At 35.2% G+C, this 65,573-nt stretch overlaps 1 long non-coding RNA gene and 1 pseudogene across 3 annotated transcripts; both read right to left on the bottom strand.

Annotated features, from left to right (window-relative positions):
• Nucleotides 1-5,011: 5,011 nt before the first annotated feature.
• On the bottom strand, nt 5,012-30,754 carry LOC111554109. Of its 3 annotated transcripts, none has more exons than XR_002735148.1 (3): nt 30,394-30,754; nt 16,938-18,368; nt 5,012-5,082 (listed from the first exon to the last, which is right to left on the bottom strand). It is a non-coding gene; the product is annotated as an uncharacterized LOC111554109 (long non-coding RNA). The 3 variants fall into 3 exon arrangements; XR_002735149.1 differs by lacking the exon at nt 5,012-5,082 and adding an exon at nt 7,604-9,414; XR_002735146.2 differs by lacking the exon at nt 5,012-5,082 and adding an exon at nt 12,074-12,231.
• A 24,040-nt stretch (nt 30,755-54,794) lies between these two features.
• On the bottom strand, nt 54,795-57,626 carry LOC111552086 (annotated as a pseudogene).
• Nucleotides 57,627-65,573: the final 7,947 nt, after the last annotated feature.

Here is a 65,573-nt window from a genome sequence, read left to right as displayed (position 1 = left end):
TTTTTTTTTTTTTTTTTTTTTTTTTTTTTTTTTTTTTTTTTTTTTTTTTTTTTTTTTTTACTGATTTATGTTCTTTATAGATTCTGGGCATTAGTCCTTTGTCAGATGCATAGTTTGCAAATATTTTCTTCCATTCTGTAGGTTGTCTCTTTACTCTGTTGACATATTATTTTTCTGTGCAAAGTTCTCTAGTTCAATTAGGTCCCAATAGTCAATTTTGTTTTTGTCACAATTGCTTTTGAGGACTCGGTCATAAATTATTTGCCAAGGCTGATGTACAGAAGGATATTTCCTAGGTTTTCCTCTAAGACTTTTAGCATATGAAGTCTTATATTTAAGTCTTTAATCCATCTTGAGTTAATTTTTGTATTTGGTGAGAGATAAAAGTCCAGTTTCATTCTTCTGCATATGATTAGCCAATTTTCCCAGCACCATTTATTGAATAGAAAGTCCTTCCACCATTGTTTATTTTTGCTGACTTTAGTGATGAATAGTTAGTTGTATATATGCTGGTTTATTTCTGGGTTCTCCATTCTGTTTAATTTTTCTAGTGTCTATCGTTGCACTAATACCATGTTGTTGTGGTTGCTGTAGCTTTGTATAGTTTCATGTCAGGTAATGTGATGCCACAGGCTTTAGTTCTTTTTGATTAGGATTTATTTGGCTATTCAGATTATTTTTTCATCCCATATACATTTTAGAAGAGTATTTTCTAATTGAAAAATGACTTTGATAATTTGATAGAAATGTGTTCATTCACAGCAGTGCATTTTCTCCAAGGGTCCAAGGGGGTGAAATAAAATCAGTAGTAATAGCCAGTTTTATTCTTCAGGTTCTTGAAATCACTAGAGTTTAAAGGACTTCAACTTGCTCCAATTTTAATTTGTATTCAATGCATATCGTCATTTTCTTCAGAAATATTTAATTTATATGGTTCTTATCATGAAATGTTTCGTGATACATGTTTATCTCTGATGACAAGAATATAAACACTTATAGAGGGAACATATGTGAATAATATAATCCAGCAAAATTGAAGTGATTTAACTTACAATTGAAAATAATTTAATAAAGTATATTATGTATTTTTCCAAAGAACAAAATAAATTCATATTTGTACTTCTACAAACTAGAAAAGTGAGCAAATTACCTTAAACAGCAAAAGTATAATTAGATGTCTATAATTTGTTTTTAAAATGATATGACATAGATACAGCATCCCTTCAATCCAACAGTAATTTGAGTATATGAATATAAAATTACTTAAAATATTTTGAAGTATATAAATGCAAACAGTTTTTCTGAAGGTATACTTGTAAAGAATCAAATATATGCAAATAATTTCTCTCATTTAATAATTAAAAATATATGGACATAAACTGTTTTAGTATGAGAGTAATATTTTTGAGAAGCTTTAAAAAAGGAATTTCCAGAAGGTATTGAATTGAGATGTTTGCTTAAATCATCATTTTAAAAAACTGAAGAGCAAATTGTGATTGTGTTATTTTGTATGAGTACATTATTTTAAAATGTATTCTATATGCCCTCTCTATAATTCCACACATACCAAATTTTCTCAACAGCACTATATGTTGTTTTATAAAAATTCTGCTTGTGTCTGTTTTTCTGGTGTATTTTCCATATTTCATTGATATTATTAGTATGCTACTCCAAAAGTGAAAACATTTTTCAAATGAAAATTTATAAATATGATGACATATCAACAAAACCTAGGGGTTAATTTATTGATGACTTACTAATTATTGTTTGTTTTGGCACTAATTACTAATATTGATTAATTTTTGCTTAGTAATGAATTAATGCTAACTAGTTGATTTATTACTAGGTGATTCAATTACTAATATTAATTATGAATATTTCTAATTATATTCGTTAATCAATGCATTACTAATATTCATTACATTACTAATAGTCATCAAATTAATGGTGGCATTTTGTAACTTTATTGTACCTGGGATTATTCTTGTGCTGGGAAAAAACTATGACAGATATCAGCCCTTGTCCTTGTTGTGTGATCAGGTATTTTTGATAATATCTACATTTTTATACAGTAGGATTTTTTAATGAGTTTGTACTAGGCAAAATATACAATCTTCATTATATTGTTATAAATATTAACATTTAAAATAAAATTGTTATACTTCTCTTTGAAATAGTCCCATTAGAATCTAAATGACAAGGCAATTTGATAACTGACTGCTATCCATGAAGAAAAAATATACATGAATGAACTCTTCTTTACCAACCTAAAAATTTTGACTATGTCACTTTTTCTTCTTATACTCATGCTTAAATGCACATTTTCATAGATTATTACCCTAATATATAATATATTTTCAGCTGGAAAGTCTTCTATTTATTGTCATACCATAATGTTATTCTAAAAAATTATAGATGAATATCGACTTGTGTCTTTAGTTCTTCTGGATATGAGTCTGTGAATGTTAACATATTTCCTCAGAGCTGAATTGAATAACTTCAATTATTTTAGTGTTGAATTAGTCAAAACATGTATATTAGAAAGTTTAAGAAAATGTCAAACATGAAATGAAAGTTATGTCTAAATATGGGTCTTATACTATCTCTCTATATATATTTTTAAATCAAATAGTTCATGTATTTATGAATATTACCTGGTGCTAGAATTAAACTGGCATCATCATCAATTATATTTCTGTACTACATTCTCATGGAAGTAATGAGAAAACTGTGTACCTGAAAGTAAGTTGATGCAAATAGATGATGTTTTGTTACAGCAACATTAGCAAACTTTTCAATCATTTCTATGTTAGGAGACAAAGTTCACATAATGTTGCCTATTAAATATTAGAATTATTTTTAGGGATATAGTATTTAACTAGATGATCAAACCTTTCTCCCAATTTCTTAAACGCAACTGGTTTGCAAAAGTTTTGCAAGGTACGTCATATAATCATTCTCTTTTTAAACTTTTGAAAACCATACCCAAACTGGTTTTACCTAGACCTTCTAAATGACTATTAATGATACTCTCTGTTTTTTTTATTCTGAGATATTCGATAATTGAGATGCAATCAGATGAGATTAGATAGTGTATTTGCAAGTCATATGCATGAAAAGTGACTTGTAACCAGACTGTATAAATAATTCTAACAATGAAACCACAAGACAATAAACAATAAGATTAGGAAATGCACAAAATATTTGAACAGACACTTAATGAGTATCTGTGAAAACAAAGAAGCATGTGCAAAAGATCTTACATAATTAACCATTAGGATATACTACTTCAAGTTATAATGACATACCATCACATACCCTGTAGAATGTCTAATCTGAAAAATGCTGACAATACAAAGTACTGGTGAAGATAACAGGTAAATGCATTTTTCATGAATTGTTGGGGATGCAAATGATGCACCAATTCTGTCAAACAGTTTGTCAGTTTCATTTAAAACAAAAACTAAACATATTCTTACTATATGAGTTAGCAATCAGAATGCTGCACATTTTCCCCAGAGAAATGAAGACACGTGCTTACATAATAATCTATACACAAATGTTCATGGTAGTTTTTAACTTTAAAAGCCAAAATATGAAAAAAAACTTAGATGCCCTTCACTGTGTAAATGGATAAACCATCTGTTGTTCATTCACACCATGAAATTCTACTCAGCAAATAATAATAATGATAATAGAGGGAGAATACAGTATTGATTCACTCAAATTGGATGCATTTTAATAACATTATGCTCAGTGGAAAACAGTTAATCTCAAAAGGTTGCATGTTTATGATTCCATTTATATAACATCCTCAGAATGACAAAATTTGAGTGCTTAAGAACCAATCAGTGGATGCAGGGTTAAAGGTTGGCGCACGGCATGCCTTGAAAGAGGTAGCGTGAATAAGTTTCTTTGGAGAGAGAGAGAATAACATATCCTGATTGTGATGGTGATTACATATATTGATATGTGATAAAATTGTATAGAATTATACACCAAAAAATGAGAGTATATGAAAAATCAGTTTAATCTAAATGAGGTCTGCATGTTAGTTTATAATATTTTATGACTATCAGTTTCCTCCTTTTGATATGGTATGATAGTTATTTAAAATATTATCCTTGGGTGAAGCTGGGTGATGGGTACATGGGTTCTTTCTCCATTATGTTCTGAACTTCCTATGAATCTATTTAAATGTTAAAGTCAAAGTATTTAAAATCTTAAAACTAAATTAAATTATTTAAATTGATATAAATTATTTATATTATATGAATGATAACATTAGCATCTAAAGTCTTCACTGATATGATTTTGCTGACAATTATTTCTGCTTTCTCTTGCTCAGGGTTTAGTTTCCTTGTGTGTTTTGTAAATCTTAAATGTGTGTATAATGGATAAAAAACTATTATTGTCATAATTTTGGAAGGCCTTTTTTGAAAACCATTTTCTATCTTATCTGAAGGTTGGATACTACCAAGATAGTGCAGGTTAAAATCAAAACCCTTGTAAGGGCCAGGTTGTGATTACAAATTTTTAGAGATGTGCCAAAATTTGGGACAGTCTGTTTGCCTTGATTTTTCTCAGGCTTATTCACGTTTAGTAAAAATAATGCCATTTGAGTGTCAGATTTATGGAGAGTATATACTATTAAATTAATCCCCACAGACAATTCCTAAGCTTTATTTCCTGTCCTTTATGCTAGAGGAGGCTATAAAAACTGAAGCTCTGATGTTCAGTCTTTGCTCTGAGAGTAACATCTGTGTCCAGTATTTCGCTAAATTTCTAGAGCTGATTTTTTACTAGACTACAGTTTTCTTGATGCTTGTCAATGCATTTTTTTAAAAAGATACTCATTATGTGAGATACTTTAGTTATAACAATTATAAATTATTATTTACAATTATAAATTGTTATTTATAAAAAACAATTGAATTCCTATAATCTCACAGGATATCTTATTTGCCATTTTGCTGGATACAGACTTTTCTATTAGATTTTAAAAATACCTTTCAGTTTTGATGTTCGTATTTTGTTTTTGAGGAAACATCCTTGGTATGAAGCAATAGAAGCAATTCAAATCTGTAGGTAGGAAAAAAGCAAAGCAAAAAATAAAATGCAGTTATATCAACCTAAAATATAAGTCAATCCCTCTTATGTATTTTGACTATTTAAATAGTAAGTAGTTGTATTACCTTATCTTTCATATTCTACAACTAAGTTCTTTTCTATAGTACTCAAGGAGCCACTCTCATGGGCAAAGCCTACTAAGTGTATTTTAAAAACTCTAAATACTATAAATAAACATGAAATAAACAATGAGAAACAATATTGCTTTGCATGTACCTAATTTTTAAAAAAAGTGGTTGTATTCAAATAAGTAATATATGTAAATACCATTTAAAGTCAGGCTCCTACATTTGAATTACAACCTCTTGGGAATGTTCAAGCTCTCTTAACCTCAAATAATGAGAGGTATTATCATATTCAGTTGCTGTGAAATGAATAAAATGTAAAGTGCTGCTTCTGGTTTTGAAAAACAGTTATTTAGCAGTGTGACAGATTTAATCTTTTATTTAATAAATACAAAGAAAAACTAGAGGTCAATTTAAGATCCTCTTTCTGTATTCAGTAACAATGCTATTACATTAACAAAGGAAAAATGATCCTTTAAATGCCCACCGTCTATTTCCACTAAACTCTCTGTGTATTAATTTAATGTTTAATTTTACTGCTTAAATTGCTTTTATATGTTCATTGATATTAGTATCTATATTAAGTCATGTATTTTTGGAAGGAATAAATTGGCTACAGTATATTTTGTGACAGGTTGACAGGATGTGTGGTTGACAGGATGATCTTTGGATAATTAATAATTGGTATTGAAATATATCCCAAATAATTACTAGTGGAAGTATGAAAAAATTGGTATGTCCTTTGGGAATTTGTGCTATACATGTAAAAGTGCATCTTTGGCATAAAATTTGCACTCTTACTACCTATACATATTCTTGAATGTAAATCAATTATTCCCAGTACCTTCAAATGGAATGTTTGAAAAGATTACCTGTAATTTTGTTTAATATAATTGTTTAGGTCTTTAAACTCCACAGTGGGAAAGCACTGATATCAGAGCAATTGCCACTGTCATTCAGCAAGGTATATTTTGTTTTTGCAGCAGTATAGAAAGAAACAGTGGGGGGATGTATCTCTCTTTATTACAGTCATTGAACTTTATCCAATCCTCAATACTAGAACCCTGTTACTTTTCAGTCTGTGAATATGAATGAATACAGTGTGCTTATTTTCTTGTTCTTTATTATTTACTATGTTAAAACTCACTAAACATTAGCAGTGAAAACTACGTTAATAATCTGTGCATGCATTATAGTGACCACAAACCCATTCCAGTGCAATGAGATGAATGAATTCAGTGAGAATGAGACAACAGACACAGCGTGGCAACAATTGAGAATATTACCATTGTCTTGTCTGCCATTTCCTATTCGAATTAGGTTGAAGTCGAAGTCTGAGTTTTGTGCATTCCAAGATTGAAATATTTTGTTTTTCCAAGTAAAAAGACTTTTACAGCCTCTGCTTCTGTTACAAATCTTAGGACAATGAGATGTCTGAAAAGCAATCTGGGAAGGCAGTTTCCTTAAGATTACCAAAAAATTGCATTGCTTAACTTGAGTAATTTTGTACTTTCATAGACTATATATGTATGACATTCATGAATAAAAGTTTTTTGTGACTCTAACATCATATTAATGTAATGCAGATAAAATTGTTTCAAAGTCAATATGAGCATGTGTGTGAAGCCAGTGTGCAGGTCTGTGTGTGTTTGGATGCTTGACTTTTCCCTCAGCTAATTACCTGGTAAAAAGTTTGTGCTTTTATGGGTCTTTACAAAGTTGCCCAAATTCAAAGGGTACAGTGATAAGAGCTTGGACCTTACAGACAGAGGTTTGTTCAAACATGTAGCTAAAAAATGTCACTAGTTTATTTAAGACTTCTTTGTTCCAATACACTAGAAAATGCGCTCAATAAATCATGCTGCTATTACTGGGTATATACCCAAAGGATTATAAATCATGCTGCTATAAAGACACATGCACACGTATGTTTATTGCGGCACTATTCACAATACCAAAGACTTGGGATCAACCCAAATGTCCATCTGTGACAGACTGGATTAAGAAAATGTGGCACATATACACCATGGAATACTATGCAGCCATAAAAAAGGATGAGTTTGTGTCCTTTGTAGGGACATGGATGCAGCTGGAAACCATCATTCTTAGCAAACTATCACAAGAACAGAAAACCAAACACCACATGTTCTCACTCATAGGTGGTAACTGAACAATGAGATCACTTGGACTCGGGAAGCAGAACATCACGCACCGGGGCCTATCATGGGGAGGGGGGAGGAGGGAGGGATTGCATTGGGAGTTATACCTGATGTAAATGACGAGTTGATGGGTGCAGCACACCAACATGGCACAAGTATACATATATAACAAACCTGCACGTTAGGCACATGTATCCTAGAACTTAAAGTATTAAAAAAAAAAAAAAAAAAAAAGAACAAATTCTCAGAGTATGAAATCAGTGTGAAAGTGCTCAAAGCTAACTAACGCTTAGAATATAATAGGGATTAAGTAAATATTAATTACCATATTTTCTCACATAAATGTGCAGAACAATTCTTCAGCTCTTGGACTGACCCAGTTATTTCCCCTTTCTCACTTGTAGTTTTCCAGAATAGTTGCAGAACATGCTGGAAAAGCCACATCTTGTGATAAGCTAGAACTGGCCAAAATAGGCCAGGCTCTGTTCCAGTTCTTCCTATAACAAGATGTCCTACAATGTTTTAGCCCAACATTTCACGTCACCCTGGGGTGTAAAATCCAAGGCAGGCTGCTTTCCGAGGTCCATCAGCTACTGTGAAATAGGGCACACATAGATGAGAATCCATCCATTCTCCATGGGCAGTTTGCCTGAGCCTTGGGTGATCAGCTTGCCATAAATTCTAGGCTTCTATTTTCCCTTGCTGCATATCTGTGAGTAATAAAGTTGCATGGCTTTCTGTAAGCACTGTGTAAATGTTCAACCTCATCATACTAGTACGAGTAGTAGAAATTGCAGCCCAAGATGCAATGGATTGAAGTGGCAACCAGAATATAGTGAACCTGATTCCTAAAATGTTGTTAGAAATTTGATGAAAAACTGAACAACCTATTCCTGCTATGACTCAGAGTAGCAGTCTACAAAACTGTTACATTATGACATTAGTCTTTATAATAAATTTTTTTCTTTTTAAGGGTTTTAGTACTATTTGACGAACTGCAGTGCAGTACTTGAGATCAGAAAAAAATGTAGTAAATATTTTCTTATTATTCATGTTTAATATAGGAATAGTTGAGCAATTTGTTATTCATGAATATGCATATGTATCTTCCAGATTACCTCGAAATAAAAATTTAATATAGTTTTTACTAAATCATATAAGTGCTTTTGGAATTTATTTTAAATAAAATATTTATATAATCTTCTTGAATTTATTGACTCAAGAGAACATATTTAATTACGTGAGAGTGATGTTTTCTCTGTTAAGATTAGAAAAGTATATTTTAGAAAATAGGATTTTATGTGGAAGATATATTTAAAATGAATATTTCAAAGTAAAAAACATAAATTATAAATTCAAGATTTTTAGTTTGCAAAAAAATGAGAAATATGTATAATGCAAAACCTTAGTCTGAAGAAAGGAACAGTCATTTAAAAAAATTTAAAGAATATTATATACAGTTTTAAACTCAATTTGGATTATGTATTTTCCCCCAATTTATGCCAATGCAATGCATGAGCTCATTATAATTGACAATTTCAGAAACTTGTTACTGGGCTTTCTTACTATTTCTCTGTACAGTCTCTCTATTCATTATGTATCCATGTCAATTCCTTTAAATATCATCTACAAACTGGAAATTCCAAAAATTACTGATCAGTCCAGTGATGTTCCTTCCCTGTGTTGCAAATCCAACGACCTAGTTAGCATCTACACACCAAGGTCCAGTAAGGTCTTGAAAGTAACATTTCCAAACCAAACTGCTGATTGCTATATTAGTTTTCTAGGGTCATCACAAAATACTACAGATTGTGTAACAAAAATATATTTGTATATATACAACAAAAATATATTTTCCCCCAGTACTGGAGGCTGCAAGTCTATGTTCAAGGTGCTGGCATGGTTGGTTTTCTCTGGGGCCTCTCTTCTTGGCCTGAGGACGGCTTCCCTCTGGCTGCCTCTTCATGTGGTCATCTGTCTGTGTGCACACACCTCTGAGGTCTCCAAGTCTTATCTCCTCTTCTTTTAAGGAGTCCAGTCAGAGTGGATCGGGGCCCACCCTAAAGATCTCATATTAATTTAGTTACCTCTTTAAAGGCCATAGCTCTAAATACAGTCATATCCTAAGATACTTGTAATTAAGGCTTCAACATATCAATTTGGGCATAGACACAATTCAGTCCATAACAATTTGTCTTCCTGATATATATATATATATATTTACTCTACCAATCTGCTTCTCACAAATTGACATACATTCAACTCAATTGCAAGCAGAAACCTAAAATCATCTTGTATTCTCACTCTTCCTCAACCCCAGCATCTGATGTATGAAAAATTCGTATTGGTTTTACCACCAAGATATGTCTCAAGTATCTTCATTTTTCTTCCTCTCTGTTGCTGTAACCCTTTTATGAGTTACCCAAAACAATCAGCTAAATTACAATAATGTTTTCTATCTAGTATGTGATGTTTTCCCTCCATGATCCACAATTTTTCTCCTGGAAAAAAATTATCTATGCAGCAAAAATCATATTTCCCCCCTTGACTTCTTCTCCAGATCATACTGGCCTTCTCTCTTGAACTCAGAACCTTTCAATTATTGTCCCCTTGCTGAAATACCTATTCCCTCATATTCCCTACGTCTGGCTGGTTCTCTCTCTCTCTCTCTCTCTCTCTTCTCTCTCTCTCAATCTCTGTCTCTCGCTGGCCATTTTCCTTACCTTCCTAGGTATCCTTTTCAATGTCACCAGGCCTCCTCCCTCTTTTTGGTCACTCTAAAGGACATCCTATAATGATTCTCTATCAAAGGCTTTGTATATTTCCTTCATAGTTCTGTTCATGCTTTATAAGTGTTTCATTAAGTTGCTACTTTCCTTACCCATTATCTGCCTTTCCCACCCACTGGAGAGTTACTTCCATGAAGGCAAAGAAGTGAGTTTTTTATGTTTTGTTTTGTTTTGTTTTGTTTTATTGCAAGTGGAATCTAAGACTTAATACAGTGCCTGACACATACTGGGTTCTCAATCATCACCCAATGAAAGTACTCTTAAGTGAAGCTTTTCCTTTTTTAGAGCTGATAATTCTATTTATATAAATACAATCTTCATCCCTTAATAGCTGTTTTATGTGCATGTTCTTAAATACATTTTATAAAGAAGAAAATAAAGGAAGCTTTAAATACTTAGCCAAATTGGGTTTAAAATCCTGTAATATTTGAGATGTGAGTCACCTCTTGCTTATGAGTATTCTTTCTAGATGTATGTGATTAGTAGAGAATATGTTTGTAAGTGGTGTTTTTAAAACAAAAACAAATTTATATTTCTTTGTATTTTAGTTCATTAAGATCAGAATGAGAGGGAGAAGGCAGTAAAATTGTGTTGTTATAGACAAGTAGGGTAAGTTAAAAAAACCACCATGCAAAATGTGTCATTATTCTCCAGATATTTAAAGTGGTGAAGCAATAGTGATTTCTCTCTAGGGCAGGCAAAATGACATAATAGTTTCAATCCAGAATTCTGAGTTAATCACATACTAAAAGACACCTTAAGTTCTACAGTGAACTAAAACAAAACCTTTTATTATTAACAGCTTTTTAGAAAATTATACATTTGGATTACTTTAGAAAAATATTATCTATTTTTTAAAACATTAAAATATTATGTAATATTATTTAATTATATATTTTATGTCAGAACTACTATTTGAACTGGCTCACAATATAAGGCCTTGAAATTTCCTATTATGCTTTATTACAGAATCATTCCAATGCCCACAGTCCCACAGACACTTGGAAAGAGCCACCAAATTGCAGTACTAGGGTCACTGGAGAAAGCAGCCAGTGTCAATGTTGCATGTCTAGCCAATTCACCCCACGGTGAATTGCAGAAAATTTTACAGACTCTAGTTTACTAATTTATATATCAATAAAGGGTAATGCAATTGTTTAATATAGTTGTATAACATGCATTATTAACTCTAAGAATTCCCCAAATACCCATGTCCATATTTTAAAACATGAATTTGAAATATAAATCATCAGAAGTGGAAATTGGTTGAGACTTTTATCTGTATAGATGCAGATCTGAATTACCTTGATGTATACTCTTCTGTGTCTCCTTTTCCGTTAGAAGTGGTTCATGTTTGCAGTTAGGGAATTTTGTCAATCTGCTTTTCCCTGAGGAAAGTTAGCGTGCATTGAAGACTTTTTTTTTTTTTTTTCACTTTGAACTGCCTCTTTCGCTTCTTCCCTTTTTGTTTTCAGTTCATGGTGCTTAAAATCTTTGTGGTCTTCCTAAAAGTTTATTAGGGTTCTGTCCATTAGACAGAAGCCAAGGCTGTGAATCTTTGTTGAGACTGGTACTTATTCCATTTGAGCTAAATATTGCCAAGGCAAGTACCACATACAATTTTTGGAAGCCTGTCAGTGTGACTGAGCTGGTATATGAGGCACATGATTAAATCTTTCTAAAATCTTAACAAAAAGCATGACAATATTAGAACCACACTCAAGTTCATCTTTACACAGAGGCTACTTTCTTTCCTTTTCTTTTTTCTAATATTCTTGCCCTATTTTTTTTAAAAAAAAGTTTTGTTTTTTATTATACTTAAGTTCTGGGATACATGTGCAGAACGTGCAGTTTTGTTAATAGGTATATATGTGCCGTGGTGGTTTGCTGTACCTATCGCTTCCTCAAGGATCTAGAACTAGAAATACTATTTGACCCAGCAATCCCATTACTGGCTATATACCCAAAGGATTATAAATCATTCTACTATAAAGACACCTGCACACATATTTTTATTGCAGCACTATTCACAATAGCAAAGACTTGGAGCCACTTTCTACTTGTAGAGGTTCATGCCATCTGGACACACTGGAAATGGAAAACAATATTATTTTTAACACTCAGTGTGTCCTATCTTATGTATTCTCTAATTTTATTTTTAAAAAATTAACAATAAAATCCTCATGTCTTCCATTCATCTTTAGCTATGTTTTAAAAACGTTTTTAAAAAACATCCACACATGCACATTTTCAATATTCTTTCTGAAAGTTTTCTTAGCAAATCCATCAGTTTATTAGGCAAATTTTATATTTTCTCTATTACTGCAGGTCACAGTGCTGCCAAAACTTCTGCCACTACTTAACAAGCATCACCTTCTTTTAAGCCTCCAATAACAATATCCCATCTGTATTTCTGCTCTTCACCAACAAGCTGTTAGAATTCCTTCTCGCCTTCACCTACCACCTGGTCCAAAGGCATTGCCACATATTTTAACTTTTGTTATATCAGCTTCTGACTTTCAGGTACCAAATCCTGTTCTTGTTCTTTCTAAATGTATAACGTGCTACCCTGAAACGTATTTGCTAATACAATATTCATTTTATTTTATCCCATGATTTTGCCAGTCAGAAATTTGTACAAGTCTGGCCTGGTCATTCTTCTCTTCTGCTTGAGATCAGTGGAGGTCACATGGTGACCCTGAGCTCAATGAATGGCTGATATGGAGAGTCCAGGATGCAACCATTCATTCGTCCTGTGCCTTAGAGGGAAAGGTTGAAATTGTTCAAGATAGCCTCTGCAATAGTCAGACTTCTTAAATGTCAACTACAGACAGTCAATGATGGTGCTCTAAGACATCAAAGGGAAAGTTGCAGCTTTTAATGACCTTACCTCAGAAATCCTCCAAAATCACTTCCACTGCATTCTATAAGTCAAGCAAGTCACTAAAATCAGCCCAGATGCAAGCAGTGACAAATTAGACTTCACTTGTCAGTGGGAATAGTAGCAAAGGATTTGTGTCATTATTCATCTGCTACATAAGCCATTCTAGAAAATGCTACATTCTATAGACCATGCCCTATAATGTGCAATATTTCAAAACCTTCGATCTCACTTTATCATTGATATAATAGATTCTCAAAGTGGCTATTTTTCAATTCATAAAATGCATCTTGTTTATTTAATACAGTTTTTTTCTAGAATTCTATGACCTTATGAATTAGGTTAGAAATTATACTAGCAAGAACTGTACAAAGATAAAACAATTTCTTATCACTAGCAAGAAAACTACCAATTAAATAAAACACGTATAAACCATGTAGGCTCTGTTAAGGAAAGAAATGAGGCATTTGATACAGGATGACTAGGGGATGTCCTTTTAATCAACCAAAAAGGAGAGACCTGGTGACATTGAAGAGAAGATGTAGACATCGTACTTTCTTTTCTTACATAAAGCTATGGCCACCATTGATAGAGGTGGTAATTTTTATTATTAATATAATAATGTACATCCCGTGAGCAATCAATACATGCTCTTTTGACAATGTCCTTTACAATGACAATCGATATAGTGCAGATATAAGATTAAAGGATTTTTCTTTGTTTGTGAGGAATGGAAATACCAACGGCAAAGGTGAGTCTCAGCAGCAGACCCAGGTGAAAACTCAGGCTATTAAAAAGTTTTAAGAAGCAGTAACCAGGAAAAAAGATGATCTTATTGCTTTCTTCAAATATTGGCATTATTTATAAATAATGTTGTAAATATTTGTACTTCTTTTAAAATGCTAGCTCTTCATATTCATTCTTCTCTGTTGTATGAAAAATAGTTGCCTTAAAATCAAATTGTATCATTTATTATTTGAATTACATAAAATAAAACTTCATTTGAAATTCTATCTATTGTGGGGAATAACTTTTAAAGAATTATCAAATTGCTTTATTTGTTTTAACCTTAAGTTATTAAAATTATTCATCACAGCTTTCAAATAAATTTATGTTCTTGGATATCTGACCATATCAAGTCAATATTTTCTAACTTTCTCCCATACACCCATTCAGAAAAAAAACTATATATTATTTTATGAAAAAACATAGACATAATGAATTTACTTATTATTGTTATTTTTATGGTATGTGAGGTAAAACTAATTTTTAAAGTTAGCAATAGGTAAGAAATTTCTAATTTATTTGCAGAATTATTCTCCCTGTTATGTCTGTGAGGATTTCAGCTCTGTGTTTGCAAAAGAAAGAAATGATCTCCGTTCAAAGTCTTATATTCCTAAGTAATCCAGGCATGGTCCAGTGATAACAAGACCATTAAGACTTGCCAGGTGTAGTGCTTTGCTATTGATCACGTCCTCTCTAGTTTTCCATTTCAGGTAATAGCCTAGGTAAACAATCAAGCTCAGAGAACAGGTCACTGCTATTTCTTTCCCATTTGCTTCTTTTCTATGCAATTAGAGTTATACTCAGGACATGTGAAAAATTATTTTAAACTGTCTATTGTCAAATGACTGTGACAAATCTGTGATAAGTATCAGAGTGACAGATTTCCTTTAGAGATTCCCATGAGTCTGCTTTTTGTTCAATTTCAATGCTGTTGTCTCCATACCCATAAGCTCTTCTAAGGGAACTTTCTAACTAGGTCACCTACTGAAGGGATCATTGTTAGATGATTAACTTTTGTACCAGGCGTGAGCCATCATGTTACCAAGGGTAACCTGTCATCAGATGAGTTGACAGATGTTTAATTCTCTAACACAACAACAAAAAAAAATTGGGACAATCAGATTGTTCTTTTTTCTAAAACTGAATTGAAATTCTAGGAGAGGTTTAACGGATTTCATGAATCCCAGACAATACCATGTCAAGGGCAAAGAAGATAAATGAGCCACAATAGCATTTTGAGGGGAAAAGCCTGTGTCTCAGTGATTATGTAGCTGATCAAATAGTTACATATTTATAAGGCTACTGAAAATGTAATATTTTCACAAATAAAATGCTTAGAAAATAAGCCACCACTATATGATTTTAAATGAATCTGAAAATGGTCATTAGAAAACTAAGAAATTAGGACTCTAAGAATAGGAAAATCTGTGATATAATACAAATATCTAGGAGCAATGAATTAGTTAATAGTGTTTCACAATGTTTTCATGATTGAAATAGAATGTAAACATTGAAATATTAATTATTTAGCTGTATAACAATGTCATTTTCTCATTTTTATCTATAACTAATATACTTACAATTTCTTAGTTTTCTCTCTGAAGCTTTATTGTTAATATAACCAAAAAGGTAATTTAAAGACTACTATATTCTTTATCTTTATTTTATAAGAATTCTTAAGATGATAAAATACTAACTTAAAAAATAAATGAAAAAACCTTTATGTATTAAAATGAAGTAAAGTACTGTATGTGTTAAGTAAAAAAACACAAGGCATAAAATAGTCATTTATGTAAAAAAAGGTAAAATATACATAAATGTTTACCTATCTCTGAATGGACAAACAATATATCCATTTTTAGTGGAAATGTGATACCTAATGATACAGACAGGTTGTTTTAGTTTGGATCCTTTAAGAAGCAAATGCCTACATTAGATGATATGCAAGAGATTCTTTAGGGGAAATATCTATAAAAGATAAAGTGGAGAGAGCTGAAGATAGTGAGGAGAGACTTCATACTGCATGAAGCCCTGATCCATTTGAAGGAGAGATAGGAGGAAGGCTGATCGAAGAGGAAGGTCTGACTGCAGCTCAGTTCTGTAACAGTCTTTGTCAACCTAATGGGGAATTATTGAGCTAACATTCCTCTTTAGAGGAGTCTCACTTCTCATAGTAAGATCCTGAATTAGTAGCTTTATCATACTCAGTCACTGGCTGGGAACAACCCATAGAAAGTGCAGCTGCAGCAGAAATGTGGTTGGGGATTTGAACGAGCAGCCACTAGGACCATCAGTCAGCTGAGATCTCCTCAGCAGGATATGTAAGTAGCAGTTTTATAGCTACTGCACAGGTGTGAAAGATGAGTTAATTCTCTGTACTACCAAAACAATAATAAACAAAAAAAAGGTAGATATTAATATAGACAAATACATTTGAAAACAAAAAACAAAACTATACTTTAAAAAGTTATTATTATTATTTTTTTCTGTTTAAAATCATCCTTTGGTGTCCAAGGGAGAGAATACAGTCATGGGTTCTTAGTTTCTCTTTCTGGTTGGGCCAGTAAAGTCCTCATTCCTCTTTTCTACTTATCTCTGGAGACAAAACTAAAAACCACGGCTTCAGGCTGCTAAAGGTCTAAAACTAAACAAAATTTGACAGCAGCAATAACAACAAAATAAGGTGGGTTATAAAAGCTTACAACAGTAAGAATACTTTTAAAAGAAAAGAAAATGATCTGTAGCAATAGAAAGCCACATGAACACATGTCAGCACATAAACCATGAAGGACGAAACAGTTTGATAAAAAATTAAACACCTTTTTTGTTTTTAAAAATTATGTTGCAATCTACAGAACATTAAATGTAATATTTGGACCATTTTATGTGCACAGTTCGGTGGCATTAATTACATTCACATGGTTGTGTAGGCATCACCGCCATCCATCTCCAGAACTTTTTCGTCATTCCACACTAAAACTCTCGACACTTTCAATTCTAATTCTCCATGACCCTACCTTCTGAGATTCTGTAACCTCTGTTCTGTTTTCCGTCTGTATGAATTGATTATTTTGGGTACCTCATATTGAGTGAAATTATACAATATTCATCTAAGTAATACACTTACAATCTTATTGAGGATTCCTTGCACATGATGACTCATTTTTATTTTGCTTCTTTAAAAATTCTATATTTTCTTTTGACTTTCAACAGTTTGATTAGACTGTGTCTCTGTGTGGGTTTCTGTGGGATTTTTATACTGGAAATATATTGAGTTTCTTGGGTTTGCGTTTCTTGTTTTTCCTCAAATTTGAAAATTTCTTACTGTTACTTCTTAAAATAAGCCATGTATTTCTCTCTGTATTCTCCTTCTGAGACTCTGTAATATATATTTTTGTTTTTTGAATACTGCCCCATAGGTCCCTTAGGCTTTTCACTTTTTTCTCTTTTCTCCACAGACTTGATAATTTCAAAGATCCTATTTTCAGGTTTGCTGATTATTTCTTCTGCCTGCTCAAATCTGCTGTTGACAGCCTTCATGGAACTTTTCAATTCAGATATTGTAGTTTTTATTTCCAGAATTTCTGTTTGGTTAATTCCTTACTATTTCTATCTTTTTGTTGATAATCTCATTTTGTTAATATTTTTTGCTGATTTCCTATAGTTCCAAGTCCATATTTCTTGTTAAGCTCTTTGAGCACATTGAAGAGAGTTGTTTTAAAGCCTTTGTCTAGTAGGTAATACATGTAGTTTTAGAGATGATTTCTGTCACTTTATTTTCTTTCTTTGAATCAGCCATGTTGTTCTGCTTCTTTTCATGCCTTGTGATTTTGGTGGAGAAGGTGGGTGGAAGAAACAGCCAACTCTCCCAGTCTTGCAGACCAGGTCTGTGCTGGAGCAGTTCTTTTCCAATAGGCTAGATATGTTCTTTACCTTGGAATTAACCCAGCATTAAGGCTTAAGTTCTTCTCCAGTTTTTTTCTGAGTATATGTCTTGCCTGGGTCTGAGTGTGACTTTTTAAAATGTCTCCTTATACATGGATGATTTTCTATGTTGTAATTTCCAAAGGGATCTTACCCCAGCTTCTCCTTGGAGTCTTAGGTGGTCTATTTTATGTCTCTACCTGTAAAGTCTTTCTCCAAGTATCTGTAGGAATCGGTCTCCCTGCTGCTTTTCCAAATCTTGGATCCCAACCTGAGATTCAAGGTAGTGAATATAGAGACTAGTCCTCCAGGGAGCCCCCGGACAGGTGAGAACATTGCAGGACATGGCTGTTTTGCTCTCTTTGGTTCGAGGGAGGGAACTAGGAACTGGAATGCCACCTCCTCCAGCTCAAAATCATTTTGTGCAGAAATGGGTGGGGCAAGGGCAACTAAAACACAACAAAATTTGATACTATTTTGATTTGGCATTTTTCTTGAATAAGCATTCCTTTGGTTGGTGAAGTTTTTTGTTTTCCTAGAATTCTTACAAAAATTATTTTAGCCAGTTTCTGTTTGTTAATTTGATGTCACTATCAGGGAATGAGGATTTGGCCCCTCTTAGTCCAATGTGTCACTGAAAAAAAAAAAATGCATTTTTAAGTATTAAGTTAAATGACCCAAGCAAATCCATGAAGAATCAAAATCTCTTAGACGGAGATAAAATTAACTACCTAATGATTATAAAATAAATCATGAAAGCAGAAAACATGCTACTTATTATCTTCTTATTTTAAAGCAATTTACTAAATTCTTTATGTCTCATTTTAGTTATTCATATGTTGAGGCTAAAAACCTCTCAGAGCTTTGCTTTGAGCATTAAATTATTTTATACATGGAAAATATTGGAAAGAGTACGTTGTACATAGTTCTCAAATGAAGTGTAGCTATTTTTATCTTTACTATTGTTTCACAGTATCATTATATATGAAACAAATATTTAAAATAGCAGATTGATATACATTGTTTTTATTAGAATGGCCACATAATTTGTAGTCTAGGTTGTTATTTTGAATTTGAAAGTAACATTATTAAGAATCATAACTGAAAAAACAGTAATAAACCAAGACACCTCTGGGTACACCTGCACATAATTATTATGAGTAATTTAACATTTTTCTGACAGAAGAATTAATATAATAATAAAACCAACCAGGCACTTATAAATATGAAATAATATATATTGAATGTTTTATCTTATGCATATATTTGATAAATAATACTCTTACATAAAATAATGGCCCCTTCAACAGGAATTATAAAAATAAACGAGCTGAACTACATCTAAAGTGGTTAATTAACAATATTAAACAAAAAAGAGCAAGTTGAAACAAATTTATTAAAATGACATTAGAAATTTAAAAAATAGTAAGCATTAGAAATAATACATATAAAGGAAAATAATGTTTAAGAATAAAGAAAATTTTAATTCATTAAAATGTAAAAATTCAAACATGGAATATAAATGAAGAAACAGTTAATTATAGATATAGTATAACTTTTTTAAGTTAAGGAAGCAATATTATTATAAATTACAATATTTCAGAATCTCAGAAATTTTTGCAAAAATAAAATACTCAATTATATACTTGAATTAGGCGAGGTAGTTTTACCTGAGATTTCTTTCACGTGTTATATTAACTAATCCAGAATACAATAAAGCAGGGACGCCACCCCCAAGTTAGGAACCAGGCTGCACAGCAGAAGGTGAGCTCGTGGGTGAGGCAGCATTGTCACTTAAGCTCCACCTCCTATCAGATCAGCGGTGGCCTTAGATTCTCCTAGGAGCATGAACCCTATTTTGAATTGCAGATGTGAGGGATCTCGGTTGTGCACTCCTTATGAGAATCTGAGGTGGAACAGTTTCATCCCAAAACTATTCCTCCGACCCCTCCACTCCCGACTATAGAAAAATTGTCTTCCAGGAAACTGGTCCCTGGAGCCAAAATGGTTGGGGATCTCTTCAATAAAGGATAAAACTTCATCAAGCAAGTAATTTTGAAATTTGCAAGGGACACACACATACATACACATTTCTACTTTTACCCACATACAGACATATACACTAGCAAAATCTCACAAATATGAATGTATTTGGCACCACTTAGTCACGTTAAGTATAAGCACATCTTTTGATTCACTGATTCTGTGTTTATATCCCAGGGAAATACTTGCATACATAGAAGGAATCGGTGCCAACCTAGATGTTTATCATAGAGAGAGTAGGGTTAAAAACAGAATGTCAAACAGCAAGCAGAAAACACCAGTTTAGATGTTACTATGTAAATTTTGGATTCCATAGCACATTGTGCATAGTGAATGGAGTAGAAAAAAGATATATTTATTCAACATGATATAGTTTACAAAAATTTAACATGTAGGTACACAAAACAGAAATACAGAAGTTATAAAATTCACATGAAAATACATGCAATGCATATTAAAATGGTTGCCTAAGAAGAGAATGTTGAAGGGCTTAGGGTACAGATAAAGATGAGATTAGATAGATAGATAGATAGATAGATAGATAGATAGATAGATAGATAGATAGATACAGCTAGGAGCAAGATACACACAACTACAGATAAATGTATATATGCACACACATATATATATCATGCATGACTTGACTGTATTTTATCCACTTTTATATTTTATTTAAAGATTCACTTTTCTTAATGCTATACATCCTATCTTTATGCTTTAAATTTCAGTTATTTCATTATTTTAATTGTACTGTAAACTAACTTCAAATAGACAATGCTCTAAAGTACAAAAGAAAATAAAATAGACTAAATTTTCTACTTCATACGTCTTACATTTTAATGATGTGTGTGTATATTGGAGTGTGTGAAATAATGCATGTAAATATTTAGAACACTTCCTGGTCCTTAGAGAGGGAATAATCAATTTTGTTAAGTTAGCAATTATTATTATCAGTCTTGAATATTCTAGTAACAATAACTGATAGAAATGAAAATACATATTACATAAAGATTTACATATTGAAGTACCCTAAAGAGAGTTAAATATAATTTATAAACCTGTAAAAGATTTCCCAATTACATGTAAGAGTGAGGGTTAACATCAGGTCTGATCTGACCCAGTTTTGCATAAAGGATATAGAGTTTCTGTTTCCTTTGAAAGTTCTGTATTAAAATAAACAAGGGTTGACGAGTGTCTCTTGTTTCCTGTTAGCGAACACTTGGCCTGTAGTAGCAGTGAGCTGTCACACAAGCCACTGACGTGCATGAATAGGGTGGTATAAAAGACTGGCAGGAAGCCAAGGCTATGGACGCAAATGTCTTCTTGCTCTTGAGCCACCTCTGTACACTGTGTGTGTGTCAGAAGACACAGGAAGATGCACCCTTGGGCAGCTGCTGGGCCTTCTGATGACATGACAATGCTCTCTGTCCGTAAAGCTAAGTAGACACAGTTTCAGATTGAAGCCTGTTGTACACTGTAAGCCTGTTTGTCAATTCAAATTCATGACAACTTTGTGCCGGTTCAAAGTATAATCCACACTATTCAATAAAAATTCCTTCAAATGCCTTAAATGAAAAATAAAAACAGTATAATCAAGGACTAAAATATTTACAAAAGAAAAATTACTAGTGAACCAGTAACACAGAGGAAATATTCAAGTAGAATTAAAGAGGGAGTCAAATTATCACAAAAAAATTATGTAATTTTTCTTGTCAAAATTGTGTAAATGCATCATGTTATGTTCCAGACATTGTATAAAAATATTCAGATGATATCTGCAACTCTCTCTTTTTCTCTTTCTTTTTTCTCTAGTTATATACAGAGATATATAAATAAAATGAAAGCAATAAAATTTTGACAGTAGTTAATATTCATTAAAATCTTACATGATTCTTATTCTTTATGCTTTACATTTCAGCGGTTCCCAATAATTCAAAAAAGTGTTATTAAAACATATGGTTTTTATAAGAAAATGACAACATTCAGCATTGTTTACATAAGAATTCATAAGAATGAATTCTAGCTCTTACAGCAAGGTTGGTCTGTTAATTCTCTGGAGCTATATAGTTCTGAAAAAATATCTGTGGATGAAACTACCACTATTATTAGCAAAAACTACAATATTTTGCTTTAAAGCTATAAGAAGGACTTCTGTGCTTGACAAAGAAGAGAAAGTAAATGCTGAAAACATTTCTACACTCAAATTCTAAATTCTCCATATACCTTCTTATACATTGTAATTTATCAATACACTTCTTAGTGAAATCTTTATTCTGTGACCTTTGATATTGCAGCTACATTAACACCAACTTGCACTTTACATCCCAGTAAAAACTGTATGCAGGACATTTTGTCATTTTCATTTTAACGACATTAGAAGTTTCTATTTCCTACCAGTCGGTGTGAATACCTAACAGGATAATTTATCCGTGTGTTGACAGTTGTTCATTTCTAGATACGAAAGCAATTGATAAGCCAACTTTACTTTAGTAAATACCAAGTAAATATTGAGAAAGTTAAATGATACTCAGAGGAATATAAGCAACTATAATACTGATTTGCTGTTTTTAATTCCTTTAAATATAGCTTGGAAGAGAAGAGTAAAACAAATGCATTGAATGAAGATCTCACAGTGACATGAAAAAGGGGCAAAGCTTTGTGTGCTGGAAAACTTAGAGGATTCTCCTTCATTGTGGAAGGCTTGGGCTGGGCCTTAAAGATTGAGGACTTATTAGGAAAGATAAGACTCTGGCCAGTCAGGAGACTATATGAAAAAAAAATTCCAAATCTGTGTCATGTATGTGGGAGCTGCATGCAAGACAATCTCAGGACTTGCTAGTTATCATTAAATTATGAGCTTCTGGAGATAGCATTTGGCCACTCTGTAAAAATATATTGATAGTGATATAGTTTGGTTTTTATTTAATAAACTAAGAAGAAATGATGAGTTTGGAGTCAAAGAGCAGAAGGGAGAAAGCAAGGGCAAAGGGAAGGAGAAAGAACAGAGACATAAGAGAAAAATCATGTAAGCAGACGTGAGAAAGGTGTTTGGACGAACTGAGGCAAGATGGTGCACTTCTGGGTTCTTCTTCACCACCAACTCTTCCCGCATGCGCGAAAAGGCAGCCGGCGACCCGGGAAGGTGCAGACCAACTGGGCATGCACCAGGTGACGTCAATCCGAAGAGACCAAGATTTACCTGGTCGCACCTGCGGAACGCCCCTGACACGCCCATGCCCCACCTATTGCCCTCCCACTCCTAGTAAAGCCGCTCTCCGCCATTGAGCCACGCGGACTTCCCAGCTTCCCAGTCCTGTCAGGATATGGGAACTCCGACCGAGAGCTTGGGGGAGGGGCACTCTGCCAGCCTTCTTTGCCGGAGGCCGACATACTTCTTCTCCACACCTTAGGTTACTAAAATAAACTTGCAGTTTTGCGCCTGACCTTTGCCTACTTGCTGGTTCTTTGGTGCTCGCTCTGGTGGTCTTAGAAAAACAAGACAGATGGTGCCGAAACCCGGGAGGAGACCCCTCCTCAGGGCCCCCAGGGTCCGGGGAGCCTCCTCCTCCTTGTTCCACGCCGCGGATGGACCAGGACCTGAGACCCGCTTCGCTCACTCTCACGGCCTCTCTGGGGTAAGTGCCCTTGTCTCCTCTTTACCTCCCTCGGCCAGAAATCCTGTGCAGGTCCGAGGTCCATTTTGAGCCACCAAGTGGCTTGGGAGACCCTTGCAGGACGGAGACGTCCGCCTGAAGGTAATCTCCACTTTGGCTCCATGAGCCTCCAGTTTGTCTCTGCCGGTTCCAAAGGACGCTTTGAAGCCAGGCAGAGATCCACTTCCATTTCCATTGTGTCCATTGTGTCCCTCGGCCAAAATCCTGCACAGGTCCGAGGTCCATTTGGAGCCACCAAGTGGCTCGGAGACCCATTCAGGACGGAGACGTCCGCCTGAAGGTAATCTCCACTTTGGCTCCATGAGCCTCCAGTCTGTCTCTGCTGGTTCCAAAGGACGCTTTGAAGCCAGGCAGAGATCCACTTCCATTTCCATTGTGTCCATTGTGTGTCGGTAAAGAGGAAACAAACGGGAAACCCCCCCCCCATCCAAATTTCCAAAGAGCACCCCTTAGGGTGCCTCCTAGCCAATTTAAAAACCTTACAGCTTGAACAAGACCTTAGGAGGAAGAGGTTAATTTTCCTTTCCACTGTGGCGTGATCGACCTCAGCAATTTCTGCCAGCGGCTAGGCAAGTGGTCCGAAATTAATTTACATACAAGGCTTTTAGGCCTTAGGCTCTCGTCCCTATACTCCTTCTCTCCCCACTCTCCCCACCCCCTCCCTTCCTGCCCAGACTCCTCCTCCTCCCCCCATCCAGACTCCTTCTTCCTCCTCCTTATCTACTAGTAATCCACTGGGTCCCGTGCCTCCTTCGGGGCCCCCAACAGGCTGTCTTGAGTCTCCTGTCTCTGCACACACCCTCTCTAAGTGCCCTGCTGATGTCTCCACTCCTGCCCCACACCCTCCTACAGTGTTAGCGCCTTTGCGAGAGGTGGCTGGGGCGGAGGGGGTAGTCAGAGTACATGTCCCTTTTTCATTGGCCGATCTTTCCAAAATTGAGAAGCGTTTAGGTGATTTCTCAGCTAATCCTACCATATACATAAAGGAATTTAGATACCTTTGTCAGGCCTATGACTTAACTTGGCATGACCTCCAGGTTATCCTAACCTCTACCCTAAACTGACTGAGGTTCTAACCCAGTATACCCAGTTAGATCCAGCCTCCCCCACAGGGGCCACTATTTTGGCGTCTTATTTAATTTCTCAATCAGCTCCTGACATTCGTAAAAAACTTCAAAAGGTAGAGGATGGTCCTCAGACACCAATACAAGACCTAGTTAAATTACCCTTTAAGGTCTATAACTCCAGAGAGGAGATGGCAAGCTTGCCTTGAACAGAAGTTACAGCTCCTAGCAGCGGCTTTACAGCCCAGTCATAACCCCAGACCAGAGAGCACACACCCCGCAGACTCCAAAGCTACAAAAGGAGCCTGCCTGCTATAAGTGCGGCAAGGCAGGACACTATGCCAACAGGTGTCCGCAAGGTCCCCGAGCCCCAACGCAGCCTTGCTATAAGTGCAAGGCATCAGGACATTAGGCCAGTGAATGTCCTAACCCTCGTCCACCAGCAACCCCCTGCCCTGCTTGCCAGCAGGGAGGAAACTGGAAGTCTGATTGCCCCACCCTGAGAACAGGTGTCGCGCCTCTACGTGACCCCTTTTCCCAGGATCCTGGGAGCTCCTTCCAGCTTTTACATCTGGATGATGACAACTGAAGGTGCCGAGACTCGGGGACCCCCATCACCCTCGCCGAGCCACGGGTAACTCTCCTGGTAGCGGGTAAGACAATTAATTTTTTAATCAACAGCGAGGCTACCTATTCTGTTTTGCTGTCCTTCTCTGGACCTAGCCTTCCATCCAATATCTCTGTAGTAGGAGTAAGTGGAAAGCCATCCACTCCACGAAAAACTCCACCCCTTAATTGCTGCCTGGCCAACAATTACTTTGCGCAGTCGTTCCTCATTCCCAGCTAAAAAGGGCCCCTACCGAAAGCAATCAGTGGAAATCAGTTTGGCTTTCCCCCACTCGCCTCAAACTTACTAAATTTTCTTAACTATCTCATACTCCCCAACCTTGCCGGGACCTTCCTTCTGGGTTTTGCCCATATTCCAACAAATGCTTCCATTCCTCATTCCTATACTAATACTGTGCCTTATTTTATTTTTCATCTGTGCGTCCAAATACCAACCATGGGCCCCGACCTTAACGACGCCCCTTAACAGCAGGAAGTAGCCAGACAGACCACGGCGCCCCTTTATCACTATTATCAATAAAAGGTTGGACTGTTTGGACAAACGGAGGCAAGATGGTGCACTTCCGGGTTCTTCTTCACCACCAACTCTTCCCGCATGCGCGAAAAGGCAGCCGGCGACCCGGGAAGGTGCAGACCAATGGGGCATGCACCAGGTGACGTCAATCTGAAGAGACCAAGATTTACCTGGTCGCACCTACGGAACGCCCCTGACACGCCCATGCCCCACCTATTGCCCTCCCACTCCTAGAAAAGCCGCTCTCCACCATTGAGCCACGGGGAATTCCCAGCTTCCCAGTCCTGTCGGGATGTGGGAACTCCGTCCGAGAGCTTGGGGGAGGGGCACTCTGCCGGCCTTCTTTGCCGGAGGCCGACAGACTTCTTCTCCACACCTTAGGTTACTAAAATAAACTTGCAGTTTTGCGCCTGACCTTTGCCTACTTGCTGGTTCTTTGGTGCTTGCTCTGATGGTCTTAGAAAAACAAGACAAAAGGTAAGACGAATCTTTGTACAGTAGGTCTGTTTTTCTAGCGACTTTTTAATTTTAATAAGTTCAATTTTTCTGATTTCAAAATAAGGTATATATGATTTAAAATGTCAATTATGGTTAAAGTAAAATTAATATATGAATAATAAATTAATACTACTAATGACTGCCTAAGCCATACATTTGGACACAAAATATAGTGCAAGAGCACCTGGGAGTCCCAAAGATCCTTTCAGGCAGTCAGGTCAAAACTATTTTCGTCATAATATTAAAACTGTATTTGACTCTTTCACTCTTATTCTTTCCTGTGCATTCTGTTACAGAGGCTAAATGTGTGCCATTGATCTGACAGATCGCTGAAAGTGTGTCTGTGTATTCTTGTGCTTCAAAAAGTTCCACTTAAATTCATAATATAACAAATATAAGTAGTTAGGTTTGACATAAATAAAAGCTTTTCACATCCTCTATAAGAGCCTATGACATGAAGTTTGATAACCAGTGACTAAAAATTTCTTATATTCAGATCTGATTATTTGTAGTTTTCTAGTGTGTGTATGGGTGTCACTTAAAAATAGTGACATTTAAAAATATATGTCATTTAAAATATATATACTTATATAATAAGTGTAAATATATGGGTGTATATATATTTGTGGTATTTTAAACCTGTCTATTTAATTTAAATTTGTATTACAGGTAATCATTTTTAAACTTTATATATATATGTACTTTTTACTAATTATTTAATAGATAAATGGATGTAGTATCTATTAATAATCTTATTTGGATATACTGTATAGATATTTGTTGTTGTAAAAAAGATATTTTGGACATCTACTTGTGTTAATTATGTAAAAATATGTATTTATAGAAATTCTTGTATACATTTGTACATATTTATAATATTTGTATTATTTGTACTAATGAAATATCTTTCTCTATAGACAGATGTGTACTCCTTATATATTGTTTATGTTCTTTGCCCATTTTAAATAATATAACAATAATTTTTCACATATATGCACTCTTTGTATATTACAGGTAAAACATCAATGTAAATTACATTTTCCACAAAGATATTATCATTTTTTATACATTATTTTAATATTTAACCATATTTTTATGTGGATAAATTTTATCATTTCAGTACTGCCACAATAATGTTCCTTAACAGTAATAATGTTGGATTCATCAACCACAAATTCCAATTTTATGCTACTAGGAGCATTCCTTTCACAGTTGTACATCTATGGGCAAGTTGGGGTTCAAAGTGGACTAGACTAAGTAGAGTTTGGAACCAACTGGAAAAAAGGGTAAAGGTCTTCTTCATGAGTCCTGATCCTCTTAGAACTAGTGACTAGGCGCCTACTTTACCAACCAAAAGGGAGGACAACCTGGAGACAAGCATCCGCATCCTCACACAAGCACTTTTCCAGCCTTTTGTTCTGCCTTGCCTTTTCCCAACTGATGTTTAAATGGACTCAAATAATACATAACCTTTGGTTCTGGCTTCTTTCATTTAACAAAGTTTATTTAAGATTTATATTTGTCATGGTATGAATTAATGGCTTATTCCTTTTATTTCTGAGTAGTACACCATTGTATTGATATTTCTTTATCCATTCACCTATTGAAAGCCATCCTTGTTTATATAAGTTTAATTATTATCAGTTTATAAAGTATCATTAATATATTTCCATGTTAGTAGATACTATTCTATAACATTTTTAAAGGCTGCAAAGTATCCAATTGAAACCCATTTTCTGAATATACTACAATTTGTTTAAATAATTATTTTGGTTGCTGATAATACTTCACAGGAAAAAAAAAAACAACAACAACTTTGAAACAAAACCTTGGCTGTCTCCATGACTCTATCCTTACTCAAATTTTCTAGAAGTAAACCTGGAGCATTGAAAATATGTGAATTTTAGGGCATTTGGACTCAAAATTGTATGGATTTTTTTTCTGTAAATCAGTAATTTCACATTTAGTTTTTCAGAAAAATGTATTAGGTTTAAGACAATGACAGAGAAATGTAAGATAGGAGAGCAGGAGGAGGAAATTGCGCTTCTGAAATTTTACATGGAACCAAGTTGTGTGAGTAGAATTAATGCCAAACTAATACATTAGACCAATTACAGCAAACACCTGATCCATAAGGATAACATTATTCATATTTCTTAGGACTAATTCCTTGTAGGTAAAGCTGTGCTTTGTCACATATTCTTACATATTCTTCCTATCAGCCTACCCCTTACCAAAATCTGCACGTAGAATCTTCCGTAATGTAGTATTTCAATCAGTACAAATATAGACGATGTGTCAATTCAGTGAAAACATCGATCAAATTAATACTTTGAATAAAAATTAAAAAGTGACTAGTTTCCTGGATATTTTTTTCAAAAGATTTATTGCTTGTCCTAGATATTATCTGAATGTACTTATGTTCTGTTTCCTGCCCAATGAATCAGCTGACGCCCACAGTTGAATTCATACATTCATACCAATATATTTTTTCCCTTTAGCACCTTGGAAAGTATGAAACCAACAGAACATTTTATGGCTACTTTCAACTCTCATATACAGCTCTGAGTCTATGGTAAAGAAAAATTAATTTATGATTTTTTTACTAGCTTGCACTTAAGTCATAAAAATCTTGCAGTTTAAAGAACCATATAAAGTTAAGTACTTTATTGAACTTTACTCCTTAGCTCTTAAATGTATATGTATTTTTTTTCTTTTGAACTAAGAGGTGGCATATTATCAGGAGTAAATAAATCCTGAAATTTATGAACCTAAGAATTTCACGTATTTCAATTTTCAGGGAAGCTTGACCTCGGCTAAAGCTTATTGCCCAGCCCCAATATAAAATTACATATTTAAATTTCGCTTCCAGATATGTCACCAATGCAAGAACTAAGATACATCACCAATGCAAGAACTAAGAACCGTTATTTATGAGGAAAACACTTGTTCATTTTCTTTGATAATGTTATCGATTTTTCTTCTTGGATTAATTCAGCTATGCATAAACTAATTGTATTATATTTTAATCCTTTCAGATTTTAAACATTTATGATTCTATTTCACCATTACTATATGAAAGACACTACTCCATCTAACCTACCTCAATAATGTCAGCTTATTTTAAAGTTATAAGAATAGAAACCAATTTCCACAATGTGGAAGTAAAAGAAGTTGTCATCTAAAAACTTCGATAATTTTATTTCCAGAATATATTAAAACTTAGAAAGATATCAAGCCTGATGATTGATATCAAAAAATGCAACATCTTAACCTGCCTTTTTGGATCTTATGTGATTTGTATGAGTGGGTTTTATTATCAACAAGTTCCACTGGATAATAAGATTATAAATATATATAACACTGATTTTAACAATGTTAAGGGTAAATAAGTAATGCTTTAGGAAAATTACATGCACTCCATTGATAAATACTTAAATTAATGGCATATAACAATTGCCATCTTCTTTTATGCATAAAGGAATGGGCCACAGATGAATGCACTGTTCTATTATTAAAAATGCATTAGACTACAAAGCCCATCTCATGATGTAGGAAGAATTAAGAAGTTTTCTAATATCATTAGGCAGAACTATACTTAAATCACTACCAAGAATTTTAATATTCTTTGTACTGTGAAGCCACATATATTAAATTACTATTACTTGTTTTTTGTGAATATTAGCGTTCTTCATAACACTACTACTATTAATAAACACTACTACTAAATACAATGACACAAAAGAGACAATATGAATAAAATTTTGAAGCTGAATTTTTAGTACACATAGTAATATATTTTTGAACATTACCAAGAATTACTTAATTATATATATATATATACACATATAAACATTTTGTGTGTAAGCTTTTACATTAACTATATTCTGCATGTATCCTTTAGCAACTTGCTTAACTTGCTAAATATTATTTTGTTTAATTTACAATATTAAAGATTACCCTTTAATCATTTCAACTCAAAGTATTCCATATACTGGATAATCCAGATACTGAATGTGTCTTCTTGTGCAAATGAATAATAAAAGTTTCTCTCATTGATCCTTTAAACTCACTGTGTTCCTTCTTCAATTTAGATGTCATCTTGGGCGGAACCCACAATTTTCTTATAAATTTCATTTAGATCTCTTGGAGAGTGACTATTCACTTTCAAAAGTTAAAAATACAGCCACTAGATTAAAAACTTTGATCTCACATAAAATCCTATCATTCTTTACTCACCGGTCTTAAGAACCAACGATGGGATTGGGATTTATTAGTCAATGGACCTTCCTCAATGTCCTCCTTCTTCTCCATCTTCTGACTCCCTCAAATCAGGGCATTAGAGATAAGGATAAAAAAAATAGCTCTTTTTATCCAGAAATGTTTCTAGTTCCTCTTTATCTAGAAGTGCCCTCAGTCATGGCAGGCTTTCATGAGAATATCCCAGGCTGGTTTCCTCTGATACAGCAGTGTTTCCTCTAACTGGCAGTAAGTCCATCCAATACTGCTCTCAGAACCCGTCCCATGGACTGGAAGAGAGAGAATGGAAGAAAGAGAATGTGCTGGAAGAGAGAGAATGAAGAGGAACAGTTCCTGCCTCACTCACAACTTCCTGTGGGGAGGCGGTGAGTCAATCAAATAGCAACTCTCTGCATCACTGATTTTACCCACAGGAAACTGTGCTGCTTACAAGACAAGTGCTTAAAACACAGACTCTGCACTTTGTTATCTCATTCAATGTCCTGCTCCTAAATGGTAATTAACTTAATACCAAAATCTATTGCTGATAATATTTCTATCCTCCTTAAAAAACTGCAAAGGCTTTTATAAATGTGAACATCTGTAATTTCATCCCCATTTCCTGCCTGTGGCTGTTCTATAGTATTTTATATCTCCATGTTTTTATGCCCTTTAAATGAGTCACTATTAATACGATGGTGTTTGTACAGTCATTAGCTGTATCAGTTTCTTTACTCACAACTACCTCTTGGCCTCTTGAATTCAAGCTATTTTTTTTTTTTTTTGGCTTCAATTTCCTATTTCTGAAGTTTATTTTAACTGGTAGTTCTGTGATGAGGTTCTGTGAGTGGCAAATTATCTTTTTCTTTTCCCTTTTTTAGTCATTCACTTGAATTTTAGTTTAGATATGTTCATAGAATTCTATGTTAAGAGACATTTTATTCCAGAATTTCCTCAGCTTGCCTTATTAAGAAGTTTGTTAGTGCAATTACACTTCCTTAACTTTTAATTTGTTCCATTGTGTTTTATAATGATAAGTTTTATTTAGGGGTTGATATGGAGTGCTTTTCTTGCTAAGGTTATATTGAGCTTGTTGAATCTGAGAAATCATATAGTTTATCACCTCAAACAAAAAATAAGCCATTATCCTTCTTTCTTTTGTCTAACTCTTTAGTCTACAGTCATCCCTCAGTGTGCATGGTTCCAGGACCGCCCTGGGTCCTGGCTGAGGTGGCATCTGTCAGTTCATACTGCCTGACTTGTAGACCCATCTCCTCTTCCCTTTTTCTTGTGTGGACTAACCATCTACTTCACAGCTACAACACCTTCTTATGGTCTTACTTTACTGATTATCAGCTCCTACTTTATTTCTACTAGTTGGTGATTTTTTTTTTCTCTTGCAAGCTCAGCTACTCATTTAAAACAATGTTTACTATATATCATCTTTCTCTTTTCTAGGTATTTGTGGCAGGAGAATTTCGGTTTGTACTACTATAATTTTTTATTAGACCTGGAACTGATTTTAGCTACAGTTTACAAAATGTTATATAGTGTACATATGACTTCTGAATTAAATTAGGCTTCAAGTATTTTTTTCGAAATCCATCAAAAGCAAATTAAAGACATTATTTTAGTGATCATGTAAGATTCTAGCATATGGATCAGACATTGATTATATATTGATTTTTCCATTCATCAAGCTAGAATTGTTTACTGTAATTTTTGTTATGATAGCTAAGAAAGGTGGCTTAGTGGGACTGCACCACTGTACTCCAGCCTGGGCGACAGAGCAAGCCTCCATCTCCAAAAATAAAAGGTGACTCAGAAGCTAACTCCTTGGTACAATTTCCCCACCGTTTCTGTGAACTTGACCATTTTTGTCTTACCTATATTTTATCTTAATTTCCTAAAATATAACCTGAAGAAATAACTATATCTGCCTTTTAGAGTTTTTGTTTTGTTTTGTTTTGTTTTTACACATTGTGTGAGTTAATACATTGTCCTGTCTGGCAAGATTATACTAGAGTAAAATACAGATCCAAATTGCAGTGACTTGGCTGGAAAAAAAAAAAAAAATTATTTCTCATTCACATCAAACCTGAAGTGTTTCACTGGGAATGTCCTCTGTTATTTCAGGAAACCAGGCTCTTTTCATTTTGTAATGCTTCTATGTCATCACAGACCATGTGTTTACATGGTCTTCAAGGCCCTCTCAGCCGGGAAAAAGAGGAGTGGAACATGCACGCTGGTTTATAATGGCCCTGACCCAGAAGCAACCCACATCAGACCTTTCCACAGTCTACTAATCAAAAACAGTAACATGGCCCCAGTGTAAATGGTTTGCAGGCTAGATAACAGAGGAGCACACATGGAATACTTGATGAGCAATAACTGTCTTTACCATAAATATATTAAAGTTTATATTAGAGCCTTGTCCATATTAAACACTCAATATATATTAGCTCTTATTATTATTATAAGTAGCACTGTGATTAAAGTATTTACAGATAAAGCTCTGCTAGAGTAATGTTATTTCATTAAGATTCCTAGAAGTATATCTATTATTCTAAAGGATATGAATATTTGTGGGTTTTTATAAAGGTTGTCAAATTCATTTTGAGGATAAGATTGTTATAAATTGATGACAAGCATTTGTTTGGGGATGTCCATTTAATCAGATAAATTACAATAATAAACATGTTTTCCCAATATGTCTGTGAGTTTTTAAATCAACTTTCTAATCTGCCTTCATTAATTAAACAAATTGGATTTCCTTTTAATTTGCATTTATTTAATTACTTGTGTAAGGTTGAACACTTTTTTCTGTATTTATATTGGTCATTAGATTCTTGTCTAGAGAAAATTATCTGCTGTAAGCTCTTTCCATTTATCTATTCATGTCTGCCATGTTTTTCTCATCAATTTGTTTTGCCTCTTTTTAATCAAACATTCATGTTTTATGAATGGTGGTTGAAAATGTTTGCCTTTGTTTTTCACGGGTCTTTATACTCTCATGTCTTTGTATAGGAAATTCCTAAAAAAATTTCAAAATGTCATTTTCTCCTTTTCATATTTTTTGGGTATAATTTTTGACACTTCTCATAGTAATGTCATAAAGTTTATATTAGCATATTTATTTTTTAAATGAGGAAACTAAGGCTCAGTAAGATTAAATGCACATTTCAAAGGCATTGTGGCTTGTATATTGCATAGCCACGACTTCGAGCAACTCAGTATTTAAGATTGTTTTTCTAAAATCACAATGCACACACAGCCCCCTGCAGTGAACAGAACTGTGTGCCCCTACTCCTCAAAGATGTTTCTGCCGTAATCCCTAGAACATTTGAGTATGTTCCTTTCCATGACAAAAGGGACTTTGTAGAAGAAATTAAGGTTGTGGCCTTGAAATAAGGTTGCCCTGGCGCATTCTGACCACATGAGCCCTTCAACACAGAGAACTTTCTCAGGCTGGACTCAGAGAGATCCAGTTAAAGATAGCCAGAGAAATGCCAAGACTGAGAAGAACTGAGCAAGCTGTTGCTGGCTCTGAAAAGTAGGGCTCAACCTGACAGACCACACAGAGGCTCTAGGAGTTAAAGGTTGCCCCCAGATCACAGCCAGCAAGGAAACAGGGACCTCAGAATGACAACTAAAACGTAGTGGATCCAGCCAACAACTTAAATCAGCTTGGAAGCTGATTCTTCCTACAGTCTCCTGGCAAGTACCCAGCTGGTTAACGTCTTAATGTAGACCTTGTGAAACCCGAAGCAGAGAAATCAGCTGAGTCAATCTGACTTCCCAGCCACATAAATTTACATTGTTTTCAACTTCTACATTTGTAGTCATCTGTTACTCAGAAATAGGAAATGAAAACACCCTTTTAAAATTGAATGGGTTATACAATTTAACCAAATTGTACTTCCTAACCTACCTCATTAAGATATTGTTCATTGTGTATTCTGCTCTTTAATAGTATTGTGCCTGCTAGGGCATGTTTCTGCACACTTGCCCAGAAAACCTAAAGAAGCTGTGTTTGGTGTACTCAACCTATTCCTGTACCCTCCGTCGGTCTTCAAGGTTGATAACCTATTTGCCAGGTTAACAGTGCTAGGTTTGTAGGACTCACTGATACATGCTAGTCACACGACTATAAATGTGAACCTTTATGTTCCTGAAGTATTCTCCAAGTCGCTCTTGTTTTTAGGGGTTATATCTCTGATTTTAGGGGTTATTTCCTAGATAGTAGTCCTTTGTCATTTATGCTATTTGCAAATATTTTCTGCTCAAACTATAGCTACCTTTCGTCCTCCTTAAGTGTTCTTTTATAGTAATTTCATTGAAGTCCGAGTCATCATTTTTTTTTCTTTATGGGTAATATACTTGATGTCAAGTTTAGGAGCTCTTTGTTTAGCTCTAGATTCTAGTTTTCTCTTTTTTTTTTTTTTTTTTTTTTTGAGATGGAGTCTCGCTCTGTCGCCCAGGCTGGAGTGCAGTGGCCAGATCTCAGCTCACTGCAAGCTCCGCCTCCTGGGTTCACGCCATTCTCCTGCCTCAGCCTCCCCAGTAGCTGGGACTACAGGCGCCCGCCACCTCGCCCGGCTAGTTTTTTGTATTTTTTAGTAGAGATGGGGTTTCACTGTGTTAGCCAGGATGGTCTCGATCTCCTGACCTCGTGATCCATCCGTCTCGGCCTCCCAAAGTGCTGGGATTACAGGCTTGAGCCACCGCGCCCGGCCTAGATTCTATTTTTCTATTCACACACATACATATATAGTTTATTAGATATGAGAAGAATTGACATCATTAACATATTTAGTTTTTCAATCGATAAACATGGTGTGTTTCTCCATTCATATATATCTTCTTTGATTTCCTTTATCAGTACTTCGCAGTTTCCTTCATTTATTGAGAAATTTGAATCACATTGTACTTTAATTTTGGCATGCACAAATTCATTATTAGATATAAAAACACAGTTGATATTTATATGCTTATATTGTATCCTATGAGCTTGCTAACTCACTTAGACTCTAGCAATTTTTCTTTCTTTCTTTTTTTTTTTTTTTTTGGTGAGGGATGATTACTTGCTATTTTCTATGTATAAAATCATGTTATCTGCAAATAGAGAAAGTTTAATTCCTTCCTTTCCTAGTAAAATGTTATTTATTTCTACTTTTTTGCCTTATTCCAATGGCTAGAACTTCCAACACTATTTTGAATAAGCGGTAAGAGGTGACATCCTTGACTTTTTCCCCAGCATAGGGAAAAAGTGTTTAGTCTCACCATTAAGAATGATGTTGGCTGCAGATTTTTAATGTTTTGGGTCAAGGTAAGGAAGTTCCTTTCTTTTTCTCTGAGAGGTTTTTTGTTTGTTTGTTTGTTTGTTTGTTTTATTCATGAATGGCAGTTGAATTTTGGCAAATGCTTTTCTGCATCAGTTGATACGATCATGTGATTTCTTTTTCTTCAGTCTGTTAATATGGTAGATTACGTTGATTCATTTTCAAATATTAAATAAGTTGGAATCATAGAAATAAATTCCACTTGATTGTAGAGTATAATCCTTTCTTTATATTTCTCAAATACATTCGCCAACATTTTATTAGCTTTCAGTTTTCATATTAATATTTATATATTTATATTTTCATATATATCGTTTTCTTTTAGCCCAGTCTTTCTCTGATTTTGACATAAAATAATAATAGATTCATAAAATGAGTTGCAAAGTATAACTTCTTCCAATTTATGAATGAGATTGTTTAAAATTGGTGTTATTTCTACTTTAAATATTTGGTAGAACTGCAAGGGAATCTCCATCTGTGCCTAGAGATTTCATTACTTGCCTTATTTAATTACAAATGTATTTTATAATAGTTACAGGGTTATTCCAACCATCTGTTTTTTGTCAGGTGAGTTGCAATTGCTTTCATCTTTTTAGGATTATATCCATTTTGTCAAAGTTGTCAAATGTATGTCTATAAAATTGTAGTATGCCACAATCTTGATATCTAAAAGTTCCTTAGTAATACATTCTGTTTTATTTCCCATGTTTGTAATTTGGCTTTCTCTCTCTTTAATTTTTTTTATAAGTCTTGCAAGAGATCTGTAAACACATTTGTCTTTACAAAGAATCAGTTATTTGTTCCCTTTATTCTTTTTATCTTCCTGTTATATGATTTATTGGTTTTTGCTCTTATCTTTATTATTTTCTTTCTTATTCTTGCTTTAGATTTACTTTCCTGTTCATTTTCTAAGTCATTTAGTGGGAATTTAAATTATTGATTTGATACTTTTACTCTTTTCTAAAATATGAATTTAGAGCTATTAATTTTCCTATCATTAATACTTTAGGTGTGCCAAACACATTTCAATGTGTGGCATTTTCATTGTCACTCAATTTAACATGTTTTTCTTTTTAAATTTCCTTGAGCCTTCCTTTTTGACTCATAGATTAAGAAGTGTGTTGTTTAGTTTCCAAGTGTTTGGAGGTTTTCATGTTATCTTTTTCTTACTGATCTCTAGTTTGATTTCATTGTATTTGGAGAACACACTATGCATGATTTGTTGTTGTTAAGTGTGTTGAGTCTTGTGTTATTGCACAAGATATGGTTATCTTGATTACTTTTAGCAGTTGGAAAGACTGTATGTTCAGCTATGTTTGGGTGAAGTATATTCTAAATCTTAATTAGATGGTGTTGATGAATTCTATTACTTTTTTCCCAATTTTATAGCTAATTGTTCTATCAATTGTTGAGATATAATGTTGTGTTGTCCAACTATAAATGTGGATTTTTCTGTTTCTACTTTTAGTTCTATCAGTTTTTGCCTAACAGGTTTTCTTTGTTGTTTGTTTTGGTACATACACAGTTAGAATTACTATATTTTCTTTTTGTTTTAGTCCTTTTTGTTATACAATGCCTATATTAGGGTTCTCCAGAGAAACAGAACCAATAGGATATTTACATACATAAAATAAATGTCTACCTTTTTTGTTTTATTCAGGCCTGTTATGGTTTGAGTGTCCCTGCAAAAACTCATAGTGAAATCGTATTTCCTAATGCAGCAATGTCAGGAGCTGGAACCTCTAAAAGGCGCGGCCGAATGGGAGGCATTCAAGATGTGACGACTGCACCCACATGGCCAGCTCGGTGCTGTTCTTGAGGTAGTGAGTTCTCACTCTCTGAGACTGGATTATTTCTCACAGTAGTAGATTAGTTACTCCAAGACCAGGTTTTTAGAAATCAAGGTTCTTCTCATTTGCCTCATTTGCCTGTGTCCACTTCCCCTTTGACCCGCCATGTGATGACACAGCACAAAAGCCCTTGCCTAGCTGGGCATGGTGATGAGGCCCCGTAGTCCATCTACTCAGGAGGCTAAGGAAGGAGGATCCCTTGAGCCCAGGAATTCAAGGCTGTGGTGAGCTATGATTGCACCACTGCACTCCAGCCTAGGTGACAGAGCAAGACCCATTTCTAAAAATAAATAAATAAAAATAAAACATAAAACAAAGGTCCTTCCCAGGTGACAGTGCCATGCCCTCGAGCTTCCCAGTCTGCAGAACTATTTAGACCTCTTTTCTTTATGAATTACCCAGTCTCAGGTATTGTGTTATCACAACACAAAATGGACTAAGACAAGGCCCTCAAGGGACTGGATGCTACTCGCCCATATTGGTGAGGGCAATCTGCTTTACTTAGTCTATTATTTAAATGCTAATTTCTTCCAGGAACACCCTCACAGATACATCCAGAAATAATGCTTAACCAAATATTTGGGAATCTCGTGACCCAGTCAAGTTGACACATGAAATTAACCATCCCAATGCCGCTTCCTTTCTCTATTAAATATTTTTACGATGAGGTTTCCTTTCTCTACCATTAAAGCAGCCACTCTTATTTTTCTTTGATTAAAATTATCATGATGTATCTTTTTATACCTTTTTTCTTTGAATCTGCCTATAACGTTATACTCGAAGTGAGTTTGTCATGCACAGCATAGAGAAGATGCATGTAGTAACTGACTCTGCCAACAACTGACATTTAATAGAAATGTAATTATGATTTATTAAAACTTAAGTCTGCTATTCTGCTATTTTACTATGTTTCTCATTTGTTTCTTTGCTTCATTTCTCTGATTTCTTTTAACTGCCTGTCTGTGAGGTACTGGAACACTATTTAAAATTTCATTTTTTAAAACCTAAAATACGTTTGATTGTAATTCTTTGTATAGCTTGTTTTGCTGTTTACTCTAGATATTACATTATGTATAAGTAACTTATTTCAGTCCACTCATGTTCATTTCAACAGTTTGAAAGAAGTGTGGAAACTTTACCTTCTTTTAAATGTACTCTCCTTTATTTATAGTCTAATTACTTAACAATTTTCCTCTACATACCTTTCAAAACCCATCAGACAGTTTCATATTTTTTGCTTCAGTAGTTAAATTTAAACATGAAAGAGGAGAAAACATAATATATAAGCTCATATTTTTGTTTAGTGTGTTCTTTCTTCCTGAAGATTTAAAAATCTTTTTGTAAATTATTTCTTTTCAGTTTTTGAATGTCCTTTTGTCTTTTTTTTAGGGTATGCCTACTAGTGACAAATTCTCTTATGTGTCCTCATTTGAGAATGGTTTTGTTCGTTTGTTTGTTTGTTTGTTTGTTTTTTTGAGACGGAGTCTCGCTCTGTTGCCCGGGCTGGAGTGCAGTGGCTGGATCTCAGCTCATTGCAAGCTCTGCCTCCCGGGTTCACGCTATTCTCCTGCCTCAGCCTCCGGACTAGCTGGGACTACAGGCGCCCGCCACGTCGCCTGGCTAGTTTTTTGTATTTTTTTTAGTAGAGACGGGATTTCACCATGTTAGCCAGGATGGTCTCGATCTCCTGACCTCGTGATCCACCCATCTCGGCCTCCCAAAGTGCTGGGATTACAGGCTTGAGCCACCGCGCCCGGCCTTGAGAATGTCTTTAGTAACTCTTTAAGGTTAGTGAGTATCTTCACTGACTTTAGAATTCTGGATTTATGTTTATTTTCTTTCAGTACTTAAAAAATATTGTTACTTCCTTTTGATATGTATGGTTTCTGATAAAAAAATTTCACTGTCATTTAAATTGATTTTTTCCCAGTAAGTAAGCTGTTGTTCTTCTTTGGTGGCTCTCAAGATTTTTTTGTTGCTGTAACCTTTAGTTTTTAGAATTTTAGTTTTAAGGTATTGTGGTATCAATTTCTTTGGGTGTATCCTGCCCGGGATTCCTTAGCTTCTTCAATCTCTGGGTATATGTCTATTGCTAAATGCTGGAAGTTTTCAGTCATTATTTATTCAAGTACTTCTCAGCTCCATCCTCTGTCTTCTCCTAGAATTACGATGACATATATATTAGATCTTTTTTTGTCCAGGGAGTTTATCGTTCCACTCACTGATGTTCGGTTTTTATTTTTTCAGCCTCTATTTCTGTCTGTTCTTTATAGTAGGCAATTTCTATCATTCTAACTTTCATTTCATTGATTTTTTTTTCTTTTCTTCCTGGATTCTGCTGCTGAATCCATCCACTTAAACTTTTAGTTTAGTTATTATATTTTTCAGTTTTAAATTTTTCATTCGATTGTTCTTCATATCCTTTATTTCTTTGCTGAGACTTTCTTTGGTGATGTTTTCTAACATTTTCAGCTTTTTTCTAATGTGCTCATCATTGTTCATAGGAGCATTTTTATCATAGCTGTTTTAGCATCCTTGTCATGTAATTCTGGTATTTCTGTCATTTCAGTATCGGCATTACTGATTGCCTTTTTATTCAGTTTGAGATCTTCCTTGTTTTTAATATGACACAGGATGTTTTTATTAAAACATGATCATTTTCATTTCATGTTAGGGGACTCTGTTTCCTATTTAAAATGTCTGTTTTTACTGTCTCTCTTTGACACTGCACTGTCAATGGATTGAGATAAGGGGTGTGGCATTGCCTTATTTATTTCTCTCATGTCAAGGTAGAAATCCAGGTTCCCCATTCAGACTCAGTTGACACCCAAGGTTGATTCCTTTTTAGGGCTATACAAAGGGAGGCATTCCATCCCACGTGTGATCTCCCTTTACACGAAGCTGGAAGTGGCTTTGTCCTAGGACAATGATGACAGTCCTTACTTCCCACTAGGCCACCTTGGACAACACCAGTGGAAAGGCAAGGGCCTCAATGTTCCTACGTGGGATTAGAAGCTCAGGATTCCCAGGTGATCTCTACTCACACTGTGAAGGCCTCTTCTCTGCCTCCTTCACAGTCTTCCCATGTTTGGTTTCCATGTAATGTGCTGGCTTTTCAGTTGCATTTAGTGTAAGTAATAAGAAAAAGCATGTCTTCTCCATTTTCCTGGAAGGGAAATGTACCAGTGATATGCATCCCTGATATATTTTTATGTCAACAGACACACACACACACACACACACCCACACACACACACACACATATATATACACTTTTAGTTCAGTGATATTTTTCAGTTTTAAATTTTTCATTTGATTCTTCTCTATATCTTTTATTTCTTTGCTGAGACTTTCTTTGATGATGATGATGATGATAATGATGATGCTTTCTAGCTTTTTTAGTTTTTTGAGTTCACTGATTTTGATTAAAGTGTAGCACTATACTGAATATCTGTGTGTGTATGTCTGCTGGTGTGTGAAATTTTTTTATTGTGTTGAAACCCAAAGATATTTATTATTATTGACACAACTTAAAAAAAAACTTTATGAATATCTTTTTGTAATTTGAGTTTTCTACTTTTAATTCACATTATGCTTTTAAAAAATAATTTTAAAAAACAATAAGGAGTCTCATCTGTTCAAAGGTGACTGAATAATTTGATAAGCCTACTGGTAAACCATCTACTTATCTGTATTTATATGAGAAAGTATGTATTCATATTTCCTTTTTAAGCTCTTTATTATTAGAAAATCATTGGTTTCTCTCCTTTCTTTTTTTTTTTTTTTTTTTTTTTTGAGACGGAGTTTCACTTTTGTCACCCAGGCTGGAGTGCAATGGCATGATCTTGGCTTATTGCAACCTTGGCCTTCAGGGTTCAGGCGATTCTCCTGTATCAGCCTCCTGAGTAGCTGGGAATACAGGCATCTGCAACCCTGCCTGGCTAATTTTTGTATTTTTAGTAGAGATGTAGTTTCACCATGGTGACCAGGCTGGTCTCGAACTCTTGACCTCAGGTGATCTGCCCTTCTCAGCCTCCCAAAGTGTTGGGATTACAAGCGTGAGCCACTGCATCCAGCTTGGTTTCTCTTCAAGAGATACTATTTTATGTATTTTCTTTTTAAAAAGATAATTTCTAAATGTATTTAAATATTTATATAAGATATATCTTATTCCACATTTCATGTGGGAAAACCAGTAATAAAATATCTTTTAGTTATTTCCCCAAGAGAGATGAATGGTCATTCCCAGGTCAATGTACTTAAAAGTGGGTCCTGTCAATGACCCCAGGACATACAATGCTTGGGACTCGGAAGACTAAGGTGGTTGTATTAGGCTAGCAGAGGCCTGGGTATTCTTGAGAAATGCAAGGAGACTTGCTAATGATACTCTAATAAATACTGTTTGGTTTCCTTTCTCCTTTTTATTTTTTCTCTTTGTCCTCACTGATCTTCCATTTGTACTTGTGATTGCCTGTTAAATAAAGCTTAATGTATCTTAATAGGTTAGAGGGAAGAAGAAGGAAAGTATAGACATGGAAACAAACAAAAATTAGAGCTAATGCAAGAAAGTAAAATATTATAAAATAACCTTTTATAAAATATACTTTCTTATTTCATCTCAATTCCATTTTCACCTTTTAACTCTACCTAATTTGCAGTTTGACTTTCTTCTTCCTACTTCCTTTTCACAGTTGAAGACTCTAACAATGAATCAATTTTTGGTATTATTTGCAATTGTGAGAAGATCCCAGATTTGAGGATGGTATCTTTCAAATTAGTCATGATAACCCAAAAGCCTGTCTACCCAGGTGTCTAGTTCCCACATTTGAATTAATCAGTGCCCCTAGGTTCTTCAACTCTTCATTCACTAACACCAGCTTCTCTTACAGGCTCTGCTCTAGATGGCATCAGGTACCAGGGAATGTAATCAAAGTGACAGGATGGCAGAATACTAGCGGCCCCAAACAATGTACACAGTAGTAGACAGCACATTGGTAGATGCTGTATTTTTTTAAGTCCTGAAGAGTATCTTCTTTTATTATCAGATAGAAGAGGGGATACAGCACACATACTTTAGACATTGAATATCTCATTTTAATGGCAAAAGCAATCAATAATCTACCTGGACCCAAGAAGCATGCAAGCTTGCAGGCTCAACGCATACTATCATCTCAAAATTTCAAGACCTTTACCCAGTAAGCTTACTGCATATCTGTCGTTCAAACTTCAAAATGTCTTCCCAGGTCTCCCAAAACATCCCAAAATACGGCCAGTTGAAACTCATTTACTTACAATTTGTTTCACTCACTTGTAACACTTTCCATCATAATAAAAGTGTCTTTGATTTTTTTTTTTTTTTTTGAGACAAAGTCTCACTCTGTCACCCAGGCTGGAGTGCAGTGGTACATTCTTGGCTGACTGCAACCTCTGCCTCCTGGGTTCAAGCGATTCTCCTTCCTCAGCTTCCCAAGTAGCTGGGACTAGAGGCTCATGCCACCATGCCCAACTGATTTTTTTTTTTTTTTGAAAAGACGTGGTTTCACTATGTTGGCCAGGCTGATCTTGAACTTCTGACCTCAGAAGTGATCTGCCTACCTTGGCCTCCCAAAGTGCTGGGGTTACAGGTGTGAGCCATTGCACCCAACCTGTCTTTGATTTCTTATAGTTTTTCTATTTTGCAATATATTTGTGGTCACAGCAATGTAAATATCCTATAACCTTCTCAGAGTTATCTTGCCAAACTGGGCAATTTTTACACAAATACCAATATCCTCCACATACCTATGACCAAAGGTACTGCACAAATCTTCTTAGTAAATATATTGTAATTATATGTTAATATATTATACTTTATATGCATTTGTGTATATTTGATTTTGGATTGTTGGCATGTGTTCTGCTTCCCAGAAGCAGATGCAGTGATGAAGTGTGGAGTGTGTAGTAGACAGGATAATGGTCCTCCACAGACATCTGTGTCCTCATTCCAGAAACCTGTGAATACACCTAACATGGTAAAACACCACGTAGATATGAATAAGTTAAGAATGTTGCTATGGGAAGAATATTCTGGATTATCCAGGTGGGCCTAATGTAACCACAAGCATCCTCATAAGAAAGAGGTGGAAAGATCAAAGTGAGAGAGAAATATTGATGATAGTAGCTGAAGTTGGAGGGTCCATAAGCCATGGAAGGCAGGTGGCCTTTAGAAGATGGACAAGGCAAGGAACCTGATTCTCCCTCACAGCCTCCAGAAGGCCTCTGTCCCTGCCAACAACTTGCCTTGGGACCTTCTGACCTCTACTACCAAAAGATAATAAATTTGTGTCATTTTACATCACTAAACTTCTGATAATATTTTACAGCACTGTTACAATAGGTAGCTAGACAGACATGAACAGAGCAGGAGAGGGCTCCCCCTCTGATTGCCCCCCATACCAGGAATGTCAGACAGCTATCAGGTGATGGTCAGGCAGTTAACTCTCTAAGTCACAGCCAGTGCCAGGGAAAGGTAATCTCCTAATAAACAGAAACACCCGAAGCTGGTGATCAGCAGCCTCTTGATAAGATCCCAGGACCTGGGCGAGTGGACTCACACATGTGCACTAAGACGCAAAATGGCAGAGTTTAACTCGTATATGGCCTCCGAGCGCTATTGGGCTGGTAAGGGAAGAGTGCCTCAAGTGAGCATGCGCACAACTCCAGTAACCACGCTGTGTATGCTCCCCTCCGAAGTGCCTGCAGGCAACTGTGCATGCAGACAGCCCACTGCAAGGGAAGAATCAGGGAAGAAAGAAACCCAAGAACCTGGAGTATGCCAACATATTTCTAGTCAGGTTACTCAGGTTTAACCCTGAGTAAAAAGGTTAAACCCCACACTTGATCTCAAGTCACCCACTCGGCCCTCTTCCAAATATACTTCACTTTCTTTTCATTCCTGCCCTAAAGTTTTTTTAATAAATGTTCCCTCCTGCTCCAAAACTTTCCTCAGTCTCTTCTTCTGCCTCATGCCCCTCAGTTAGATTCTTTCTTCTGAGGAGGCAAGAGTTGAGGTTGCTGCAGACCTGTACAAATTCGCCACCAGTAACAGCAAAAACAGAAAGCAATACGGGCTGCAAAAGTTGATTAGCCATGAGCACATGTGAAGGGGAGGGGTGAAGCAGGATTGTGCAAAGACAAGCCTGGATTGGTACATTAGAGACCACAGAACCAGTGTCGCCAACCAGAGTGTCCCACATTACTCTGGTTGGGAGACAACAGAAGTTTCCAACTTTATATCCCCACTGGGTTCAGCAACCAGATAAAGCCCGTCCTGAGGAGACATAGCCTTGAGTGAGGTGGCCCTTGGAGACTGTAGCAGACCCTCTGATCTGGATGCCGTCTGCTCACTGGGCTGGCTGGAGTGGGACAGGAAGCCCTTCCCTGGAAAAGAAGAAGTCTTGGAAATCTGTCTTCCTTAAGGAAGGCCTTCTTTGAAAAATCCAGATGTCACATCACCATGTATAGTCCACTCCACAAGGTCTGGATTCTACACGTATTCCTTTCTTTCCCACTGTGTAACAGCTGCCCTGCCTCCTCCTGGTGATGAGGGTACATGACCTCTGTGATGACAATGAGTCATCTTGTGCCTGCTGATGCCTGGACACAGGAGGCCAAAATATCCAGGTGGCAACTATAATTTATAATTTAGTTCTGAAAGGTTTGAATGCATCGGCACTATCTAGAGTGAGGGGAGAGGACACAGCTCACAGCTGACAGTGCACACATCTGAACAGGAAAGTTGTGTGTTCTATTTGCTGACCAGTTAAGCCCTCTCTCTCTCTTTCTCTCTCTCTCTGTTTTGTAAGAGACAAGGTAATTCTCTTTCACTCAGTATATAGTGGAGTGGATTCATAGTAACTCACTGCCGCATCAAACTCCTGGGCTCAAGTATTCCTCCCACCTAAACCTCTGAGTACTGGGATTATGAGCATATGCCACCTTGCCAGGCTAATGTGTGTGTGTGTGTGTGTGTGTGTGTGTGTGTGTGTGTGTGTGTATGCGTATAGATAGCATCTCACTATATTGCCCAGGCTGATCTCAAACTTCTGGCCTCAAGCAATCTTCCTTCCTTGGCCTCCCAAAATGTTGGGATTTTAAGCAACCTCAGCATCATTCTCTTAAAAGAATCAGAATTTAAAGGAGGTATTCTTCTAGGGATGGAATACTTACCCTTACACGTCTGGGGCTGAGAGTGTAGGTGAATAAGTGATCGAGGGACTGGCATAGGCTGCATCACTTTTCATATTTTCTCAGCAGAGCAGGACAATGAAACTACCTTGGTTTTACTCCTTGAATATCTGTGCCTGCTCTTTTTTCATTTATCTCTAGTATGAAATACAAGCATCATTGGTTCAATGCACTGTGGGTGAGGTACAAGAGTGAAACTTGAAAGTTTGCTTGAGCCTATTTTTGCACAGTTGCCTCTTCAGGACCCCTCCCTGGGAGTATTGTCACCTACCCAGTTTCAATCCCCACACCTCTTCTCACCCCACAGAATCCAAGCTACGAAGGCTTAGGGATTTTCAAAGCATTCTTCATAACTTTTGCCACTTCTGGAATCCAAATTGCTGCATTTAGATTTTGTGGTTTTTCCAGAATTGATTTTGGATGACAGAGTCAATTTGTCTACTCTATTCTGATGGCCATGCCCAGCATATGGACCCCCATTACACTTTGATATGAGTATGTAATTATTTTCTTAACTCCGATTCTGATAATATCAAGGCTGTCAGAGAATACGGACTCTACAAATATCTCTTATTTGGAGTCATAAAGAAAGACACTGCATCACTTGCTCACCCTTCAAAAGTGACTGAAGATTGAAGGCAAAAGGATGAGAAAGAGCTGGCACTAATGATAGCCTTGGGGTGAGTTCTCATGTAAGAGATATTTGTAGAGTACTTATTCAATGTGGAGACGATGTGGCTTGATTCCAGGTAAAATATGCAACCTCTGCTTGCAAAGAAATAGAACCAAATCATCTGAGTGCACAGTTCATAATCTCAATTAAATTAATGGGTTGGTTTGTTTAGGTAGAGCAGAGCCAGTGGTGCAGTGTCTTTCTTTAATTATAAAGTTAATAAAGACAGATCATGTTATCAATCGCTCCCATGGAACATAATCACGCTTTATAACATGAGAAAATTAGAAGTGACTACAATTAAAGGTAAACTTAAAGTAATAGAATTTCTGAGCTCAGTTAGAATCCTGTTAATCTTTTAACACCTTTAATGTCTGAACTTAAAATCTGATCTCTTCTCATGTTAAAATTCTTTCTGAGGTCAAAGCTAGCATGGAACTTTTGACTCAACTCCAGTAATTCTTGCTGGCTTCTTATTTATTTGTTTGTTTGCTTGTTTATAAGTCTAAGATGGCTGGATTTCTGTAAAGTTTTTTGTCTATTTAACAAAAAGTTGTCAAAGTATTTATCCACTTATTAATCAGACCACATTTAATTTTTACTTTCCTATCAGAAGTTACATGCTATAATAAGAATTGTGTGGAAAAAGAGAAATAAGTTTGCAAAATCCTTATAATATGTTTTCACAGAATAGTACTATAAAAGTCGTCCAGCCAGATGCGGAGGCTTATGCTTGTAATCACAGCACTTTGGGAGGCTGAGGTGGGTGGATCACTGTGGTCAGGAGTTTGAGACCAGCCTGGCAAACATGGCGGAACCCCATCTCTACTAGAAATACAAAAATTAGCCAGGTGTGGTGGTGTGCGCCTATAGTCCCAACTACATGGAATGCTGAGGCAGGAAAATCACTTGAACCCAGGAGGCGGAGGTTGCAGTGACCTGAGATCACACCACTGCACTACAGCCTGTATGACAGAATGAGACTCTCTCTCTCTCTCAAAAAAAAAAAAAAAAAAAAAAAAAAGTCATCCAAGATATACTTCCAATGTGTGTGCCTGTATATTTTTTGGGCTGAAACTTGAATCTGATCTTCACCTTTAATATACATTTTGGTAGATTTGTTTTTGTTCTACCCTTGCTACACCTAATTCTTACTGAATATTTAATGTAGAGACTATGGTTACAAACATGCAAATATCTTTTCCCCATTATTACCTTTTATAATATTAAAAGAGTGGTATCATGGGCATAATCCAGAAACACTGCTACCTTGACTTACTTGATATAGCATGGGCTGTTTAGCAAGGCACACCTAGATTCTAATTTCAGCTCTCACACTGACTGAACTAGACAAGTTAGTATCCGTATGTTCTCTCTCTGTTTCCTTATCTTGAACAAATGATAATGCTGAACAAGTATGATAATGTAGACTTATGTCATAATGAAGCACATGTACAGTAGAGTATCTTACAGAATTATTAATGGGTTGGTAAACAAATTATGAAATTTTCTTTCTTTTTCTTTGTGAAATATATGAAAGTGTGTGAGCCTTTGAGGTTATTTAATCTATATTAATCATATATAATTATATAGCATATTTATACTGTATCAATCCATTCTTATACTGCTATGAAGAAATACCTGAGACTCGTTAATTTACAAAGGAAAGAGGTTTAATTGACTCATCGTTACACGTGGCCAGGGAAGCCTCAGGAAACTTACAATCACAGCGGAAGGCACCTTTTCATAGGGTGCCAGGAGAGAGAATGAGTGCGAGCAGGGGAAATGCCAGATGCTTATACAAACTTCAGATCTTGTGAGACTCACTATCACAAGAACAGCATGGGGCAAACCACTCCCATGATTCAATTGCCTCTATCTGATCCTGCCGTTGACACGTGGAGATGATATTACAATTCAAGGTGAGATGTAAGTGGGGACACAGAAGTGAATCATCTCAGTAATTATATATAATATTTATACACACACACCCCGAATTTTTAAGAATCTCTTTAAAAGAATTTTCTGACAATTTTGAATTGCACAAAATTAAAAAATTTCTTTTAACTTGTAATGTGTGACTTTTTCATATTCAGATACATCACAGTGCAAATAAAATTTATATTCTCTCCATAATTAGCTATTTAACCTTCTCCAAATATATAATATATTTTTACTGATTCTGTGCCCATTTATCAATCTTACCCTGTAACAAGGTGTTTATTATTCTTATTCAGTTACACATATGAATCCCTTAAAAACTCAGGTTTTAGAAGATATTCTTCCTTTATTCATCTGTGTGTTCTGAAGAGAATGCTAAAAAGAAGTAACCATTCAGGGCTCAATCAGCATCAGTAAGACTGGGCACATCTTAAGCTTCTTATGTCTTACATCAATTTGAAAATCTTCACTTAAAACTTTATTTTCCCACTATATTTAAATTTGTTTCACTGGCATCACAATCCAAACACTTTTCCAATCTTGGAATCTCATAGCCCTCCATTACCATGTTCATCAATTAATTCTGTTATTTTGTCTTTAGCATATTGTTACCATCCATGCTATCATCTCTTCAAAATTCTCATGACCTCAATTCACCATGTGTTTATATTTCATTTGAATTATTGCGCTCATTTCTCTCTGACATTCATGCTTCTAGCCCATCTCTTCCAATTGCATATACCCTACCAATGCTTCTTGAAAAATAAATTACTTCTCATGGTAGATTACTTGCCAAGACATTTGCAACAGTTTCTCTTATCCCTGTATGCAGCCCTTTTATAATGGGATATTACCACTCTTTTATTTAGTGCTCTATTTTCCCAATGCTTGAATCTGGGATCACAGTGTAACTTATTTTAATTAGAGGGAGGTAGCAGAAGTGATGTTTTGCAGTATTTAAGTTTAGAATTCTTGCACCTTCTGTTTTTGCTGTCTTGGAACACAATGCTACTATATGAATAAGTTCAGACTAGCCTGTAGGAGCATAAAATCACATGCAGCAGAGACACACTGACCCAATCACGGCCTTCTAGACCAACCACCTTCCTTATAAGCCACCATTTCACTAAAGCTACAAAAATGATCACTCTTAAGACAACCAAAAGAACCACCCTGGACAAGTTGAGCCCAGGACAAACTGCTCTCCAATACAGCCATGAGGAAATAAAATGGTTATTGCTTTAAACCATTAAGACATTAAGAACTGGTGTGGTTTTTATTCAGAAACATAAGAGAAACAGAAATTTGTTCCAAGAAATGAGTGTTGTCTCAAGAAAAATCTAAAATTTGTGACATTGGCTTTGGGATTGGAGGCAAATAGATGCCGCTGGCCAAGCCTAGTTTGATATCCAGGTTGTCAGTGAAGGCCAGCAAAGGAACTTGTTGAAGGCTGGAGAAAGGACAATTTGTGTCAAGTATTACTGAACAGTTGACAAAAGCGTTATCTGTGATAACTTAGCACATAGAACCCACTTAAGGAACTATATACAGAGAATGTGGAATATGTCACTGGGTGCTTCTATTTACAATAAAGTAAGTGAGTGACAAGCTAAAAAAAAAAAAAGAAAACTTTCAGTTTTCTGGTAGAATGGAAAATAAATAAGGGGGGATTTAATATTTGCTAGTTTGGAAAATAAAATTGTTCTTATTTCTAGACCCTTCAGACAGCAAGAAATTTTCATAGTAAGAGTCTTTTTTATAAAGACCAAAACCTGGGTATGACTATGAAAAGCTTTATCAAGACCTAAAAAACCATTTAAGATGGTGCCAAGTAGAGTCTATTCCAGCCAGGTGAAAGGCTTCTGAGAATATGTAGGATGTTGTTTCACAATACCCAGACACACTATAAAAGGTAGAGAAAACAAGTCTCTAATAAAATAATTGTGGATCTGACTTTTGACTAATGGAACAACTTATAACCTGATACACAAAATGCCCTGTATTAGTCTGTTCTCACGCTGCTAATAAAGACATATGCCAGACTGTGCAATTTATAAAGGAAAGAGGTTTAATTGACTCACAGATGCACATGGCTTCGGAGTCCTCACAATCATGGTGGAAGGCAAAGGAGGAGCAAAGTCACATCTTACATGGTGGCAGGAAAGAGAGCTTGTGCAGGGGAACTCCCATTTATAAAACCATCTGATTCGTGAGACTTATTTACCAACACAAGAACAGTATGGGGGAAACGGCTTCCATGATTCAATTATCTCCACCTGGCCCTGCCATTGACACATGGGGATTATTAAATTCAAGGTGAGATTTGGGTGGGGATGCAGCCAAACCATATCATGCCCTCAGTGATTACAAGGGAGTCTTCCAAACTGGACTCAAAGGGACCAAGAAATATTAAAAGGAAAAGGTTTTGGGTGCTCAAGCTTCTATGAGTTGGACACAGTTTAAGAAAGCTTTTTAGCTTTGAATAAACAAAACACAGTCCATTTCTTATAAATATGAAACAGTGTATCAGAGAATAGAGCAAAGATCCAGATGATTTGCCAAGAACCATGGGAGATATGTAAGGAACCACATCTGAGTATAATGACTTGATTCTCATCCAGGAGAACCCCCTATCCCTGCAATGGATGCCTGTTTGGGTTTCAGAACTGCCATGCACCAGCTCACTGTCCTTGGGGAGTGCACTGCTGCCTTGGGAGAATCTCAGTTGAATCTGCAGGCAAATGAGAAGACAAGGAGCTGAACAGAACTGACCAAGTTCATTTCCTTGGATCAACCAGTAGAGCCATGAAGAGTTATGTGAGTGACCCTAGGCAAAAATCAAAAAAAAGAAAAAACAAAACAAATACTGAGTCTGTCATAGTTTACTGTGCCATAGAATTACAAATGGAAAAAATAATTCTTGTTTTAAGCCACTTAAGTTTTAAAGTCTTTTAAATTTTTTATTTTGAGTTCTGGGACACATGTGTAGAACAAGCAGGTTTGTTACATACATATACACGTGCCATGGTGGTTTGCTGCACTTATCAACCTGTCATCTAGGTTTTAAATCTCGCATGCATCAGATATCTGTCCCAATGCTCTCCCTCCCCTTGCCTCCCACCCCCCCGATAGGCCCTGGTGTGTGATGTTCCCCTCCCTGTGTCAAGGTGTTCTCATTGTTCCACTCCCACTTAGGAGTGAGAACATGTGGTGTTTGGTTTTCTGTTCCTGTGTTAGTTTGCTGAGAATGATGGCTTCCAGCTTCATCTATGTCCCTGCAAAGGACATGAATTCATTCTTTTTATGGCTGTGTAGTATTCCATGGTATATATGTGCCATATTTTCTTTATCCAGTCTATCATTGATGGGCATTTGGGTTGTTTCCAAGTCTTCGTTATTGTAAAGAGTAAACGTACATGTGCATGTGTCCTTACAGTAGAATTATTTACATTACCCTTGGGTATATACCCAATAATGGGATTGCTGGGTCAAATGGCATTTCTGGTTCTAGATCCTTGAGGAATCGCCACCCTGTCTTCCTCAATGGTTGAACTAATTTGCACTTCCACCAACAGCATAAAAACATTCCTATTTTTCCACATTCTCACCAGCATCTGTTGTTTCCTGACTTTTTAATGATTACCATTCTAACTGGTGTGAGATGATATCTCATCGTGTTTTTGATTTGCATTTCTCTAATGACCAGTGATGGTGAGCTTTTTTTCACATGTTTTCTGGCCACATATGTCTTCTTTTGAAAAGTGTCTGTTCATATCCTTTGCCCACTTTTTGATGGGATTTTTTTTTCTTGTAAATTTGTTTAATCTTTATAGATTCTGGATATTAGCTCTTTGTCAGATAGATAGATTGCAAAAAATTTCTCACATTCTGTAGGTTGCCTGTTCATTCTGATGATAGTTTCTTTTGTTTAATTAGATCTCTTTAGTTTAATTAGATCTCATTTGTCAATTTTGGCTTTTGTTGCAATTGCTTTTGGTGTTTTAGTCATGAAATCTTTGCCCATACCTATGTCCTGAATAGTATTGCCTAGGTTTCATTCTGGTGTTTTTAGGTTTTTCATTTAAATCTTTAATCCATCTTGAGTTAATTTTTGTGTAAGGTGTAAGGAAGGGGTCCAGTTTCTGTTTTTTGAATATGGCTAGCCAGTTTCCCAGCACCATTTATTGAATGGAGAATCCTTTTCCCATTGCTTGTTTTTTTCCAGTTAGTTGAAGATCGCATGGTTGTAGATGTGTGGTTTTTTTTATTTTTTATTTTTTTATTTTTATTTTTTTTTTAGGTCTCTGTTCTGTTCTATTGGATTATATATCTGTTTTGGTACCAGTACCATGCTGTGTTGGTAACTGTAGCTCTGTAGTATAGTATTGGTCACTGCCAGAATTAGTATTTCCTATATTTTCCTGTCCAATTATCAAAATATACCAGTTGACTTTTCTTCAGAATAGAGCTAAATGTCCCATTACCCACAAGACCACTCTGACATTGTAATTCACCCATTCAGTGAAATACACCCCAATGTGTATATTGTCATTATTGTCTGCCTGATAAAAGATATAATTTTGTTATGTGAATATCCAATTGGTTCAACTCATAACCTTTGAATTAGTGGCAATAAAATATCTATAATTTAACATGAATGTAAAAGAACTCTTTTGAGTTAAACCTACTACATTCTTCCTGTAACACAACTATATTTTCTTCAATTGTATTTTTACCACATGCTGAGTAAAATTCCTATTCTATTTCCATCATGTCATTAGATCTACTTTCCATTTAACTTTGATAATAACAAAAGAGTCATGTTCCTAGATTTCAAATTCTCAGTCTTTCTATAGTACACATATTGAGAGGATTTTTGTAAGTCATCAGTTCTCTTAACTGTCCTTATGTTGATGACATCTAAGCACTGCAAAGATAGTGAGGGAAGCACTGGTAGTAGAACCTCTACCTTTTAAAATTACTATCTACTGCAGTTCATTGGTGTCCTTTTAGAAAGCCTCCTTAATCAAAACAGTAAGTAACTTGCAGGCTGGTAAAAGCCAGTTTCAACCAGCTAAATCATGACAATAAAAATAAATTCTCACATGTTTGGTGAAGTATACTGTTTATAGTAAGACAGATGCTTTCTCCAGCTTATTTGAAAAAAGAGCAGTATTTTTTTTTGTTTGTTTCTATTGATGAGTGTATCCAACCATAAAAGATGCATTTTCTTGTATTTACCATTTCATTCTGATGATCATCACCAACACAGTGAACTGGGAAATGCAATTTCTAATTTGAATATTTTTGAGAGCAAATTAAAAACAAAGTTTGATCTTTTTAGGGAATTAAGATAAAATGAAAACTACAGCTTATAAAAATACTTCATTAAGCAAAAAGATAGAAAATATAATCTACAAATAGTCACTGAAACTAGAAGCTTATCAGTAATCAGACTATATTACACAAGAGTAAATGAAGTAACTCTGTAGATTTCCAATCTGAGAATACCTAACTGGAAGATAGTGTTTTAAACTGAGTCTGTTAACAACAGACTTTAGAGTGTAGCTACTACAAAGAAGTATTTTTGTGATTATCCTTTTGAAGTTGTGATCCAGCTATCAAGCATTTTGAAGAGTATTGTTCATCTGTAAAATAGAATCATCTAAGGCAAAAACAGCAGGAAATTCAAACATCAATTCTAATATTTTTTTTCTGCTCAAAGATTTAGACTATAGAAATGACAATTTTGTTGTCTGAATTCTTCCGTCTCACCAATTCTCGGAAAAATATTATGCTTCAAGTAGAAATCACCAGGTATAATCATAAAGGGAAAAATGTGTCAATATTTTCTTATAATGCTCAACTAAGACTTTTAACAGCAAAATTGTATTATTCATAGTGAATGGTGATTTGGGGATAGATTACACAGAAAATCTGAACATAAGCTGAAAGCCACCTGTATCCATTCAAAATGCTTTGGGTAATAATATGTATAAATTGTACACTAGCATTAATGTAATTTGCACCTTGCCTTTGAGGGGAGACGGTGTTTAATAATTGAAATGCAAATAATGACTTCTTCACAAAGTGGAATTATGTAATATCTTTAATTTATAGAGATGTGTGCATGTTTGATAAGCAGTACACCTTTTCCTAGGAAAACCAAGTTCATACTTCGAAAATCGGTGAATCTGTTTCCATAAAATGCATTGGCACTTCATGTGGACTGCAGGAGAATATAGAGAATTAATACTCACTACTATTATGTACCACTTTTTTTTTTTAAAGCAAATAAAGGCTTGTTTTATTTTAATGGCTGATCTGTGTAATCACAGAGGCCAGTGTGTACAGAATAAGGGGGAGCTTTTATTTATTGATCTCTTCCCCCATGGACAAAGTCTTGACGATCTCCTTCTTCTCGGCCTGGAGGTGCTCTTCAAGGCAATTGTGTGCTTCTTGGTCATAGATCGGCTGGCCTCAGCCGGGTCAGCCAGGAGCTTCTTGCGGGCCTGGTCTGCCTTAGCTTGTGGCTGTGTCCCCTGAGAATCCGCTTGTTTTTGAACACATTCCCCTTCACCTTCAGGTACAGGCTGTGATACATGTGGCAATCAGTCTTCTTAGATTCAGCACCTGCTGCTATCTTAGGATTCTGCACCTGCTGCTTCTTATCTTCTGAGCAGCAGGTGCAGAATCCTCATTCTCCTCATCCACGTGATCTTCTCTGGCATTCTGCATTGGCTGTACCCTTTGGCTTTCCTATGCCCACGTTGCCTGCCCTCACGGCCGGCCAAGGTGTTTTTCCGGCATTGAGCCTGGGAATGGACAGGCACAGGCTTAAGCTTGATCAGACCGTCTCTGATCAGCTTCCAGATCTGCTGAAGGCAGCTGGCATTGGCGATTTCGTTGGTCTCATTGGGGTCCAACTAGACCTTCTTTTTGCCACAGCGGAGGACACTAGAGGCGAGCCTCTTCTGAAGCCTGAGCTTACTGATGGCGCCGGCCGCAGCAGCAAAAGGGACATCCCACTTTCTAGAGATTTTAGTATCTCTGGCAGCCAGAAATACTGTTTCTTAGACAGCTCTGAATACTTAACATTCGTGAATATAAAATAATTTTTATTTATCTTCCAACGCCCTAATATCTTAAATGCATAGCCACTCAAAATGAAGAAAACTGGTTTGAATAACCCAACTGGAGTTAAGAAGACATAACCAACAATCAAAGATTTTCTAGAAATAATAAAGCAGTCATTACCATATATGAGTGTAGGGGCAGCAAGACTCCACCTCTATCCTCTCAGGGTCTCGGCTGTGTCTGATAATTAAATTGATGTAAAACAGATTCACAGGAGAAAAGCATAGAAATTGATTTCATAGAACTTTCATGTGGCATCAGCACCCTTATAAAGAAATGAAAACCCCACAGAAGCAGTTAGAGTCAGTTACCTGTATAGTGAATTAAACAAAGAATGGTAAACTGAGAACTTGATAAGACAAAGGGGCTTAGGATAGGGTCTTTACTTGGACAGATAAGGGTTAGTTTAACAAGGTTTGTTGTTGTACAGAATTCTCTTGGCCTCACCTTTCCATCCTTGATGATAAGACCATTGCCTTTTTTCTAGTATAGGAAGGATACATTCTACATAAGAATTTCATCTCTAACTTTTAAGACACAGAGCAAAGGTCAGAGTGATCCTCTTGTACCTGTTGTTTTTCAAATTCCTTTGATTTAAATAACCAATAACCAAGGTGGCATATTTTTTATTAAATTTTTAAGTTTATAATTGACATAATAATTGTTCATATTTATATGGTACACTGTAGTGTTTCTTCTTTTCAGAAATATATGTTGTATAATTCAAAGAGATATTAAATTTTATTTATTAATTTAGATTCAAGGGTAATACGTGCATGTTTGTTACAAGGGTCTATTGTATAATAATGGGGATTGGGCTACCAGTGTATCCGTCACTCAAATATTGAATATTTTATGAATAGGTAATTTTTCAGCCTTTGCTGTTTCCTCTACTCCCCATTTTTGGAGTTCCCAATGTCTATTATCTCCATCTTAATGTCCCTATGGACCCACGTTTAGCTCCTACTTAAAGTGAGAATATGCCATATAAGATTTTCTGATTTTGAATTAGTTCACCTAATATACTCTCCACCAGTTCCATCCATGGTGCTGCAAAATACATTATTTCATTCTTTTTGATGGCTGTACTGTCATAATGTAACGTTTTAATGCATGTATACATGGTATAATGATCAACTTTGGGTAATTATTTTATTCATCACTTTCAACATTTGTGATTTCTTTGTGGTGACAACATGCAAAAACTTTTAGCTATCTTAAAATCTATAATACATACTTATTTGCTATAGCAGGTGGCATATTTTTACCTCCTTCATTGAGCAAAATGCAATACTCTGTTTTCCAGGATTTTCTACCAGTAATGTTGAAATACTAATATTCAGGAATGTATTGTTAAAAAGTGAGGTATAAGTATCATTTCATCCACATTCCATAATCAAAAGCTCCACCTGAGAAAGATCCGTGGTCCAAATGTTTCTTCATCTACTGGAGTCTTTCTAGGGATGATTACTAGAGGATGAGATTTTTGTCAAGATAAATCATCTTAGAGGAAAATGAGTCAAGCTCTAAGATAATGGTTCTGGCTCTGGAAGAATCAGAGAGGGCTGTGTAGGAATCTAGCCTAGGGGAAGAATTTAACCAAGTTGGAAGGATGGTATGGGAGTTAGAGTTACAAGACTCTCCTCTAATTCTCCCCACTTTGTTTCCCTTATCACACTCTGAAACCTTGTATTATTTTCCATTTCTCTTCTCCCTGCAGTCATTCTAAATCCTCTAGAAGTAATAACAGGGGCCAAATTAGATTTGGAGAAATACAAGTTATTAATAAATATGGAAGCAACGTTTAACTTCACTAGCAAGCTTACATAAATAAATGATTTTGAAAATCTTCAGATAATTTAAAAAGTGGGATTAAAATGTATTCCAAAAAAATTTAATTTTGTTTCCCTCTACTTTTAAAGGCAGTATAAAGCTCACTATTTAGGTCTAAAATATAGAGGATTCAGATTTCAAGTGTATTAGTGGAAAGATTTTATTATACCAACAACATACTTGCATTTTACTGTTATGAAAGGCATCATACACCAGAATAGCTACAACCATGTTATCAAAACTCCACTGAACTAAAACTAATCAGCAATATAGTTAAACACATTTTGTAAGATTAGACAAACTTGTTTGTATACACAACTAATTTGCAAAATTGTTTTCAGTATCAAGGAATAATAAGCAATGGCTTTGGGTTGTGTTATGTTAATCAAGAGTAAAAATTTTGAAAGTCTAAATGAGAAAAGAATCTCCAAGGTATCCAGTGCTCTAAAATGATTCTTAGCCATTGATAAACAGGCTTCTTCCTTATCTCCAAGTCACAAGTTACTCGTGTACTACCCTATTCAGTTCAGGAGTTCAAAAGGAACAAGTAACTCAGCTCATCTTGTACTCTGTTTGCTCTCATAATAGAAAGTAGATTACAAAAGGTTAGGTAACTTTTGTAAAATTTTCTCAGTATTCTGTGGACATAGAAGGAACAGAATTACTGTCCAGTAATTGATGTGAAAATAAATAGAAGATGCCTTTATGTTTTAATGTTATGACTTTTGTGAGTTTTCTGAAAGTGTAGGGAATTTAAAAAAGAAAAAAAGCAAACCATCACCACATCTACGACAAACCTCCCTGGATGTATCTTCTCAAAGTTCTGAATATCAATAATATCCTATGTTAGTCAATGTAATAATGGTCCACCAGGAAATGCAATGTGACGTATCTACAAGAAGAAATAATATTAAAAATTGTCACCTTGCAGAGTCACAGACCATGAGAACAGAGTACGGTATGAGCATGCTGGAGGAGGTAGTTCCTAAAGACCCTTTTTCTATTCCAGATACTAAGCATTTAGTTCCTGGATCATATGGGAGCTCTAAGAGAAAAGAAAAGGTGAGCACTTGAGAGCTTCACACAGTTGCAGCTTACCACAGGAAATGGAAGTGTTTTACAGCTTACCACAGGAAATGGAGGTGTTTTACAGCTTACCACAGGAAATGGAGGTGTTTTACAGCTTACCACAGGAAATGGAGGTGTTTTAATACTGTAATCACACATAAAAGTATATTGGTGCACGTTGGGAGGCTGAGATGGGTGCATTACCTGAGGTCAAGAGTCAGAGACTAGCCTGGACAATGTGGTGAAACCCTGTCTGAACTAAAAATACAAAAATTAGCCGGTCATGGTGGTGGGCACCTGTAATCCCAGGTCCTCGGGAGACTGAGACAGGAGAATCTCTTTAACCTGGGAGGCAGAGGTTACTTTGAGCCGAGATTGAGCCACTTCACTCCAGCCTGGGCGACAGAGCGAGATTGTCGAAAACAAACAAACAAAAAACGGATATTGATGTTTAATGGTTGAATATCAGTCCCTTAAATGCCAGCGCATCTTGGCCTTCATAAACATGTTACTGCTCTATGCCAGACACTGTAGAGGTTTTAAGAATACAACAATGAATAACACATGCTTCCCCTACTAATGTTGTTCCACAAGGAACAAATAACTTTGTGGAAGAAATTAACAAGGTAGGCTGATAAAGTCTGTAATGGAGGGTGTTAATGAATTTGAATGTATAGAAGGAGGAATAACTAATCCCCCAGGAGAAATAAAGTTGGGTCACAGAAATGGACATTTGATATTGGTCTTGAAGAACATGTAGGAGTTTATTAAATAAAGGAAGAAAATAAAATCTTCCCCAGCTAGTAAAATCTCAAAGGAAAAAAAGAATGTATTTGGAGCGTTAATCTACTGAGCAAGATTGACAGTTGTTACTGAATTCAAGTATTGGGCCTGGTCAATATCGGTGGCATTACTCTCCCAAACAAGGCTGATCCATGCTTCCCCTCATTTTGGCACTTTTTAAAGGATATAAGGTAATATAATATACTAATATCATGTGGTAATATAATATTCATGTGCAAAGAACTTGTCTAAAGAAAATATTAATGTATCATCAGAAAATACGTGAATGAAACACACAGCCATTAAATAATCATATAAATAAATAAATATGTGTATATATAGTTACCTAATAAAATTCATAATATAGTGTTAAAAGAAAAAAAGCTACAAATTGACATGTGTTACATGATCTAATTTCTCAAAGAATCAAAACAAAATTAAAAAACCCTAAATATGTATGTATGTATGTGTAAAAAACATTAGCATAAATATACTCCATAGGGTTATTTTGAAGTACTGACATTGTGGATGCCTTTTTCTTACTATACACATTTTTAAAAAATTATTCTACAAGTAACATGAGTTGTTTATTAAATACGTGCCTAAATTTAAAAAGAAAACCACATTTTTTATATGTCTGAATAAGAGGCATAAAATGATAATTAAAGCAGAGTGAAGTATAAAAGCAAGCCATTTTAATAAAAATAAATTAAATAAAGACATTATGTGTCTTAAATTATCCCATAGCATTGATATGGATTCTTGAACTAGGATTAGAGATCTCTTTATGAAAATTTAATGGCTTTAGTACATTATGCAAAGTAGTTTTTTTGAGTTCATCTACATTTACCATCCAAATTAACTTCATGCCATCAAAAATGTTAATTAAATTTCTTATGACTCAGTTTCCTCTGATTGCAACTGTGAATAATATATCAAAACCACTCTGTAGCTCTGCTCTGAAGACAGAACATAATTATGGTTATAATTTATACATATTCCTTGGAGTGTGTCCCTACCTCTTTCTCAAAATGCACAGCTCTCCTGGCAACAAAGGGTCCTCTCTGGAGAAACTAAAATGTCTAGCAATATCAATTCTTTAATATTACAACTTGAAGAATGCTAGGGACTCTCAATGAATTTATCAGCATTCTTCTTCAGTAGTAAGACAATTTATTTACCATTTATTGCATTAACACAAGTGAATAATCCTAGCTGTGAACTTCTTTATGAACAATTAAAGTACTTGGTTTCCTTTGCTTCATAATAATTACTGGCACAAGCCAGCCAGAAAACATAAATATAGTTTAGAGGTTTGGTGTTCAGATATCCATGTCATAAAGGAGGGGCAAATTAGAGAACTAAGTCTAGGTTTAAAACTTGTAATTTATGCAAAAACAAAAGTTGCAGTATGAATTCAGATCTAAAAACTGGAAGCAACGCTTCAGTGTCAGGAAGGAATAGGGATGCTGACTTCACCAGAAACCAAGGAATGTGCATTAATTCTAAAAGAGGAAGCCTCTATTTTTACTGTGTTTTAATATGAGCAGATAAAAATAAGTCATTAAGATCTGAAGTGATTAGAGCTACTTGATAGAATCTAGTACTGGAACTACTACCAAGTAGTTCTAATTAGAAGACTCAGATCTAGCAGAAGATATTGGTAATTGTAAAAGACCAAAGTGTTCTGTCAATAGTATCTCTTAAACATTTCTTAAATCTGTCTTCTGACTCTGCCTTCTTTTAAACAATCACAATCTCTGCCATGGGCAAATACAATAGACACCTCTCTGGTGTCTCTTCTTCCATTCTTATTCCAAACTCAATGCATTTTCTACACTGCAGTCAGTATCCTAAAATACACAGACTCTTATCATGTTGCTACACATTTTTAATGTATCCAAAAGTTTCTTGTAGCTTCTAAAATTAAGATTAACCAAGCCCCCTCCATTTGCAGCCTACTTTTTGAAAATGGCCCAATTGTGCCATAGAACTGATACTTATAGTTTTTTGAATAAATATAAAAAATGACTCTACTACTCTTGAAACTTGTATTTGTCTTACCTTAGTTCCTGCCTCAGGACATTGACGCCTCAGGCAAGGAACTGAAGCCAGATCACCAGATCCAGACAATGCGACTCCAGCTCTTTCATTACTCATAATTATTTCCTTACCCTTCCCTAATTTCTGTTTTCCCACAAGTAGCTGCATTCCTTCCCTGCTATATAAACCTCCAATTTTAGTTGGTTGAGAGAAACAGATTTCAGCCATTTCTCTGGCTGAAGTCACCCAAATAAATAAAGTCACCTTATTCCCTGGCAATAGTCATTGTCTCATTGGCTTTCTGTGCAGTGATGGATGGGACTTCCACGGAACCTCTGGCATTTCAGTAGTATCTCCACTCGGATTTCACCCCAGCCTCTCTCCGCGTTGTCTACAAACCAGGATCCCCAGACTCAAGGCTGTTATTCACCCTCAAGAAGTCCTATATTTGCTCCTTTTTCAGAGCCCTGATACGTCTTATCCCTCCTCCAAGCTAATCTCCCAACTTAGCAATTTCTAAAATGCCTCTAACTCTTAAGATTTTGATTAAAAGAGTGCTTTCTGAGCCACGACTTTTCTGATCAACCCTTATCCCCAAAATCATGCTGAATACCGTAGTATCCAACAGTTCTTAGGAGAGTCCCAAAGTCCCAAATAATTTAAATCCAGTCTGTTGATCATTGCTTGTGGTGCTCCAAACCTAAAATATTCAGCTATTTCTTACTTTTGAATCTGTATTGAATGGATACATGCTGTTCATAAACTAGATAGGGAAAATGTTAAGATGCACAGACTCAAGACATCTTAGCCAACCTGTGTCAAAGGATGCTTTTGTAGAAATTTAGGACTTTTGACCAAAGTTAATTGTTTGTTGCTAATTAGTATTATTTAATGTGTGCAGATATTTTAAATGCAAAATGGAAAAGTGCTGATTGGTTCAAGCACAGTTCAATGTTTGAACACAATATTTTCTATTCTGACTTGATAGATATATAACTAAGAAATTGGACAAGTGAATTTGGGTAAAAAGATAGTTATAACTTATATATTAGCAATGATTAATTCACATGGCTGAATGATATTCCATCAAAATGTATTTTTACTTTTTTAATATACTTTGTCTTTTGACTTTTACACCTCCTTTATGTTGTTTTTTTAACTTATATTTCTTTTGTCAACTGTTTCCTTTTTTGTGAAAAATGTTAATTTAATTTCTTTTTGCCTTAATGTTTTCTGACTTAAATATGTCTGTGAGTTGCGGTTGCTATTATTTATTTATTTTCTTTGTTTTATTTCATTTTTCTTAACACTGGGACTAACAGCCTACTAGAAAAATTTAGAGCATGTTGGAAGTGAAAAAAAGGTGCAAGGGTTACATGGAAAATAATTTTATTTTATCTTTCTCAACAGTAGGGGAGGCAAAATTTTACCTCTATCCTTTAGGTTTCTAGCAAGGCCTGAGAATTAAGTGGGCATAAGTTAAATTAACAGGAGGAAATTATACAAATATAAAGAAATGAAGACACAACGAAGTGATAAAACCGAAATGCCTTTATATTAGGTTGAACAAAGAGAGGCAAGCGTGGAAAAGTGACTAAATTATATGGGGACGCTAAAGAAAGATGATAATTATTCTAACAAGACCTATTTGTACCGAATTATTTCAGCTATGATGACACGCCATTGAAGAATGTTTCATTTTTCCTGATACAGGAAAGGAATTTTTCACTGAGGAGTGTTTAATCTCCTGTTTTCAGGGAGAAAGAGATCAGAACATTCTTCTCGCATCTGCTGTTTTTAAGTGACTTCAGCTCAAAGTAAAACTCATGTCAAAGTGGCATGTTTTGGAGGGTGTATTTCTGCCACTCTTCAATATCAATTTAAATTGGCAGTCCTAGAAAGTTACCTCAGATGTTAATATATCACCTATGTTTTGTTATTTGTGTAACTGAGAAGGCTACCTAAAAAATCCAGTGATAGGATAGAAAGATCATGAGTCAGTTTCATGGTTGACAGAAAAATGTAATGATTCCTTTCAGAAATTTGCTAGAAGAAACATTTGATAATTATTGGTTTCAACAAAATATTTGATTACTGGAATTAATTCCACAATTGTATCTTTTATTTGGAACAAAAAGCAATCTTTGTTTAAGGAAGAAAGCATATGTGTTTGTATCACACAATTCACAAATATTTTAGATAGATTTTCCTGGTTAAAGGAAGCCACACACATAACCTCAAGAGGACAATATCAAAATCAATTCATAACAGAATCTTTCAGAAATGAAATTTCTTCTGTGTGTGTTTTAATTGTAGAACATTTTTTCTGTCTGTATTCTATCAACAATTTTCACTAAAGAAGAGCTATAAAGGGAGTTATGTCTTGAAATCTAACATTTTATGTATCTTTAAATATTTACTATAAATTGACAATTTATAATTGTATAAATTTATCTGGTACAAAATGATATTACAATTTATGAATATAATGTGGAATAATTAAATCAAACTAATTAACATACCCATCACTTCAAACATTTCTTTTTGTGGTCACAACATTTGCAATTTATACTCTTAGCAATTTTGAAATGTACAATTCTCGAGTATTAACTATATCACACTGTGCACTAAATTCAAGGAATCTAACATTTTAAAATAGGATATAAAAACTGAAATTTGAATTCTGCTGTCTTCCTTTCTATCTATACTGAATTGATAAAAAGAACACAAGAGATTTGCAATTTAGGGGTTAAAAAAAATGAGGCAAGTGGCAGGGGAAAGTTGGAAACACATTTTTACTCTTTGAAAACAGAATAACCTACAGAAATGCTTTTTTGAACTGCTGAACAAGCAAGAATTTTGCCATCTTGTTGGATAATCTAGTGATTAAAAAGTATTTCTCCACGTAGGCAATCATTTGTATCTGTTGCCTTGGGCAAGGTCTCCATACATTTCAAGTTGTACTTTAAACTTCCTGCCAAAGACAGGTAGAATGCATCAAGTCTTGTCTAAATCTTCTTTCTTGTGAAATAATCTACCACTGAGTTGTTCTTGAATATTTATTGGAGTGTTGTGAGGCTTCAAGACACAATTACTTGATTTACTTAGCAGGAAATGAGACACTGATCAATCAAGCATTCTTTGTCCCTGGTTTAAATTCATTCTAGCAACTTTAACAAAGCCTGGTTTTTAATAACATTTGTAAAATTCATTTGTTTTACAACTAAAAATTCGGACTTTGGTTCATTAGTTATTTACATTTAATATTAAGACACAAATCACAACAGGATACTGTACAATTAGGGCATCATTTCTAAATGTTTAGAAAGTTAAACACTGACAATTTAGATGAAACTAAAAGAGTTCTTGATGCTCTGTTAAGATTATCAAAGAGAACTGGCAATACCTATAGAATAAAAGTACTTGGATTTGAGGGTATTATACTGAGTAAAACTAACCATTAGCCCCATCTGCCAACTCTGATAGTTAATCATAAATACTTATGTATGAGTGCATCTGTGCATGAACTCCCCTAACCCCCACCACCACTCTCTCACTGTCACACACACACACACACACACACACACACACACACACACACACCATCAACAAATAAAAATTAAGCACTTTCTGTATTCTAGGCTCTGTGCAGGTAAAGAATAATGAAAAACAACTTGTGCCCTGAAGGGCTCTGATAGCACCAAATGGTGAGAGACATGTAAAACGTCTCCTTTTTTAATGAAAGGATGACCACAATGACATGCATCCACATAGTCCAGAAGTAGAAAATAGGGTTTTATAATTTCTTTCAGGGTGTTGGTGAGTTTTACAAGAAATAAGTGTCCATGTGTGTCTTTAAGTGAGGAAAAATGTGAAGTCATTTTAAATTAAACATTCTGAGAGAAAAAAAAAAACAAAACAATTGTGGGTGTCAGGTCAGAAAAAGCTCCCATGGAAATAGAATAGTGTTCAAGGTTCTGAGTAGACAGCTCTATAAGCTGAAAACATTTGCTAAATGAATTGCTTCTGTGAGTTCTAAGATAGAGTATATGGCCCAAAGTCAGTTTCAAAATAATCCATTTTATTATTTTCTGGTTTTAAATAAATCAATTATTGCCTTTATTATTTTCTACTTTCTTATTTTAGTTTGATACTTCTTTAAAATAGCCCCTGTTGCAAAGAATATATTATTATTTTTAAAATCAACATTTCTGTATGTATGGTTTTGTCTCAGACATTATTTATAAAGGATTTGTAATAATTTTGTACACAGGAATAATGTGT

Source organism: Piliocolobus tephrosceles, chromosome 3, assembly GCF_002776525.5.
Source record: "Piliocolobus tephrosceles isolate RC106 chromosome 3, ASM277652v3, whole genome shotgun sequence".
NCBI classification, from domain to species: domain Eukaryota; kingdom Metazoa; phylum Chordata; class Mammalia; order Primates; family Cercopithecidae; genus Piliocolobus; species Piliocolobus tephrosceles.
Note: the sequence above shows the minus strand (reverse complement) of the source record. Positions and strands in the feature narration are given on the sequence as shown.